This window comes from Mobula hypostoma, chromosome 30 (genome assembly GCF_963921235.1).
Source record: "Mobula hypostoma chromosome 30, sMobHyp1.1, whole genome shotgun sequence".
Lineage (NCBI taxonomy): Eukaryota > Metazoa > Chordata > Chondrichthyes > Myliobatiformes > Myliobatidae > Mobula > Mobula hypostoma.
This window is the reverse complement of record NC_086126.1, coordinates 21366513-21437681: the sequence shown is the minus strand read 5'-3', so window position 1 is coordinate 21437681 and position 71169 is coordinate 21366513. Positions and strand designations below refer to the sequence as shown.

The window sequence follows — 71169 nt, the reverse complement described above, 5'->3', positions numbered from 1 at the left end:
ACAGACATACAAATATTAGAAGAGAAGCAAGAAAGAATAAAAAATAAGTTACCACAAGCAGTCTGACGGGAGGGGAGTCATCACTTCCCCGGCTGTAGGTTGACTCATTATAGAGCCTAATGGCCGAGGGTAAGAATGACCTCATATCGTGCTCTTTGGAGCAGTACATTTGTCTTAGTCTATTACTAAAAGTGCTCCTCTGTTCAGCCAAGGTGGCATGCAGAGGGTGAGAAACATTGTCCAGAACTGCCAGGATTTTCCACAGGGTCCTTTGTTCTACCACGGCCCCCAGTGAGTCCAGTTTGACTCCTATAACAGAGCCAGCCTTTCCAATCAGTTTATTGAGCTTGTTGGTATCACCTGTGTCCCCCACCAGGAGTTTAAAGATTTATATAACAATTATATAGAAATAAATTTTAAAAGCAGTTTCAACATTAAAAGTAAATGTATTAACAAAGTACACATATGTCAACATATACAACCCAGAGATTCACTTTCTTGTGGGCACTCACAGTAAATCCAAGGAACACAATAGAATCAATGAAAGATCGCACCCAACAGGGCAGACAACCAATCTGCAAATACAAAATCAAAACAAGATAATAATAATAAATTAATAAGCAATAAATATTGAGAACATGAGATGAAGAGTCCTTGAAAGTGAATCCATAGGTTGTGAGAACATTTCAATGACGGGGCAAGTGAAGTTGAGTGATTTTTCCCTGCTGGTGAAAGGCCTGATGGTTGAGGGGTAATAACTGTTCCTGAACCTGGTAGTGTGGGACCTGAGGCTCCTGTACCTCCTTCCCGATGGAATCAGTTCAGAGATGAGGTTATCCACACTGGTTCAGGAGCCTGATGGTTGAGGGGTAATAACTGTTCCTGAACCTGGTGGTGTGGGACCTGAGGCTCCTGTACCTCCTTCCCGATGGAATCAGTTCAGAGTTGAGGTTATCCTCACTGGTTCAGGAGCCTGATGGTTGAGGGGTAATAACTGTTCCTGAACCTGGTGGCGTGGGACCTGAGGCTCCAGAACTTCCTTCCTAATGACAACAGAGAGGAGAGAGCATGTCCTGGCTGGTGGGGTCTCTGATAATGGACGCTGCTTTCCTGTGACAATGCTCCATGTAGATGTACCCAATGGTGGGGTGGGCTTTACCTGTGATGGACTGGGCCGTATCCATTACTCTTTGTAGGATTTTCCATTCAAGGGCATCAATATTTCCATACCAGGCCGTGATGCAGCTCGTCAGTATACTCTCCACCACACATCTCTAGAAGCTTCTTAAAATTTTAGATGGTGTGCTGAGTCTTCACCATCTTCTAAGAAAGTAGATGTGCTGTCACGCTTTCTTCTTAATTGCATTGCGCTGGGCCTTGGTCAGATCCTCTGAAATGATAACACTGAAGAGTTTAAAGTTGGTGACCCTCTCCAGCTCTGATCCTCCGATGAGAAGAACTGGCTCATGGACCTCTGCCTTCCTCCTCCTGAAGTCAATAAACAGCTCTTTGGTCTTGTTGACATTTGATTGAGAGACTGTTGTCATGGCACCACTCAGCCAGATTTTCAGTCTCAGTCCTGTAAGCTGACTCATCACCACCTTTGATTCAGCCTGCAACGATGGTGTCGTCAGCAAACCTAAATATGGCTTTGGAGCTGTACCAGACATCCCACCTCTCCCGGAAGTTCCAGGAGTCTCCCGCATATTGATAGTGGCTCCCTGATGCCCGCAAATTATATACAATATCCTGGAAATCAATTTTTTTTAGAGCGAGCGAGCGAGAGAGCAAGAGAAAGTGTGAGAGAGAGAGAGAGAGAGAGAGAGAGAGAGAGCGTGCTCATGTGCCATGGCAGAGTGTTCCAAAAAAAAAATAGAACGTACGTCACTCCAGACTACACTAAACTGTATCCCTGCCTAATAGGGGCCAAAATAATGACAGTAACTTTTCTATTGCCCATGGTGGGTTAAGACTGTAAAAGACATGTTGAGGTGAGTTTAACTGGTGTCATTCATTCATTAGTGTAGCTAACGTTATTTAAACTAGCTGGCTCGCTGCTAAGGAGCTACCCTATTGCAGACATCCCACCTCTCCTGGAAGTCTCCCGCAAATTAATGGTGCTACCTCCCTGAAATGAGTTTTTGCAGGGTGGGATGTCTGCAGCATTTAGCCACACAGTCATAGGTGTAAAGCTCACAGCCTTGTTTATTTAACTGTTAAAAGAAACTGGGATAGTGCATGGATAGAAGGGGTATGGAGAGCTATGGTCCGGGTGTGAGTTGAAGGGACAGTTTGCTGTGGGGCAGTGGGCCTGTTGCTGTGTTGTAATGCTCCATCCTGGGCCCAACATATCGAGCAGTTACAAAGAAGGCACGACAGCGGCTATATTCCATTAGGAGTTGAGGAGATTTGGTTCGTCACCGAAGACTCTCGCAAGTTTCTACAGATGTACTGTGGGGAGCATTCTGACTGGTATGGGGGTGGGGGGGGGAGTGAGGCCCTGGGGAACACTGTACAGGATCGAAATAAGCTGCAGAGAGTTGTAAACTCAGTCAGCTCCATCATGGGCACCGGCCCCCCAGCATCCAGGACATCTTCAAGGAGCGATGCTTCAAAAAGGCAGCATCCATCATTAAGGACCCCATCACCCAGGACAGGCCCTCTTCTCATTGCTACCATCAGGGAGGAGGCACAGGAGCCTGAAGACACACACTCAACGATTCAGGAACAGCTTCTTTCCCTTTGCAATGGGAGGAGGTACGGGAGCCTGATTCTGAGGGAGGGCTGATACACGGGGATACAGCGCCCTGCAGTATTCTGCCTGACCGGCACCTCCGCGGGTGGCGCTGTGCTTGACTCCAGCCCGATTGAACCCATCCTGCCGTCTGCCGCACTCTCGTTGGTAAACGGCCGGTAACCATACGACGGGAACCGCCAATCGAAGGGCGCTGGGTTTGATTGACGGTGGGATTGGACAATCGGCAGGGTCCTGTTGGCGGAGCGAGCCAATGAGGGTGGCGCGGAGGCGGGAGCGATGCTCGGCGGCGGAGGAGGTGGAGGAGGAGGACGCCGGCGCGATGGGGCTGCTGAGCATCTTGAAGAAAATGAAGGAGAAGGAACGCGAGGTGCGGCTGTTGATGCTGTATCCGGGCGGTGGCGCATCGGATGGGCCGTGGGGGGTGGGAGCAGTGCGGGGTCGGTGGGTGGGCAGTGTTCGGTCACAGGGTGTAGGGGGTCAGTGTTGGGTCACGGGGGTGAGAGGTCAAGGATGGCCATGGGGGGGTCAGTGTTGGGTCATGGGGGTGGGAGGTCAAGGATGGGTCACGGGGGGGTCAGTGTTGAGTCATGGGGATGAGGGTCAGGGATGGGTCACAGGGGTGGGAGGTCAAGGATGGTCACAGGGGGTCAGTGTTGGGTCACGGGGGTGGGAGGTCAAGGATGGTCACGGGGGTCAGTGTTGGGTCACGGGGGTGGGGGTCAGGGATGGGTCTCAGGGGTGGGAGGCCAAGGATAGTCATGGGGTGGTGAGGGGTCAGTGTTGGGTCACGGGGGTGGAGGTGGCCGGGGATGGGTCGCAGGGGACTCGGGGGTCAGCAATGGGTCACGGGGGGGGTGGGTGGGTCAGGTATAGTGTCATGGGGGTAATCTGTGTTGGGTTATGCGGGCGTGAGGGTTCAGTGTTTGGTCATGGGGTGGTGAAAGGTCAGTGTTCAGTTACGGGAGGGGTGGGTAGTCAGTGCTGGGTCACAGAGGGTGGGGGGGCCAACAGTGGGTCAAGGGGGAGCGTTGTCAGGGCGAAGGGGTTGGGAGTGAGGTCTGGGAGAGGAGTGAGGATTTAGGGGAAGGGGATGAGTGGGAGGGAAGGAGATTGGAGAGAGGGCAGGAAGGAGAAGGAGTGAGGGGGTGGAGAGGAGTTGGAGGGTTTTGGATGAATGTGGGAGATCTGCATAAGTGTTTTTGATGAGCAAGAGGTTCTCAACCAAAGAACTGGAGCCAGGCAGGGATATATGACCCTGTGTGAAGACAGGTCACTCAATCATTTGGACAATATCACCAACAATGCCAGTGCATTTTCAAAGTGTGTTACAGGCAGAGGCTATCAGTGAAGGGTAGGGTGTGTTGGGGACCAAAGGGGGCAAACTGTAAGTGAATTTCTCACCTGCATTCGTGAGGTAAAAGGATGCTTTAGTCAGAGAATCCGGGCAGTGAAATTCTGCAACACATTAGCATTAAAGAAAATCACGTATAACATGCTGTAGTGGGTTTGAAGGCGGATGAGCCTGCACGGCCTGATGAGGACTTGCTGCGGCCCAGACAGGAATATTTAAACCTGATGAAGGGTCTTGGCCTGAAACGTCGACTGTTCATTAATTTCCGTGGATGCTGCCTGGTCTGCTGAGCTCCGCCAGCATTCTGTGTGTGTCGCTGGGGTAAAAATTGTATCTACACTGGGAAAGGTCAGGTTTAATGAAAGGCAGCGGTTCTTTGGGGGGTGGGGGTGATCCTGTTTGAGCAGGCTGATGAAGAGGGAAGGATTGATGTTGTGGGTGAGGACAGTGTTTCAGGTGGCAGGTGGCCTGTGAAAGTGGTGCAGCGCAGGAGCTGGTGCTGCTCGTTTTAGGCTTTGGCAACCGGGATGTGCGTAGGAGAAGTTAGCTCCGCACGTGAAAACTGTCGATAGTGGAAGTAGGCTCGAGGATGATGTCGATGTGAGCGATGACAGGTGGAATTCCATTCAGAAAACCTTTTGGAAGGGAGGAGAGGGGATCGGGGGCTGTTTGTTCAACTAAGATTAGAATATTCAGAATCCGGCTCAATAATTCGTTCAGAAGCGAGGAAAGCAGTGAGGTGGTGTTCATGGGTTCAATGTCCATTCGGAAATCCAATGACAGAGGGGAAGAAGCTGTTCCTGAATCGTTGAGTGTGTGTCTTCAGGCTCCTGTACCTCCTCCCTGATGGTGGGAATGAGAAGAGGGCCTGTCCTGGGTGATGGGGGCCCTTAATGACGGATGCTGCCCTTTGGGAGGAGATGGCAGTGGGGGAGAAGCTGTCGTGGAATGCTGAAGTGTGTCTCCTATACCTTCCCCCCGGGTGATGGGGGCCCTTAATGACGGACACCACCGCCTTTTGAAGGTGTCGAGGCTGGGAGGCTAGTGCCCACGATGGAGCTGCCTGCATTTGCCACCCTCTCGCTTTCCTCGACCCTGTGCACCGGAGCCCCATGCCAGGCAGCGACGCAGGCAGGCTGGTTGACTATCCTCCGAGGTGCGCGGTGGCTCGAGGGAGTACTGGCAAACAGAAGGGTTTCTGTGCACTAGTGGAAATCATGGCAGTTCAGGTGATGTAGAAGGCAAACAGGTTACTTGCCTTGGTTCACTGGGGGGGAGGTGAGGGGGGATACAAGACAAGAGCAGAGAGGTGAAATTTCCAATTTCGGAGCACAGCTGAACTCGTGTGCCGTCTGTTCTCCTCACAATGGAAGGAAGTGACTCCACTGGTGAAGGTGCAGCAGAGATAGAGTATCTCAGTCCTGGGGAGAGAGTGCGTAGGCTGGGCTAGTTTGGAGTTGAGGAGGCCGAGGGGAGGACTTGACTGTTGAGGGGAGCAGAAATGGAGAGACTTTCCTCTCAGAGCAGAGCCACGATTAAAGCGTCCACAGAGAGGGAAGAGGGTAGAGCGGGCAGTGAACCCGAGGAAGGATGTTTTCACCCAGAGGGTGTCACAATCAGGAACGCTTGGCCTGAGGGGAGGTGGATACAGCTTCATCCCCGTCACAACACTGCAGAAGTGTCCAGATAATCACCACAGGGTAAAAGGTGAAAGAGCAGGGCTCCCAGCCTTTTTTATGCCATGGGCCCCTACCATTAACCGAGGGGTCTGTGCACCCCAGATTGGGAGCCCCTAGTCTACAGTCAGTGCTGGTCGTTAGGTGCTTGATGCATCGGGAGCAGGATGAGGCCATTCATCCTCTCAGAAAGTCAATAGGACTCGGTGACGTGGCATGTCTCGGTCCCCACCCTACGTCAGCGCTGAGTGATGATGTGTATCAGTCCCCGACCTACAGTACTGTGCAAAAGTCTGAGGCAGGTTTATATAGCCCGGGTGCCTGAGACTTGTGCACAGGACTATACGCTCTTATTATAATTTATAGTTTTTTATTATTATGTATTGAAGTGTACTGCTGACACGTAATTTCGCAACGTATGCCGGTGATATTAAACCTGATTGTGTGGGCACGTGGCCAAGTGGTTAAGGCATTGGACTAGCGACCTGAAGGTCGTGCGTTCGAGCCCCAGACGAGGCAGCGTGGCACTTAATCACGCATTGCTCTGCGACAACACTGGTGCCAAGCTGTATGGGTCCTAATGCCCTTCCCTTGGACAACATCGGTGTCGTGGAGAGGGGAGACTTGCAGCATGGGCAACTGCCGGTCTTCCATACAACCTTGTCCAGGCCTGTGCCCTGGAGAGTGAAGACTTTCCAGGCACAGATCCATGGTCTCACAAGACTAACGGATGCCTTAAAGCTGATTGTGATTCTGGGATGACACCAAAGCAGGTGATGTTGACAGTCAGGATTATCATCGACTGGGTAGCTGGGCTGGGGAACGGCCAATTCAGAAAAGCACAATTTGGTTTTGAATTAAGGTGGTCAAAACCTTGCTGTCCCCTTTTGTGAGGTAGGAGGTTACATGGATAGTGCTGTAAAGGAGGGGGACCTTGGGGTATGGGTGTGCTGTCCCTGAGTGAGCAGTCACGGGTAGGCAGGGTCATGAGGGAGACTTTGGGAACGCTGGCCGTCACCGGTCCCCACACTGAATATAGAACTTGGTGTTTCAGTAGCAATTGTACAAGGTATCTTTGAGGAAAGTTCGTTAGATACAGATACATGGACGATCGGAGTTCAGGGGGTCTGGGCCAAGGGCTGGAACGTCCTGTCAGAGGAAGTGGCTTTACACGGGTACGTGGATGACCAGAATTCAGAGGGTATTGGCCATGGGCTGGGTCATGGGATTACCTTGAATATACATGGACGAGTTTAGGCTGAAGGGGCGTTTCCATGTACAACTCTTTGACTCGATACCGTACTCAAGAGAGGATCTCCGACCAGTGGTGCAAAGGGTCACTGAGCACTGAGCCAACCGGCAGCTGGGGACAGGAACAGGCAGGATCTAATTGAACAGGGGAGCAGATATTTAAAAATAAAGCTTATTTTATTTCATCAAGGGGCAGATTTGATAGTTTTGGGGTCCAAGTCGAGGGTCACTCTGTTGCACTGGCACCAGAGGTAACTACAGACAAAGGCCCACTGACACAGACAGTTATCTGTTGTGGGTTTTGGAATTGGTTTATTATTGTCACACGTACCGAGATACGGTGAGAAGCCGTTCTTGCACACTGGTCACACTGATCAGATCATTACACGGTGTATTGAGGTAGAGCAAGGTAAAACAGTAACAGAATGCAGAATAAAGTGTCACAGTCACAGAGAGAGTGCAGTGCAGGTAGACGATGAGATAGCTGTGAACTTATTGTATTAGTTTTCCCTTCCTTTCCACTCTTCTTCAATTCCCCAGTCTGTCTTCTTGCCTGCCTCTCACCTCCACCTGATGCCCTTCCTCCTTCCCTTTCTCCCATGGTCCACTCTCCTCTCCTATCAGATTCCTTCCTCTCCAGCCCCTTACCTTTCCCACCCACCTTGTGTCGTCTGTCACCTTCCAGCTATCGTCCTTCCCACCACCTTTTTATTCTGGCGCCTTCCCACTTCCTTTTCAGTGCTGATGAGACGACTCGGCCCAAAACGTTGACTGTTTATTCCATTCCCCAAAGATGCTGCCTGACCCACTGAGTTCCTGCTGCATTTTGTGTGAGTTGCTATACAATAGAAGCTGTTCTTCAGCCTGGTGGGATGTGCTTTCAGACTTTTGTATCTCCTGCCCAATGGGAGAAGGGAGAATGTCGGGGATGAGTGGGGTCTTGGATTATGTTGTCTGCTTTACAGATGCAGTGAGAAGTGTAGACAGGGTCCATAGAGGGGAGGCTGGTTTCTGTAGTGTACTCAGCTAAACTTGCACTCTGACGTGCTGGCACAAAGATTGAGAGTCCCTTTTTGGTGTTCGGCTACATCCCCTGTGACCATTTAAACAACCCAGTCGGTCCGGATCTGAGACACACTCCCTGTATATGATTCCATCACTGTGTAATCCACTTCAGGGTTGTTTAATTCTTCCGTTAATTCCAAGCGTGGTTTGTCTACGCTCCTGGTTCCTTAACTCGTTTCCAGCGGCCTGGACAATGCCGGGAAGACGTCCATCCTGAAGAAGTTCAACGGAGAGGATATTGACACCATCTCCCCCACGCTGGGCTTCAACATCAAAACTCTGGAGCACAGAAAGTAAGTGGGCACGCAGTGACCTCACGCCCCTGCATCTCTCTCAGCTGGGATTAGAAATGGAGCATTTGATGGCACGTAGGTTCCTGCCTCCCACCACATGGGAGGGAGAGACCCAAACCTCAATCCAGCACAGCCCAAGCTTCCACTGGGGATTGTACAGGGCTTTGTTTCTTATCGGTGTTCATGGTGAAGACAAAGCAGTATGCAGCCCCTTTTATCTAACAAGTGATAACCACATCCTTATTTAATTAGAAGTACAGAAGAGTAAAAAATCCACCGGCCCGATTATACCCGTGTAACCCATTCACACACTGACTGGTACGTCCTGTCCTGTTCTTCCCCACCGGCCCGATTATACCATGTGACCCATTCACACACTGACCGGTACGTCCTGTCCTGTCCTTCCCCATTGGCCCGATTATACCCACGTGACCCATTCACACACTGACCAGTACGTCCTGTCCTGTCCTTCCCCACCGGCCCGATTATACCCGTGTGACCCATTCACACACTGACCGGTATGTCCTGTCCTGTCCTTCCCCACCGGCCCGATTATACCGTGTGACCCATTCACACACTGACCGGTATGTCCTGTCCTGTCCTTCCCCACCGGCCCGATTATACCCTCGTGACCCATTCACACACTGACCGGTATGTCCTGTCCTGTCCTTCCCCACCGGCCCGATTATACCGTGTGACCCATTCACACACTGACCGGTATGTCCTGTCCTGTCCTTCCCCACCGGCCCGATTATACCGTGTGACCCATTCACACACTGACCGGTATGTCCTGTCCTGTCCTTCCCCACCGGCCCGATTATACCCTCGTGACCCATTCACACACTGACCGGTATGTCCTGTCCTGTCCTTCCCCACCGGCCCGATTATACCGTGTGACCCATTCACACACTGACCGGTATGTCCTGTCCTGTCCTTCCCCACCGGCCCGATTATACCCTCGTGACCCATTCACACACTGACCGGTATGTCCTGTCCTGTCCTTCCCCACCGGCCCGATTATACCGTGTGACCCATTCACACACTGACCGGTATGTCCTGTCCTGTCCTTCCCCACCGGCCCGATTATACCCTCGTGACCCATTCACACACTGACCGGTATGTCCTGTCCTGTCCTTCCCCACCGGCCCGATTATACCCGTGTGACCCATTCACACACTGACCCGTGTGACCCATTCACACACTGGAGTGTACGTCCAATGGAGTTTTCAACAAGAATCTGTCTGGGGAAAGGTTGTCTTTGGACTCCGAGCTCTAATTTGGATACGTATGTGGATGGGAGGGGTGGAATTCGCTACAGTCCGGGTGCAAATCGATTGGATGAGGTGGGAGAAATGGTTCAGCATGGAGCAGAAGGGCTGATGGGCTTGTTTCATGCTGTTGTGTTTTGTGACTGAATGGCGGTGGAGTTGGTGGGGAGAGGGTTGGTGCTGTTGAGATCTGTTCAGCGTCTCACTGGGTCATGAACACCATGGCCTGGTGGAGTTGGTGGGGAGAGGGTGACATTTCCCTGTATTGTGACCTCTCCCCCCAACCCGCCCAGCTTCAAGCTGAACATCTGGGACGTGGGAGGACAGCAGTCTCTGCGATTGAGGGTGTGCCCTATTGGTGACATTTCACTGTACTGTGACCTCTCCCCCCAACCCGCCCAGCTTCAAGCTGAACATCTGGGATGTGGGAGGACAGAGGTCCCTGCGATCCTACTGGAGGAACTACTTTGAGAGCACGGACGGCCTGATCTGGGTGGTGGACAGTGCCGATCGCCTCCGGCTCGACGACTGCAAGAGAGAGCTCTCCGTGTTGCTCCGGGAGGAGGTAGGTGCCAAGCGGAGAGAGCGCAGGGGTTTTGTCCCGTCCCCCGGTGCGAGAGGAGGGGTGGTCCACGATTCTGACTGCACTTCCACTCCTCTACCTGCATGTAAACAGAACCAACAGTGTGAGGGCAGGCGGGCGGGGGTGCTGGGAGGAATCAATACCCACGTTTCCGTGCATTTATGCATTGGGCTGCTGCTACGATTGCCTGATTCGATATTTGCATTAACAGCCAGGTGTACCTAACAGAAACAAAGAAAATCTACAGTTCATTACAGGCCCTTCAGCCCACAATGTTGTGCCGGCCATGTAACCTACTCTAGAAACTGCCTAGAATTTCCTTACTGCTTGGCCCTCTATTCTCAGCTCCATGTACCTGTCTAAGAGTCTCTTAAAAGATCCTGTTGTATCCACCTCTACCATCTTCGCTGGCAGTGCATTCCACGGACCCACCACTCTCTGTGTGGAAAACTTACCCTGACATTCGCCTCATACCTACTTCCAAGCACCTTAAAACTATGCCTCCTCATGTGAGTCATTTCAGCCCTGGGGAAAAGCCTCTGGCTATCCACATGATCGATGCCTCTCATCATCTTACACACCTCCATCGGGTCACCTCTCATCCTCCGTCGCTCCAAGGAGAAAAGGCCGAGTTCACTCAACCTATTCTCATAAGGCATGCTCCCCAATCCAGGCAACATCCTTGTAAATCTCCTCTGCACCCTTTCTATGGTTTCCACATCCTTCCTGTAGTGAGGTGACCAGAACTGAACACAGTACTCCAAGTGGGGTCTGACCAGGGTCCTATATAGCTGTAACATTACCTCTGGCTCTTGAACTCAATCCCACAGTTGATGAAGGCCAATACACTATATGCCTTCTTAACCACACAGTCAGCTTTGTGTGTCCTATGGACTCAGACCCCAAGATCCCTCTGATCCTCCACACTGCCAAGACTCTTAGCATTAATACTATATTCTGACTTCATATTTGACCTACCAAAATGAACCACCTCACTCTTATCTAGGTTGAACTCCATCTGCCACTTCTCAGTCCAGTTTTGCATCCTATCGATGTCGTGGTGTAACCTCTGACAGCCCTCCACATTATGCACAACACACCCAACCTTTGTGTCATCGGCCCATCCCTCCACTTCCTCATCCAGGTCATTTATAAAAATCATGAAGAGAAGGGGTCTCAGAACAGATCCCTGAGGCACACCACTGGTCACTGACCTCCATGCAGAATATGACCAGTCTACAACCACTCTTTGCCTTCTGTGGGCAAGCCAGTTCTGGATCCACAAAGCAATGTCCCCTTGTGTCCCATGCCTTAGAAATTACCCAGGGTTACCTATAGCCCTCAATTTTTCTAAGCTCCATGTACCTATCCAGGAGTCTCTTGAAAGACCCCATCGTAACCACCTCCACCACTGTGGCCGGCGGCCCATTCCACACACTCACCACTCTCTGCGTAAAAAACTTACCCCTGACATTCCCTCTGTACCTGCTTCTAAGCACCTTAAAACTATGCCCCTCCTCGTGCTAGCCATTTCAGCCCTGGGAAAAAGCCACACGATCAATGCCTGTCATCATCTTGTACACCTCTGTCAGGTCACCTCTCGTCCTCCATCGCTCCAAGGAGAAAAGGCCAAGTGAGGTGACCAGAACTGAACACAGTACTCCAAGTGGGGTCTAACTAAGATCTTATATAGCTGTACCATTACCTCATGGCTCTTGAACTCAATTCCATGATTGATGAATGCCATCACACCATGCCCCTTCTTATAAAGTGGCCACTGAGTGTATGTCGTTCCTGCTCTAAACGTGGCCTTACCAACACATTAAACAATAGTTACGTGATGTCCCAATATCTGGAGCGTGAAGGCCAGTGTGCCAGTCTCCTCTCATCACCCTGTCTACCTGTGTCACCACTTTCAAAGAACTATGTGCCTGCCTCTGTTCTCCAACACTCTCCCTTCACCGAGTGGATGGACTGAAGTCGGGTGAAGGGGAGTAGTTTGTCGGGAATGGGGACTGGCTGTGGTTAGCGGGGTGAAGTTGGGAGGTGTACTGTCTGGTGTACCTGTTGGAGTGGAGAGGAGGGTGTCACGCTGTTGAGGAGTACTCCGTAACTCACTCTCCTCTCCCTCCAGCGACTGGCCGGCGCTACACTCCTAGTGTTTGCGAACAAACAGGACCTGCCTGGAGCCCTCTCGTCAGATGCCATCAAGGAAGTAAGTGGCTGTAGCTGTTCTGCACTGTGTCCTCGTGAGATGCTGACACTGTGGGGCCGGAGTGTATGGGAACACTGGCTGGGAGACAATCTTTTCTCCTCTCCTTCCTGCCCCTGTCTAAGTGCAGACTGAGATGAAAACAGTGTGTGGTCGGTGGAAGGGAGAGACACCGGTCTTCGGTGGGGAGTGCTGAGCAATTCCACAACAAGGTGGACAATACAGAAACAGGCCCTTTGTCTCCCTGCTGGCCGTTTTGCCCACCTACACCATCCCTTTGTCCCCCTTCAGACATCTGTTTAAATATCTCTGCAAACATAGTGATTGTATCTGTCCCTGTCTACTCCTCTGGCAATGGCTTCCAGATATCACCCACTCGACTGTCGACTGAATATCGGTTTATTCATAGAACAGTACAGGCCCTGTGGCCCACAGTGTTGTCTTGACCCTTTAACCTACTCTGAGATCAATCTAACTCTTCTCTCCATATAAAATCCTAAAGGGATTGGACAGGCTAGATGCAGGAAGATTGTTCCCGATGTTGGGGAAGTCCAGAACGAGGGGTCACAGTTTGAGGATAAAGAGGAAGCCTTTTAGGACCGAGATTAGGAAAAACTTCTTCACACAGAGAGTGGTGAATCTGTGGAATTCTCTGCCACAGGAAACAGTTGAGGCCAGTTCATTGGCTATATTTAAGGAGTTTGATATGGCCCTTGTGGCTAAAGGGATCAGGGGGCATGGGGGGAAGGCTGGTACAGGGTTCTGAGTTGGATGATCAGCCGTGATCATACTGAATGGCGGTGCAGGCTTGAAGGGCTGAATGGCCTACTCCTGCACCTATTTTCTATGTTTCTATATAGACCTCCAGTTTTCTATCATCCACGTGCCCATCTAAGAGTTTCTTAAATGCCCCTGATGTATCTGCCTCTGCTATCACCCCTGGCATCGCTTTCTACGCACCCACTACTCTGTGTATTAAAAAAACATGTTCCCCTATACTTTCCTCTAATCACCTTAAAATTCTGCTGCCTCGTGTTACTATTTCCGCCCTGGGAAAATGTTTCTGTCCGTCCACTCGATCTCTGCCGCTTATTTACAGTGTGGAGCCGACCCTTCTGGTCTCTCCGCTCCCAGCAACCCCACAGCCCCGATTAGCCCTGACCTAATCACGGGACGATTTACAATGACCCATTAATCTACAGTTTGGCCTGTGGGAGGAGACCGGAGGACCCGGGGAAACCTGTGCATTCCGAGGGGCTCCTTACAGAATGGCACCAGAATTGAACTCTGAACCACAGAACACGGTGAGCTGTAGTAGCATTGCGCTGACCACTACGCCACCGAGGCACCCAGGTTAACATCTTGCACACCTCTCACTCTACTTCACTCCAAACAGAACAGCTCTAGCTTGCTAAACCTCTCCTCATGAGGCGTGATCTATAATCCAGGCAGCATCCTGGTAAATCTCCTCTGCACCCTCTCTAATCCAAGCAGCATCCTGGTAAATCTCCTCTGCACCCTCTCTAATCCAGGCAGCATCCTGGTAAATCTCCTCTGCACCCTCTCTAATCCAGACAGCATCCTGGTAAATCTCCTCTGCACCCTCTCTAATCCAGACAGCATCCTGGTAAATCTCCTCTGCACCCTCTCTAATCCAAGCAGCATCCTGGTAAATCTCCTCTGCACCCTCTCTAATCCAGGCAGCATCCTGGTGAATCTCCTCTGCACCCTCTCTAATCCGGGCAGCATCCTGGTAAATCTCTTCTACACCCTCTCTAATCCGGGCAGCATCCTGGTAAATCTCCTCTGCACCCTCTCTAATCCGGGCAGCATCCTGGTAAATCTCCTCTGCACCCTCTCTAATCCAGGCAGCATCCTGGTAAATCTCCTCTGCACCCTCTCTAATCCGGGCAGCATCCTGGTGAATCTCCTCTGCACCCTCTCTAATCCAGGCAGCATCCTGGTAAATCTCCTCTGCACCCTCTCTAATCCGGGCAGCATCCTGGTGAATCTCCTCTGCACCCTCTCCAAAGCTTCCACAGACTTCCTATAATGAACCAACCGGAACTGGAACACGATATTCCAAGTGTACTCTGACCAGAGTTTTATACAGCTGCAACATTACCTCGCGATTCTTGAGCTCAGTCCTGCCATTACTGACCTCCTTAACCACCCTTTCAACTTGCTGCCAGGGACATCTAGAAGCGGTGGGAGTATTTATATACTTGTGCAATGAAAATCTTCTTTGACGTTCTGCAGATGCTGGAAATCCAGAATAACACACACAAAGTGCTGGAGGAACTCAGCAGGTCAGTCAGCATCTGTTAAAGGGTCTCAGCCCGAAGCAACACCTCTTTATTCCTCTGCATAGATGCTGCCCGACCTGCAGAATTTTCTCCAGCATTCTGTGGGTGTTACTCTGGAAGTGGTCACAGTGCTGCTATATGGAGGTAGTTTGGATGGCGGGGTGGAGATATGTCTCGATCAAAGGAGATGTAAGGTGCTCCTTCCCTCCGCTAGCCTGCAGGTCACCCTTGGGCAAGGTGTAACACCTGCTTAGCCCCCGATCAGCGTCACGGGAAGCCGTGGGATCAGGTGGTGGATGGTCGTATGAGCAGCCGGTGCAGATCACAAGTCCTGGTTATATGACCACTGACGCCAGGCAGACGATCTCTGAAGATTGGGGATGGCTGGGGACACCTGTCTTGTAAAGACACTGCCCAGAAGATGACAATGGTAAACCACTTGTGTAGAAAAGTTTGTCAGTAACCATCATGGTCATGGATGGACCGTGATCGTCCATGTCATAATGACACGGCACAGAATGATGATGACTGAGGTAGTGATTAGGATTGTGCCGGCTGGTTGAAGGAAAGTGGCCGCTCCTGAAGCTGGTGGTGAAGGACTTCAGGCTTCTGTACCTCCTGCCCCATTGAAGCTGTGAGAAGGTGCCCTGGCCCAGATGGTGGGGTATTTGATAAAGGGATGGTGTAGGATTTCCTCATGCCCGATGGAGCTGTGAGAAGGTGGCCTGGCCCGAGTGGTGAGGATGTTTGATGAAGGGATGGTGTGGGACTTCCTTGTGCCCTGTGGAGATGTGAGAAGGTGCCCTGGCCCAGATGGTGAGGATGTTTGATGAAGGGATGGTGTGGGATTTCCTCATGCCCGATGGAGTTGTGAGAAGGTGCCCTGACTCAGATGGTGGGGATGTTTGATGAAGGGATGGTGAGGGATTTCCTCGTGCCCGATGGAGCTGTGAGAAGGTGCCCTGACTCAGATGGTGGGGATGTTTGATGAAGGGATGGTGAGGGACTTCCTCGTGCCTGATGGAGTTGTGAGAAGGTGCCCTGGCCCGGACGGTGAGGATGTTTGATGAAGGGATGGTGAGGGATTTCCTTGTGCCCGATGGAGTTGTGAAAAGGTGGCCTCGCCCAGATGGTGAGGATATTTGATAAAGGGATGGTGAGGGACTTCCTCGTGCCCAGTGGGAGCTGTGAGAAGGTGCCCTGACTTGGACGGTGAGGATGTTTTCATGGATCCAGGTGGGCAATAACAGGAAGCAATAGGCAAGGTGCTCTCCTTGGAGAGTGCTCAGGGCTCAGTGAGCTATGGAACAGATTTTGGGATAGTTAGATTTGTGAGGAGAAATGGATCAGGCTGCTGTGGGATGAGATGAACTGAACAGTGCCCAATAAGGATAACAGAGGGAGAATAAGATGAGAGCCAAGTGAGGGTTGGTATAGAGTCACAGAACACTACAGCACAGAAACAGGCCCTTTGGCCCACCTGGTCCATACTGAACCATTAATTGCCCGGTCCTATCAACCTGCTCCTGGACCATTGCCCTCCATAACTCTCCTATCCATGTACTTCCATGAACTCTGAGTGTTGAAATTGAACCCATGTTCACAACTTCCGCTGACAGCTCCTCTTGCACTCTCAGTGATTCAGGAGTTCCCAACCAGAACCCTTGTTAGTCCATAGTTGGGAACCCCTCCCCTGAGTGAAGAAGTTCCCCCTCAGGTTCCCTTTTCATTCTTAACCCATGACCTCTAGTCTACTCTCACCCAAGCTCAGCGTAACTGCAAGCAAGTATGCACCACTCAACACGAGGCACATGATGATGGTGGGGGGTTGGGGGCCAATTGAAATTTTTCTGATCCACAAGAACAAGAGTGTACATGTACTTTATGTTCAAGGTGTAAAACAAACCAGCAGAGAGATGGGACGTGAGTTTGATTGGTGCAGAGGGATTAAGAAGTGTTCTATATACAAACCAGAGAGACGGGATGTGAGTTTGATTGGAGCAGAGGGATTGACAAGTGTTCTATATACACACTGGAGAGATGGGACGTGAGTTTGATTGGAGCAGAGGGATTGACAAGTGTTCTACATACAAACCAGAGAGGTGGGACGTGAGTTTGATTGGAGCAGAGGGATTGACAAGTGTTCTATATACACACTGGAGAGATGGGACGTGAGTTTGATTGGAGCAGAGGGATTGACAAGTGTTCTACATACAAACCGGAGAGATGGGATGTGAGTTTGATTGGAGCAGAGGGATTGACAAGTGTTCTATATACAAACCGGAGAGATAGGACGTGAGTTTGATTCGAGCAGAGGGATTGACAAGTGTTCTATATACACACTGGAGAGATGGGACGTGAGTTTGATTGGAGCAGAGGGATTGACAAGTGTTCTATATATACACTGGAGAGATGGGACGTGAGTTTGGTTGGAGCAGAGGGATTGACAAGTGTTCTACATACAAACCAGAGAGACAGGATGTGAGTTTGATTGGAGCAGAGGGATTGACAAGTGTTCTATATATACACTGGAGAGATGGGACGTGAGTTTGGTTGGAGCAGAGGGATTGACAAGTGTTCTACATACAAACCAGAGAGACAGGATGTGAGTTTGATTGGAGCAGAGGGATTGACAAGTGTTCTACATACAAACCGGAGAGATGGGACGTGAGTTTGATTGGAGCAGAGGGATTGACAAGTGTTCTATATATACACTGGAGAGATGGGACGTGAGTTTGGTTGGAGCAGAGGGATTGACAAGTGTTCTACATACAAACCAGAGAGATGGGACGTGAGTTTGATTGGAGCAGAGGGATTGACAAGTGTTCTACATACAAACCTGAGAGACGGGATGTGAGTTTGATTGGAGCAGAGGGATTGACAAGTGTTCTATATATACACTGGAGAGATGGGACGTGAGTTTGATTGGAGCAGAGGGATTGACAAGTGTTCTACATACAAACCTGAGAGATGGGATGTGAGTTTGATTGGAGCAGAGGGATTGACAAGTGTTCTACATACAAACCAGAGAGGTGGGATGTGAGTTTGATTGGAGCAGAGGGATTGACAAGTGTTCTATATATACACTGGAGAGATGGGACGTGAGTTTGATTGGAGCAGAGGGATTGACAAGTGTTCTATATACACACTGGAGAGATGGGACGTGAGTTTGATTGGAGCAGAGGGATTGACAAGTGTTCTATATATACACTGGAGAGATGGGACGTGAGTTTGGTTGGAGCAGAGGGATTGACAAGTGTTCTATATATACACTGGAGAGGTGGGACGTGAGTTTGATTGGAGCAGAGGGATTGACAAGTGTTCTATATATACACTGGAGAGATGGGACGTGAGTTTGGTTGGAGCAGAGGGATTGACAAGTGTTCTACATACAAACCAGAGAGACAGGATGTGAGTTTGATTGGAGCAGAGGGATTGACAAGTGTTCTACATACAAACCGGAGAGATGGGACGTGAGTTTGATTGGAGCAGAGGGATTGACAAGTGTTCTACATACAAACCAGAGAGACAGGATGTGAGTTTGATTGGAGCAGAGGGATTGACAAGTGTTCTACATACAAACCAGAGAGACAGGATGTGAGTTTGATTGGAGCAGAGGGATTGACAAGTGTTCTACATACAAACCGGAGAGATGGGACGTGAGTTTGATTGGAGCAGAGGGATTGACAAGTGTTCTATATATACACTGGAGAGATGGGACGTGAGTTTGATTGGAGCAGAGGGATTGACAAGTGTTCTACATACAAACTGGAGAGATGGGACGTGAGTTTGATTGGAGCAGAGGGATTGACAAGTGTTCTATATATACACTGGAGAGGTGGGACGTGAGTTTGATTGGAGCAGAGGGATTGACAAGTGTTCTACATACAAACCAGAGAGGTGGGATGTGAGTTTGATTGGAGCAGAGGGATTGACAAGTGTTCTACATACAAACCAGTGTAGCAACAGAGAGTCGTGAGGGACTGCTGATGCTGGAAGAACTCAGCATACCAAGCAGCAGCTGTGGAGGCCTGGCATCAGCTTCTCTTGCCCAAATCTCTCTGCACCTTCAATTTGCAGCCTCCTGCCCGTCCCCAGTTCAGACCATTTCACCGTTGGTGACCTTCCCTCAAATACCTGGGCACTTGGCTCTGAAATTTTCCCTCTGGAAACCTCCCTCTGGAATACTGTGCAAAACTCTTAGACACATATACAGGTAGGGTGCCCAAGACTTTCACACAGTACTGTATTTGTCAATGTGGAGCGGAGGGCGAGTTTGTAAATCTGGTGGGAGCAAAGGATGTTGGGAATGGTGAGGGTGGGGCACCTTGGGAGGGGTGTGGGACAGGTGGCAGAGAAAGAGTGCCAGGGTGGGGGGGGTGGGTACAGACACACCCAGCCCTGAGACACCAGGCAAGGTCATTTGACTCCAAACAATTGGTTTATTGATCATTACAGAATGTCTCTCTGGTGCTTCCCGCTCCCTCCCCTCTCCCTTCCCCTTTTCCCAACCATGATTCCTCTCTCCCTGTCCCCTTCCCACTCTCAGTCCACATATCAGAATCAGGTTTATCATCACTCACATATGTCATGAAATTTGTTTTTTTTTGCAGCAGCAGTACATAAAATTTCTACAGTTCTGTGCAAAGATCTTAAGCACCTCAGTTATATATATGTGCCTGAGACTTTTGGACCGTACTGTACACGGTTGGGCCAGTTAGCATTGACTTTGTTATCTATCCTGGACCCAACATGTCGATGCAGTTACAAAGAAGGCACGATAGCGGCTATATTTCACTAGGAGTTTGAGGAGATTTGGTTTGTCACCAAAGACACTGACAAATTTCTACAGATGTACTGCATTCTAATTGGTTGCATCACCGTCTCATATGGAGGGGCGGACACTGCCCAGGATCAAAATGAGCTGCACTCTGGTTGTAAACTCAGTCAGCTCCATCACGGGCAGTAACCTCCCCAGTATCCAGGACATTTTCCAGGAGCGATGCCTCCAAAAGGCAGCATCCATCATTAAGGACCCCCATCACCCAGGACATACCCTCTTCTCGTTGCTACCATCAGGGAGGAGGTACAGGAGCCTGAAGACACACACTCAATGATTCAGGAACAGCTTCTTCCCCTCTGACATCCAATTCCTGAATGGACATTCAACCCATGAACACCACCTCACCACTTTTTTTTTCTGTTTTTGCATTACTTATTTAAATTAACTTTTAAAATTTATATATATTGTTTATATCTATTATAATTCACAATTATGTATTTCATTGTACTGCTGCATAACAACAAATTTCACGACATTTACCGGTGATATTAAACCTGGTTCTGATCTACTTCTCTGCTTGTGAGCGAACACTAGATCTTCAATAATAAGGAGAAATACTAAATGTAGTTTAATGCCTCTGTGAATATTTATTTTTCAATTGAATTTTTGAATATTTCACCTGATCTTATACAGTCTCAGTAGGCTGCTGTTCTAATGGTCGTCTTTACACCCCCACCCGGTCTCTCTGCAGGCCCTGGACCTGGACAGCATTAAGACCCATCACTGGTGTATCCGCGACTGCAGCGCGGTGACGGGGGAGAACCTGCTGGCTGGAATAGACTGGCTACTGGACGACATCTCCTGCCGAATATTCACCGCGGACTGAGCCCCCCCCCGCAGCCCCTCACCCCGAAGGACTGCCCCCTCCGAGCCCCTTGTCACGACGGTAGCGCCCACCCTATGTAGTCATGGCCGGGCGCCATGCTTCCTGTATCCGAGGCTTGGATCGACCGGAATGGACTGCCCAGAGCAGCAGCTGCATCGAGTTATCGAAGTGGAGTTGGGAGGGGGAGGGGGGGGCAGAGAAATAATTAAATCCCACCTGCAAAGCTCCTTAACTTTATGAACCCTCAATGTTAAATCCTTTTCTGACAGGACAGTGACGTGAGCAGTGCTTGGTTCCATGAGGTGTGAATGCGGCAAGTAAATTTTGATCTGCTTGAAGGAGCCCTGTAAACTGAAACAGCGGGGAATTCTCATCCCTTTTGTGCACTCACTTCCTCGCCCCCCCCTCCCACCGGGGTTCTCTTAATTGCTCCCTTATCCGCCCCACCTGTGCCCTCCCTACTACCCACCCACACCCTCCCTCGTTCCCCCCCTCCCTCATCCCTCGTCCCTCGTCCCTCCCCCGCCTGGGCCCTCCTCAACCTGCGCAGTGTGGTTACCAGGCTACCATGTGCATTTTGTGATTGTTTTTGTCTGGTGGCTCTTGGAAGGCCCAGGTCCATCTGTGCTTTAAACCCCACAGGCAACATTGAATGCTTGCTTAAATTATTTTATAATATAGGATATTAAATTTAAAGGATTAAAGTGGCAGGTTTGGAGTTCTGTGTTGCTTGCTTTTTGTCTTCTCCGAGGATCGTGAGGTCCTGAGAGTGATGCCCTCAGGGTGGGGTCACGCTGGCTGGCAAGGTCAGGGGGGAGGTGCCGTACAAAGAGGGATTTCGATCATGGAGCTGCTGGAAGGTGCAGTGAAAGCAGAGGATGGCTGGGTCGCCGAACCCTGACTCTGATCTGTCAAAATGGCTGCCTGTGCATCAGCCTCACCAAGTTTATATATCGTGCACAGGCATACTCCATTTAGGGAATAGTCCTTCAGGAAAACGCAAATGATAGTATCTACTTCCGACTGTTTTACGTGGGAGAGCACCAGCTCCTAACTCCTCTTGGATTGTACTTGACCAGTGCCCTTGCTAACCTGAATTTTCTGTCAGCACCCACCTTCCTCGAGCCATTAACTCACCCATCGGCTCTAGGACTGTTATTTTAACAGCTGGGTTTGACCAGCCAATGAACAACCTGCTCTTTGGACTCAGCATCTACGAAGGGAAAGGAATTGTCAGTGTTTTGGGTTGAAACCCTGTGTCTGGATCTGAATGTTCCCTTCCTCACCAGAGATGCTGCCTGACCTGCTGAGCTCGTGTGCCTTCACTGGACTCTGAAAGCTCTCGCTCGGTCCTCAACCGCACTTTATTCATTTGTGCACAAGGAGAGCAGCGTGGCCCCTGTTAGGGAGGTCACTTCTGAATTCTGGACAGAGGAATGCCATTTGCATACAGAACTGACTAGTTGGATACCACTGTTGACCGATTAGTATGTTCAGATTCCTTCTTTACGTAATCACCAATCACACGGCATTGCTGGTATTAATAGCCAATAGAATCTCTGTGTTAAAGGCCAGTAATACTTCAGAATTAGTGAAGGAACTGACCAATAGCAAATGTCACCCATAAATCCTGCATTTGCATCCAAATGGCTCCAGATTATTGTTGTCTGGGCTGCCTGCACAGCATTTGTCAACTAGTCTTGCCTGGACAATACCTTAACCTTGGCTGCAACCTCCATACCTTCAGCAGGTAGTGTGTTATTCCAGATTCAAGCCTCTGCATTCCCCCCCTCCCCGCTTCATCTCACCCCTCCATCTCTGCATGTTCTGCTGCAGCTGGGTTGGTTAAAAGATCACAGACATGAATTGGCCATGGAAAAAGAAATAGAAAATATGTATAATCAAAGAGAAATAGGCCATTCGGCCCATTGATTCTGTGCCATCTGACTCAGTTCCACATTCTAGCACCGGCTCTGTAGCTGCAAAGTGAGGTCTTCAGATAGACGTCGAACTACCTGGTGAACGTGTTGGGCATTTCCAGCCTACACCGCATTTCTGGATTAAAAAGTTGCAACACTCGACCCTCCAAAGATAAAGCATCTGAGTGAAAGGTGTTTACTTTCCTCCATTCTCATCCTATCACTCAGTCTGATTTCTTGCACACCTTGGTTTTCAAACAGATGCTTGCTCTCTACTGTCAAAAAGGCTCTCTTAATTGCTTGGCAATGAGGTCTCTCCTTATCCTTGAGTCCAGAATCTCATTGCTGACCTGAGGCTCTGTGGAGTCTACACAGAGGACTTCAAACCGAAGCTGTCTTGGGAGCATGCAGAAAATCCCATTACACTGTCTGAGGGGCAGAACACAACACAGGAGACATTTCAGGCCCTGTTTGGCAGGGAATGGGAACCAGAGCACCAGATTTCGTCTGTAGAAATTTCACAGATGTACTGTGGAGAGCATTCTGATATCACTGTCTGGTGTGGGGAGGAGTGGAGCCACTAAACAGCATCAAAGTAAGCTGCAGGAAGTTGTAAACTCAGTCAGCTCCATCATGGGCACCAGCCTCCCTAACGTCCAGGACCCCTTCAAAAGGAGATGCCTCTAATAGGCAGCATCCATCATTACAGACCCCCATCACCCAGGACATGCCCTCTTCGGAACCTGAAGACACACACTCAACGATTCAGGAACAGCTTCTTCCCCTCTGCTGTCAGATTTCTGAATGGACATTGAACCCATGAACACTAACACGGTATTTTTTTTTCTCTTTTTGTTCTATTTATTTAATTTAACTTCTTAAATATATGCTTACAATAAATCACAGTTTTTAAAATTATTTATTGCATTGTACCTCTGCCATATAACAAGTTTAGCGATGTATGCCAGTGATATTAAACCTGATTCTGATTCTGACGTTAGAAAGTGGAGAGATGGAAGGGTTTTGGTCTGAAACATAAACAATACTCTTTTCCTTAGATGCTGCCTGGCCTGCTGAGTTCCTGTGTGTTGTCTGTTGAGATGGACAAAAGAAGGTGGGTGTCAGGACCGGTAAAAACAGGCAGAAGCAACATGAGAGAGTTTGAAGTGTGTGTATTTTAATGCTAGGAGTATCATGGGTAAGGGTGATGAACTTGGATCATGAATCAGTACATGGAACTATGATGATGTGGCCATTACAGAGACTTGGTTGAGAGAGGGACAGGAATGGGTGCTTCATGTCCTAGCATTTAAAGATTTCATTGTTTTAGAAAAGATGGGGGTGGGGGTAAAAGAGGTGAGGGAATTGCACGAACAATCAGAATCAGGTTTATTATCACCGGCATGTGTCGTGAAATTTGTTAACTTAGCAGCAGCAGTTCAATGCAATACGTAATAGAGAAGAAAAAAATAAAATGATAATAATAAGTAAATCAATTACAATATATGTATATTGAATAGATTAAAATCATGCCAAAAACAGAATTAATATATATTAAAAAGTGAGGTAGTGTCCAAGGGTTCAATGTCTATTTAGGAATCAGATGGCAGAGGGGAAGAAGCTGTTCCTGAATCGCTGAGTGTGTGCCTTCAGGCTTCTGTATCTCCTACCTGATGGTAACAGTGAGAAAAGGACATGCCTTGGGTGCTGGAGGTCCTTAATAATGGACGCTGCCCTTCTGAGACACCGCTCCTTGACGATGTCCTGGTACTTTGTAGGCTAGTGCCCAAGATGGAGCTGACTAGATTTACAACCCTCTTTGGGTCCTGTGCAGTAGCCCCTCCATACCAGACAGTGATGCAGCCTGTCAGAATGCTCTCCACGGTACAACTATAGAAGTTTTTGAGTGTATTTGTTGACATGCCAAATCTCTTCAAATTCCTAATGAAGTATAGCTGCTGTCTTGCCTGCATCGATATGTTGGGACCGGGTTAGATTATCAGAGATTTTGACACCCAGGAACTTGCTGCACTTAGAGGGGACATCATGGAGGGCTTGCCCACTGAGTCTATCTACTAAGGGCGAAATCACTCTGATGGGGTTGTACAACAACCCGGCCCCCCCCCCCCCAGTAGCCACCGGAACATCGAGGAACAGCTCCGTAGGCAGATTAAGGAAAGGCGTAAAAACAATAGAGTTGTCATGGGGATTTCAATAAGCTGGGACCTTCTTGGTGCAAGAGGTTTACAAGAGGCAGAATTTGTTCGGAGGGTTTCTTAAATCAATATGTAGATAGTCCAACAAGAGGGATGGACTGTGCTCGACCTGGTGTTGAGTGACTGATCTTTCGCTGGGTGAGCAGTCAGGGAACAGTAACCACAATTCCGTAAGTTTCAAGATATGATAAGTATAGAAATGGTAAATATGATGTGATATATGGAACTTGCGGGAGAGTTTTAAACTGGAGCAGGGCGCATTTAGGAGAGTATTAGGATGAACTAGAGAGAGTTCATTAGGAGCAGCTGTTTCTGGGCTAGACCATTTCCGACAAGTGGAGAGTGTTTAAAGACACAAAGTACAGGACAGGTGTGCCCTGGTCAAAAGGCTGGTAAGGTAAGAGAGCCTCGGGTGTCCAGAGAGGTGATGAACTTAGTCAAGAAGAAAAAGGAAAAGTATGCAAAGTTTGGGAAGTTAGGATCAAAACAGAGACCTCTGGGATTATAAATAAGCCAGAAAGAAGGGTATTAGGAATGCCGGGAGGGGCCATGAAAAGTCTTTGGCAGGCGGGATCAAAGAGAATCCCAAGGCATTCTAGACATACATCAAGAGCAAGAAGATGACTAGGGTGGGACCACTCAAGGATAGGGGGGGGGGGAACATTTGCTTGGACGTAGTGAGATCCTTAAAAAGTACTTCACATCAGTATTTACTAAGGAGAAGTGCGTGGAAGATTGGGAGATCAATGCAAGGGCATTTCGAGATTAAAGGAGGAGAGCATCAAGGTGGATAATTCCCCCAGGCCCTGATGAGATTTACCCCAGGTTATTGAGAGAGGCAAGTGAAGAGATTGCTGGGGTCTGGCCATTATCGTTTTCTCCTCTCTAGCCACAGGCGAGGTCCTGGAGGACTGGCAAATCACTAGTGTTCTATTATACAAGGGAAATGGGGATAATCCTGGAAACTATAGACCGGTGATTGGCGCGTGGCCAAGTGGTTAAGGTGGTGGACTAATGATCTGAAGGTTGTGAGTTCCTTGAGCAAGGCACTTAACCACACACTGCTCCAGCCCACCCAGCTGAAAATGGGTACTGGCAAAATGCTGGGGGTTAACCTCGCGATAGACTGACGTCCTATCCGGGGGTAGTCTCGTACTCTCAGTCACTTCACGCCACGGAAACTGGCATAAGCACTGGCCTGATGAGCCTTTAACTTTAATGACAGACTTTAACTAACTAACTATAGACCAGCCAGTCTCAGGTCAGTGGTAGGGAAGTTACTGAAGAGAATTCTAGAGATAGGATTTGTAAACACTTGGAAAACCATGGCCAGTATGACTGAGCAAGTCCTGGCTTACTAACTTGACAAGGTGACGGGGTGGGCGGGGGGTGGATTTAATTATTGAGATACAGTGTGGAATAGGACCTTCAAGCCAGCGATTTCCCCCAATTTAATCCTAGCCTAATTATGGGACAATTTACAATGACCAATTAACCTACCAACTTACATCTTCGGACTGGGTGAGGACAGCCACGCAGTCACATGGAGAACGTACAAACTCTTTACGTGCAGCGGAGGGAATCGAACCTGGGTCATTAGTACTGTAAAGCATTGTGCTAACCACTATGCTACTGTGCTGCCCCAATACTGAAGGTGGAGCTGTGGATGTCGTCTACATGGTACTTAAGGGTGGCTCATCCAGAAGATTAAAATGCAAGGCGAACTGGCTGTTTGGATTCGGATGTGGCCTGCCCCTAGAAGACAGAGGCTACCTATTCTAGCTGGAGGTCTGTAATTAGTGGGATCTCTGCTGTTTGTGGTGTATACAAATGGCCCATAGATGAAAATGTGAATGGGTAGGTTAATAAATTTGGAGATGATACAAAGATTGGTGGGATATAGATTAATTTGAGATATGGATGGAGAAGTAGCAGATGGAGTCTAACCCCGTTATATTTGGTGTTGCACCTTGGTATGTCAAATGTACATTTAATATCCTGAAATTGCTGAGCAAAGGGTTCAAGTTCATAGCCCCTGAAAGTGGCTACGCAGTTTGATAGGGTGGTTAAGCAGGCACGTGGAATGCTTGTCTTTATTGGTTGAGGCACTGAGTTCAAAAGTCAGGATGTTGCAGTTTCAGAAAACTCTGGTTAGGCCCTATAACATACATTTCTGGTCGTCCCACTATCGGAAGAAAGTTGGGGCTTTGGAGAAGGTGCTGAGGAGGTTTAGCAGAATGCTGTCCGGTTTAGAGGGCATGAGAGGCTGGATAAACTTGGGTTGTTTTCCCTGGAAGGCTGGAGGCTGAGGGGAGATCTGATAGAGGTTTATAAGTTTATGAGAGGCACAGACAGAGTAGACAGAGAGTATCTGTTTCCCAAGGTTGAAATGTCTAACACAGAGGGCATGTCTTGAAGGTGAGAGGGGGGTGTGAGGGATAAGCGTTTTTACTCCTGGACTACACTGCCTGATGTGGTGGTAGAGGCAGATACTTTTAAGAGACGTTTATACAGGCACATGAATATAGACCTGAGCCAGAGGCTCCAGAGGGTTCCTGTACTGTGGAAAACGTCCTGCCTCGTCCCTGTGCCGAAGATGCCGCGCCCCAGCGGCTTCAATGACTACAGACCGGTGGCATTGACCTCCCACATCATGAAGACCCTGGAGAGACTTGTTCTGGAGCTGCTCCGGCCTATGGTCAGGCCACACTTAGATCCCCTCCAGTTCGCCTACCAGCCCCGACTAGGAGTTGAGGATGCCATCGTCTACCTGCTGAACCGTGTCTATGCCCACCTGAACAAGCCAGCGAGCACTGTGAGGGTCATGTTTTTTGACTTCTCCAGTGCGTTCAACACCATCCGCCCTGCTCTGCTGGGGGAGAAGCTGACAGCGATGCAGGTGGATGCTTCCCTGGTATCATGGATTCTTGATTACCTGACTGGCAGACCACAGTACATGTGCTTGCCACACTGTGTGTCCGACAGAGTGATCAGCAGCACTGGGGCTCCACAGGGGACTGTCTTGTCTCCCTTTCTCTTCACCATTTACACCTCGGATTTCAACTACTGCACAGAGTCTTGTCAGCTTCAGAAGTTTTCGGATGACTCTGTCATCAGCAAGGGAGATGAGGCTGAGTACAGGGCTACAGTAGGAAACTTTGTCACATGGTGTGAGCAGAATTATCTGCAGCTTAATGTGAAAAAGACTAAGGAGCTGGTGGGAGACCTGAGGAGAGCTAAGGTACCGGTGACCCCTGTGTTCATCCAGGGGGTCAGGGTGGACATGGTGGAGAATTACAAGTACCTGGGGATACGAATTGACAATAAACTGGACTGGTCTAAGAACACTGAGGCTGTCTACAAGAAGGGTCAGAGCTGTCTCTATTTCCTGAGGAGACTGAGGTCCTTTAACATCTGCTGGACGATGCTGAGGATGTTCTACGAGTCTGTGGTGGCCAGTGCTATCATGTTTGCTGTTGTGTGCTGGGGCAGCAGGCTGAGGGTAGCAGACACCAACAGAATCAACCAACTCATTCGTAAGGCCAGTGATGTTGTGGGGATGGAACTGGACTCTCTGACGGTGGTGTCTGAAAAGAGGATGCTGTCTAAGTTGCATGCCATCTTGGACAATGTCTCCCATCCACTACATAATGTACTGGGTGGGCACAGGAGTACATTCAGCCAGAGACTCATTCCACCGAGATGCAGCACAGAGCGTCATAGGAAGTCATTCCTGCCTGTGGCCATCAAACTTTACAACTCCTCCCTTGGAGGGTCAGACACCCTGAGCCAATAGGCTGGTCCTGGACTTATTTCATAATTTACTGGCATAATTTACATATTGCTATTTAACTATTTATGGTTCTATCACTATTTATTATTTATAGTGCAACTGTAATGAAAACCAGTTTCCCCCGGGATCAATAAAGTACGACTATGACTATAAGAATGTGGACATTGTCCGGGCAGAAAGGATTAGTTTAGCCGGCCATTTGCTCCCCAACTCAGCTGGCTCAGCAAATAAGGGCATGCGCACTGGGTGGAATAGGCGGGGCCGGGGGGGGGGGTCTGCGCCTGCGCAGTGGGTGGAATGGGTGGGTCCGGAGTGAGTGACAGCGCTAGCGTCCTCGTTGGAATAGCCGGGGAGAGACGGTCCGCGCCTGCGCATTGGGTGGAATGGGCGGGACCTAGAGCACCAGCGGCTTGGTTGGAATAGGCGGGGCCGGGGAGAGTGACAGCGCCTGCGCCCTGGGTGGAATAGGCGGGGCCGGGGAGAGGGTCCGCGCTTGCGTGCTGAGCAGTGAGCCATGGCCTGGCACCGGGGCCGGGGGGAGCGCTGCGAATACCGGGTGTCGGAGCCGCGGCAGCACCCGCAGGGCTTCACCGAGTACCGGGTGACGGCGCGGGTAAGCGTGGCCCCCGATCCTCCTCTCCTCTCCTGTCCTCCTCTTATCTACCCCCTACGTACCCCACCTTTACCTTTGCCTTCGTCCCTGACCCTCCATCCTCATCCTTCCACTCTCACCCTTGACCTTTCACCCACTCCCAACCTTAACCCTCCATCCTCACCTCGACTCTGACCCTGGTCCCGCCACCCTCACCCGTGACCTTTCATCCAAACCTCCATTCCCACCCTGAACCCTCACTCCCAGCCTGGACTCTCCATTCCCACCCTGAACCCTCACTCCCAGCCTGGACTCTCCATTCCCACCCTGAACCCAATCTACACTGTAGTCAACATGAATTCTGCAGATGCTGGAAATTCCAGCAACACACATCAAAGTTGCTGGTGAACGCAGCAGGCCAGGCAGCATCTCTAGGAAGAGGTGCAGTCAACGTTTCAGGCCGAGACCCTTCGTCAGGACTTCACCGTAGTCCCTTGCTGACCATTTTAGTTGTGAGGGGAGAGGGTCTGCCTTGTTTTCTCTGGAGTCAGACAGGCTGGTGGGTAACCTGACAGTGCCATGGGGGGGGGGTATCTACAACAAGAGGGCATGTGTACAAGGTGCGTGGTTTAGCGGGGGGTGGGGAGTTTTCACCGGGGTGGGGTGGCTGGAGTCTGGAGCGCTCTGCCTGAGACGGGAAGTCAGGAAGACTCTGGTTGAAGATTCGAGTGACCGAGGCTGGGCAGGCCACGCCACAGACCTTGCAGGTAGATGGGATTAGCATCGACTGGCTCGAGTGGCATGGGCCTGTTTCTGCACTGTATGGCAAACGGGGGCATTGCCTCCCTCCCTGCCCCTTTACCCCGGTGGCTATCTGTGGGAGATTGCCTCCCTCTCTTGTCCGCTGTCCCTCCCTGCCCCCTTCACCCCGGCTCCTAGCCCCTTTCACCCCCTGCCCTTCCTTCTTCAAAGTTGAATGTAAATTTGTTATCAAAGTACTTGTATGTCACCATATACCTGAGATTCATTTTCTTGCAGGCATACTCTGTAAACCTATTATAGATGGATAGATTGTGGGATAACTTCACTTGTCCCATTGTTGAACTGTTCCCACAACTATGGACTCACTTTCAAAGACTCTTCATCTCACGTTCTTAATGTTCAGTTTATTTATTATTATCATTGGTTTTCTTTCTTTTTCTGTTTGCACGGTTTGTTGTCACTGGTTGAACGCCCAAGTTGGTGCAGTCTTTCATTCCCAGAATCATTATCGTGATACTCCTCTGGGCCCCCTCCAAGCTGCCGAGAACTTCTCTGATTTGCAATTCCTAGTGTCTCGGTTTTGAACCTTGCCAGATGGTCGGGTTGGTTTACCGAACCCATCAGCTGTTCTGTTCAGAGGACTGGGTCTCGTGGTCCAGGGCCCCAGGCTTCTGGATCAAGCAAGGAGCAGGATCTCTTCAAAAGGAGCCCGTTTTTTAGGAAGTGAACGGTGTAGTGTTAGATTCCTGAGGGCGTTAAGGATCGTCAGTGTGGCATGGGACTGGAATGAGGTCGCTGCACGTATTTGGTGTGAGCGGTCACCAGTTCTCTTGGCTCAGTTCAGTGCAGGAACAGGCCCTTTGGCCCACAAGGTCTGTGCTGACCCTCTGGGCGAGCGTGGTCTGTGTCTCTGCATTCTCTGCCTGTTTACATCCTAACCAGATGTTTCTTAACCATTGCCATCACCGAGCACAGAATCAGTCCATGAAGTCCACGCTGACCCTATCATGCCTCGTCCCATCTACTTGCACCCAGACTGTTTCCCCTGCAATGTACTTATTCGAAATCTCTTGTTCTAGTCTCACCCAGCCTGAGGGGGGAATGGGGCATCACCCTATTTATACAGTCCTGTGCAAAAGTCTCAGGCAGATATATATAGCTAGGGTGCCTAAGACTTTTGCACAGTACGGTAGTAATTTTATGTTTTGCACTGTACTGCTGTCACAAAAAAAAAATTCCTGACATATGTGAGTGATGATAGACCTGATTCTGATCTGGGTTTCTATTGTGGACTGAGAGTGGGAAGGGGGCAGGGAGAGGGGAATCATGGTTGGGAAAAGGGGAAGGGAGAGGGGAGGGAGCGGGAAGCACCAGAGAGACATTCTGTAATGATCAATAAACCAATTGTTTGGAATCAAATGACCTTGTCTGGTGACTCAGGGCTGGGTGTGTCTGTACCTGCACCACCCTCTCTCCCCACCCCATCACTCCTCTGCCACTCTGTGGTCATAATTTTATAAACCTCTACCCTCCAGTGAATGGTAGGCACTGAGGAGTGCGGTTGAAGAAAAGTTTCTGGGAATACAGGGCCATAATTCATTGAAAGTGGTGTCACAGGTAGATAGGGTTATAAAGAAAGCTTGAAGCGCGTTGGCCTTCATAAATCAAAGTACTGAGTACAGGCTGTTGAAGTTGTGTAAGACATTGGTGAGGACTAATTTGGAATATTATGTGCAGTTTTGCTCACCTACCTACAGGAAAGATGTAAACAAGGTTGAAAGAGTACAGAGGAAATTTACAAGGGTGTTGTTGGGTCTGGAGGATCTGAGTTATAAGAAAAGATTAAATAGGTTAGGACTGTATTTTTTAGAATGTAGAAGATAGAGAGGAGATTTGATAGAGGTGTACAAAGTTGTGAGGCGTATAGAGAGGGTGAAGTTGCTGGCCGGTGGTGTAGAATGTAGAAGATAGAGAGGAGATTTGATAACAGTGTACAAAGTTATGAGGCGTATAGAGGGGGTAAAGTTGCCGGCCGGTGGTGTAGAATGTAGAAGATAGGAGATTTGATAGCGGTGTACAAAGTTGTGAGGCGTATAGAGAGGGTAAAGTTGCTGGCCGGTGGTGTAGAATGTAGAAGATAGAGAGGAGATTTGATAACAGTGTACAAAGTTGCGAGGCGTATAGAGAGGGTAAAGTTGCCGGCCGGTGGTGTAGAATGTAGAAGATAGAGAGGAGATTTGATAGAGGTGTACAAAGTTATGAGGCATATAGAGAGGGTAAAGTTGCTGGCCGGTGGTGTAGTGACATCAGCACTGGACTGCACAGCGAGTGGTCCTGGGATCAGACCTAGCCGGGTCCCTGCACGCTTTCCATGCGTCATGGGTTGAACGCTGAGCTAGCAACTCGGCCTCGTAGAAATGCAAATGGTGAAGAAATGCCCAAGGCACAGAAAGGAGCTGCAAACGACCCGGTAAATGCAGACAGGCTTTTTCCACTGCAGCTGGGTGTCTCTACAACCAGAGGTCATGGGTTAAGGGTGAAAGGTGAAATGTTGAAGGGGAACATGAGGGGGAACTTCTTCACTCTGAGGGTGGTGAGAGTGTGGAATGAGCTGCCAGCGCAAGTGGTGTACGCGAGCTCGATTTCTCTGTTTTAAGAGAGGATAGGATAGGTACACGGATGGCAAATGTGATGGGACTAGGCCGAATTTGGCACAGAGTAGATGGGCCGAAGGGCAGGACTAGGCAGTTTTGGCACGGAATAGATGGGCGGAAGGGCGGGACTAGGCAGTTTTGGCACGGAATAGATGGGCTGAAGGGCAGGACTAGGCAGTTTCTGTGCAGAGTAGGTGGGCCGAAGGGTGGGAGTAGGCAGTTTTGGCACGGAATAGATGGGCTGAAGGGCAGGACTAGGCAGATTCTGTGCAGAGTAGTTGGGCTGTGCTTCTGCCAGGTATCCCCTCGGCCTCCATTGCTCCAGAGAAAACAGTTCTGGTTTGTCTGACTGCTCCCTGTGGATCGCGCTCTCTGACCCAGGCAGAATGCTGGTGAACCTCATCATAGCCTCTACACCTGTCTGGTAATGAGGCCACCAGAACTGCAAGCAATACTCCAAGCCTGGCCAAAGCAAAGCCCTGAAAATGCAGCTGTTACATTCTTCAGACCTGGCTACATTTCACAGTGATTATCATTGCCACTTCCCGAGTCGCCAAAGTGGGATTTGAACTGAGTTTGCAATCTCATCCCAGGGTGTGGGAGATGCTGGTAGCAGCCATGGGGAAGGTGCCACAGTGTTTCCTATGTCCATTGTACTCCAGCAAGTATCGAATGCTGAGCCTGTGGAGATGCTGGGACGTGTGATGTCCAGTTTCAGCTGGGGCCTGGGGGGAGGGTGGGGCATAAATATTTAACAAGAATTATAAAAGGAGAGGAAAGTTCTGGACCTCTGTTTAATTTCAGATCCTTAATCTTCTTCCACGAGTCAAGAATGACGAACATAGAATAGTACAGCACAGTACAGGCCCTTCGGCCCACAATGTTGTGCTGACCCTCAAACCGTGCCTCCCATATAAGCCCCCACCTTAAATTCCTCTGTATACCTGTCCAGTAGTCTCTTAAACTTCACTAGTGTATCTGCCTCCATCACTGACTCAGGCAGTCCATTCCACGCACCAACCACTCTCTGAGTAAAAAACCTTTCTCTAATATCCCCCTTGAACTTCCCACCCCTTACCTTAAAGCCATGTCCTCTTGTATTGAGCAGTGGTGCCCTGGGGAAGAGGCGCTGGCTATCCACTCTATCTATTCCTCTTATTATCTTGTACACCTCTATCATGTCTCCTCTCATCCTCCTTCTCTCCAAAGAGTAAAACCCTAGCTCCCTTAATCTCTGATCATAATGCATATTTTCTAAACCAGGCAGCATCCTGGTAAATCTCCTCTGTACCCTTTCCAATGCTTCCACGTCCTTCCTATAGTGAGGTGACCAGAACTGGACACAGTACTCCAAGTGTGGCCTAACCAGAGTTTTATAGAGCTGCATTATTACATCGCGACTCTTAAACTCTACCCCTCGACTTATGAAAGCTAACACCCCATAAGCTGTCTTAACTACCCTATCTACCTGTGAGGCAACTTTCAGGGATCTGTGGACATGTACCCCGAGATCTCTCTGCTCCTCCACACTACCAAGTATCCTGCCATTTACTTTGTACTCTGCCTTGGAGTTTGTCCTTCCAAAGTGTACCACCTCACACTTCTCTGGGTTGAACTCCATCTGCCACTTCTCAGCTCACTTCTGCATCCTGTCAATGTCTCTCTGCAATCTTTGACAATCCTCTACACTATCTACAACACCACCAACCTTTGTGTCATCTGCAAACTTGCCAACCCACCCTTCTACCCCCACATCCAGGTCGTTAATAATCTGAATGTACTCCCTCCACCACCACCCTCTGCCTTCTGCAGGTAAGCCAATTCTGAATCCACCTGGCCAAACTTCCCTGGATCCCATGCTGAGCAGTCTTAAATCTAAGATTTCAGTTCATTTTAGAGTACAAATACTAAGCAAAGAGATGAGAAAGAATACCAAGAGCAGAATTAACGCCAAGACGAAAGAATAAAGATAACACTTCTGAAAAAACTATCACTCTTATGGATGAGATGAGAAAAATTCCTTAGGTGGAAATCAACTAGTCAATAGGCTAAATAATTAAAACAATGACATCACGCGGGTCATGTGCTAATGCTTAGCCAATGGAAAATGAGAAAGGTGATAAACTTAGTTTATTGATTCTGTTATGGTTCTTGGATTCACCGTGAATGTTCACAAGAAAATGAACCTCAGGGTTGTAGATTGGGACATGTATGTTCTCTGGAAGTAAATTAACTTTGAACTTTTTGAGGTGAGGGCATGCCCGGGGTGATGATGGATTCTGCCCCTTGATGCCCGCGATGGTGGGGAGGGTGGCACCTTTGATGGAGCTGGCTGTCGATGAGCCTCTGCGGCCTCTTTTGCTCCTTGGAGCACTGGAGCTTCTGTCCCAGGCTGCGATGCTCTGCATGGTATGCCTGTAGAAATTCGCCGGAGTCTAGAACTGTCAATGATGTCTCTCAGCACTTTTAGGTAAGATGCAGCAACTAGGTCCTGATGGTTGGCAGCCAGAAATAGGAATGAACTTCACACCCGCACCAGGGTTACAGAGCTTGGGGCTGGTACATCCTCCAGTACACACCAGTGACATCCTCTTTCTTTATCAATCCTAGATCATTTCAAAGAAGACAGCAGAAGTCAAAGAGGTAAGAACGACTGTGAAGCTTATACCACTCTGACAAAGGACCTTCGACCCGACATGCTGACTCAGCCCCTCTCCCCACGTCCACTCCCTTTCCTGTATTCTCTGGTTTTGTGTCACGTTTCTGGCATCTGCACGATTTGGCATCGTTGAAGGTGGAGGTGCGAGCCTTTGGCCTTCTGGACCCCTTCGTTCGATCGTGACCCTGCCATAGCCCCATGTCCTTTGGTTCAATTCGCAATGCTGTCTGTAAGGAGTTTGTACGTTCTGCCCGTGACCGTGTGGGTTTTCTCCTGGTGCTCCGGTTTCCTCCCAAAGTCCAAAGACCTACCGGTTGGTAGGTTAATTGTTCATTGTAAAGTGTCGCATGGTTAGGCCAGAATTAAATAGGTGTGTTGCTGGCCAGCACGGCTCGAGAGGCCCAAAGGACCTATTCCCTGCTGTGTCTCAAGTAAATAACTTCCTACCGTTACCCATACGGAGTTTGTATTTGCTCTGCGTGCTGGGGTATTACTCGGATTACAGTGTTGAGTCTTCAAACAATGCGTCGCCGATGGCTAAGTTGTAAGGGGTTGCCTCATGGGGACAGAACAGATTCTGCAGATGTTCGAATCTGGAGCCACATACGAGCTGCTGGAGGAAATCCAGGTCGGGCAGCATCTGTGGAGGCAAATGGACCCTTCACCTGGACAGATCGGCAGAATAGGCTACAAACCAGCTATTTCCCTTCTTTCAGTCCTGTTGAAGTGTCCTGGCAGGAAATGTCACTGTCCATTTCCCCTCCATAGATGCTGCCTGACCTGCCTCCAGTGTTCCGGGGTTATCACAGAAAGTGGCCACTCAGCCCATCAAGTCCGTGCCAACCATCTATTTACATTTATCATCATCATTATGTGCCATGTCGTATGACATCATCATTATGTGCCATGTCATATGACGTGGGTGATCACGATCTTTCCACGACCCCGATTGTTCTTGGTGAATCTTTCTACAGAAGTGGTTTGCCATTGCCTTCTTCTGGGCAGTGTCTTTACAAGACGAGTGATCCTAGCCGTTATCTATACCCTCCAGAGATTGTCTGCCTGGCGTCAGTGGTCAGATAACCAGGACTTGTGATCTGCACCGACTGCTCGTATGACCATCCACCACCTGCTCCCACGGCTTCACGTCACCCTGACCAGGGGCTAAGCCGGTGATACACCTTGCCCAAGGGTGACCTGCAGGCTAGCGGAGGGAAGGAGCACCTCACACCTCCTTTGGTAGAGATGTGTCTACCCCACAGCCCATTCAATGTACATGTGAAAAATAAAGCTTGCTGCACTGGGAGGGTGTGTGGATTTAACCCTGCTCCCTGTGTTGCCGTTACTTTAGAACAAACGGAATCCGTTCAGAGACTCGGCTTGGGGTGGGGGGGGGCTGGTATGTGGGGCTTTTGACACTGTGTGGTGCTCTCTCCACCAATAACAAAGTGCAAAAGACAAGGAAAGTGCATTCGGCCCTGCGTTGAGGAACCAGCAGCGACGAGCAATCCTGTAATGATTAAACTAAGACTAGAAATACAACAATAGGCAGTTGAACCATATTCAAACGCCAAGCGTTCTTAAACGAGAAGAGGAAATAGTATCATTCCAGCTGCGTCTGGTTCTAACCTAGATGAGAAAACGGAACTAAAGACAGTCTAAATACGTAACTGTACTCTTCGCTTCTACCACGTGACAGATTTCCCATAAACCATCATAAGTGCACAATACAAACGACAGTACAGACAGACATGCTCCTACACCCTGTAAAATTCAGCTGTGTTTTGCCCACCCCATAGGTGACAGTGTTCAAACGCTACAGTGACTTCAAAAAGCTGCACGGTGAGCTGTCCTACATCCACAGGAACCTGTTCCGGAAACTGGAGGAGTTTCCTCCCTTCCCGAAGGCCCAGGTGTTCGGTAAGACCCAGTGTCCCTCAAATTTCACCTCGACAGCATTCCGTACCGGTCACCTTATGAGAGCAGATACGCGGAATCTTTAGCGAGGGGGAGAGGAAATTTACCAGGAGACTGCACCCTCTCTAATCCAGGCAGAGGAGATTTACCAGGATGCTGCCTGGATTAGAGAGGGTGCAGAGGAGATTTACCAGGATGCTGTCTGGATTAGAGAGGGTACAGAGGAGATTTACCAGGATGCTGCCTAGATTAGAGAGGGTGCAGAGGAGATTTACCAGGATGCTGTCTGGATTAGAGAGGGTGCAGAGGAGATTTACCAGGATGCTGTCTGGATTAGAGATGGTGCAGAGGAGATTTACCAGGATGCTGCCTGGATTAGAGAGGGTGCAGAGGAGATTTACCAGGATGCTGCCTGGATTAGAGTGGGTGCAGAGGAAATTTACCAGGATGCTGCCTGGATCAGAGCGGGTGCAGAGGAAATTTACCAGGATGCTGCCTGGATTAGAGCGGGTGCAGAGCAAATTTACCAGGATGCTGCCTGGATTAGAGCGGGTGCAGAGGAAATTTACCAGGAGACTGCCTGGATTAGAGCAGGTGCAGAGGAAATTTACCAGGAGACTGCCTGGGTTAGAGAGGGTGCAGAGGAAATTAACCAGGATGCTGCCTGGATTAGAGAGGGTGCAGAGGAGATTTACCAGGATGCTGTCTGGATTAGTGAGGGTGCAGAGGAGATTTACCAGGATGCTGCCTGGATTAGAGAGGGTGCAGAGGAGATTTACCAGGATGCTGCCCGGATTAGAGAGGGTGTAGAAGAGATTTACCAGGATGCTGCCTGGATTAGAGAGGGTGCAGAGGAGATTTACCAGGATGCTGCCTGGATTAGAGAGGGTGCAGAGGAGATTCACCAGGATGCTGTCTGGATTAGAGAGGGTGCAGAGGAGATTGACCAGGGTGCTGCCTGGGTTAGAGAGGGTGCAGAGGAAATTAACCAGGATGCTGCCTGGATTAGAGAGGGTGCAGAGGAGATTTACCAGGATGCTGTCTGGATTAGTGAGGGTGCAGAGGAGATTTACCAGGATGCTGCCTGGATTAGAGAGGGTGCAGAGGAGATTTACCAGGATGCTGCCCGGATTAGAGAGGGTGTAGAAGAGATTTACCAGGATGCTGCCTGGATTAGAGAGGGTGCAGAGGAGACTTACTAGGATGCTGTCTGGATTAGAGAGGGTGCAGAGGAGATTTACCAGGATGCTGCCTGGATTAGAGAGGGTGCAGAGGAGATTCACCAGGATGCTGTCTGGATTAGAGAGGGTGCAGAGGAGATTTACCAGGATGCTGTCTGGATTAGAGAGGGTGCAGAGGAGATTTACCAGGATGCTGCCTGGATTAGAGAGGGTGCAGAGGAGATTTAGCAGGACGCTGCCTGGATTAGAGAGGGTGCAGAGGAGATTCACCAGGATGCTGCCTGGATTAGAGAGGGTGCAGAGGAGATTTACCAGGATGCTGCCTGGATTAGAGAGGGTGCAGAGGAGATTTACCAGGACGCTGGAGAGGGTGTTAAGGCACTGCAGTAATGTTGTGATTACTGTAATGCTATTACTGTTAACTTCAAAATATTAAACTTATTGAAAGGGGTCCCGGGAGGCTGGTCTAACTGTGTGTTTTCTTTCATCACATATTGTGTGGTAGGGTGTCGCCATTTGCAACTCGCGCATCTATACATACAACCCAGAATGAATTATTTAAGCGAATGCTTGCTTGAACAATATATACACAAGGTAACTCAAGTATTACTGAAAAACCCGCCAGTTACAACTCAGGGCATCAGAAGGAGGAGTTCAGTTCTGGTACCCTCTTTCAGGTGGTTTGCATGTTCTTCCCATGTGTGCATGCGTTTCCTCTGGGTGCTCTGGTTTCCTCCCACGTTGACTGGTCACTGTAAATTGTCCTGTGACTCGGCGAGGTCAGTGTGGCTTGGTGGGCTTGAAGAGCCTTTTCTGCTCTTTATCTCAAAATGAAGGTAAGCAAAATTACTAGCGTAGTCTGAGCTTTTCTCTTTGGAGCGAGGGAGGATGAGAGGTGTACGAGACGATAAGAGACATCGACAGAACCTGTGTCCCAGGGCAGTGAAAGGCACAGTGCTCTCATGTCCTCCCGGTGCTGCTCACTGACTGCGGTGCCTCTGACTCAGATTGCGATAGGTAAGGCGTAGGTCAAAAATGAAAGCCTCAGTCGAACTTATTGTCAGATGCACAGGTGAATTCTAAAGCTGACTTGCAAAAACGTCACAGGCACTGAGCAGCTGATATAAGCTGTGTTCACCAGAAATACATAAATTGTACAAGAGAGACCTCCGAGAGGACCACAACCTTGTCGTCGGGTTTGGAGGTTTGCGAGCCTCAATGACCCGGAGAGCTGTGTTAGCTGGAGTCAGGCCTTTAGGCTTTGGCTCTTGGTAGGGTCACCCACGCCAAACAGGTCAAAGGGAAGAGGTCAGACCAAGAGTGGTTAACCAGTCCTCCTGGTTCGGGAGTTCAGCTCAGAGCCAACGACCCTGACTGGTCAAGCAAAACCGTGAGGGAAACAGCGATGAAGAATTGTCCTTCGGACAGCCAGAGATGGAGGGCCTGCATTGCTGCCCTAGACGCTGGTCATGAGTACAGAGGAGAGGGAACATGACTGGAGTAAAGGCAAGGCCATTGTTATCCAATGTAGTCACAGTGTTGTTATACTAAGGAAGTGATCAAGAACCAAATGGTTGAAGACCTGGTTTATTATTGACAAACAGTTCAAAATTTTATTTTAATTTCACTTACAGCATGGAGGTGCCCACCAAAATTTCCTACTCAGAGCAATGGTTCACCTGTGTAGCTGAAAAAAAAAGAAAATGTTGCTTTTAGACCTCCTGCTGAACACCTCTCGGGCAGATGAAAGCAAGAAGTTGAGGGCAGATAGAATTCAGATTTCCTGGTTCTAGCCTCCATTTCCTATAGTGGGGGAGTCTAGGACCAGAGGACACAGATAAAGTGGATGTGGAGAGGATGTTTCCTGTAGTGGGGGAGTCAAGGACCAGAGGACACAGAGTGGATGTGGGGAGGATATTTCCTATAGTGGGGGAGTCTAGGACCAGAGGACACAGATAGAGTGGATGTGGAGAGGATGTTTCTTATAGTGGGGGAGTCTAGGACCAGAGGACACAGGGAGAGTGGATGTGGAGAGGATGTTTCCTATAGTGGGGAAGTCTAGGACCAGAGAGCACAGATAGAGTGGATGTGGAGAGGATGTTTCCTATAGTGGGGAGTCTAGGACCAGAGGACACAGATAGAGTGGATGTGGAGAGGATGTTTCTTATAGTGGGGGAGTCTAGGACCAGAGGACACAGGGAGAGTGGATGTGGAGAGGATGTTTCCTATAGTGGGGAAGTCTAGGACCAGAGGACACAGATAGAGTGGATGTGGAGAGGATGGTTCCCATAGTGGGGGAGTCTAGGACCACAGAACACAGATAGAATGGATGTGGAGAGGATGTTTCCTGTAGTGGGGGAGTCTAGGACCAGAGGACACAGATAGAGTGGATGTGGAGAGGATGTTTCCTATAGTGGGGGAGTCTAGGACCAGAGGGCACAGATAGAGTGGATGTGGAGAGGATGTTTCCTATAGTGGGGGAGTCTAGGACCAGAGGGCACAGATAGAGTGGATGTGGAGAGGATGTTTCCTATAGTGGGGGAGTCTAGGACCAGAGGGCACAGATAGAGTGGATGTGGAGAGGATGTTTCCTATAGTGGGGAAGTCTAGGACCAGAGAGCACAGCCTCAATACAAGAACATCCCTTTAGATGAGGTGGAATTTCTTTAGCCAGAGGGTGGTGAATCTGCAGAATTCTTTGCCACAGATGACTGGGTAGGCCAAGTGATTGGGTGTATTTAAAGCAGAGGTTGATAGGTTTTTGATTATTCAGGCAGGGTGTCATAGGTTAATGGGAGAAAGCAGGAGAATGGGGTCGAGAGCGATAATGAATCAGTCTTGAGAGAATGGCACAGCAGACTTGATGGGCTGAATGGCCTAATCTCCTGTGTGTTATGGGTGTAGGGCTGGCTGACTGTGGGAGGGACTGATCTCTTGACACTGTGCCTGGCTGAACGTGAAGTATGTCTGTGTTCTGTCACAGGGCGCTTTGACGCGGCGGTCATCGAAGAACGGCGCCAGTGCGCCGAGGAGCTGCTGCAGTTCACGGTTGACATCCCAGCGCTCTCCAATAGCCCGCAGCTGAGGGACTTCTTCAAGGTGCCCGACTGCAGTGTCGTCGTGTGTGCGTGTGTGTGTCTGTCTGGGGGGGTGCGTGCGTCTCGCTGTTTGAAGGTGACCTGAGGTTTGGCCACAGGCAGCTTCTCTCCCTCCACAAGTGTCAAAGAACCCACAGCCCCCTAACGTGCCATTCTGCCCTATACCCTGTTCTCTGTCTTTGAAGAGCAGATTTTGTACAAAACCTTGAGTGTTCTCCTCAAATCTGAAAATTGCTGATGCCTGTGTCATGGATTCCGGTTAACATTGCCCCATTTAGGTAAAGTTTCATGGGAGTATAAAAAAAGACAAACCACTGTTGAACTGAGTAACTAATTATGTATTTAAATAAAATACAGGACAAATTAAAACACTAGCAGTAGACTACAGTGCTGTAAAACTGTCCTAGTTCCTAATAGTTATATACTGAGGAATTCCCCAGTCTACACTGCTGTGTTCTTTTGATTGGCTGTAAATTAACGTAATCAGTGCAGACACCTCGTGCAGAGAATGGACTGCCTTCATACAATGCTTTTGATGATTGTATCCTCCAAATCTTCATTTTCATTGTAATATTCAAGATGATTGTCGATACCTTCAAATTTTTTGTAGGTCCTACCTTGCTGAAGTAGTGAAATCGTTTCATTTTCACTCCCGGTGCTGTTTCTGGCTTCTCCCAGCCTGAATGCTTGAAACCACAGTCGGCAAAACGGTTCTGACTTGTCTTGCTGCTTTTTCCCACACACTAACTGTGACGAAAGTCAGTGTTTTATCAGCAGAAGCGCTCACAAGTGATGCTAATTAAAAACTGTTTGTTGTCGGCATAGTGTAGCATCTAATGGCCACACAAGTGCACGCAACTGACGCCAGTTAGAAACTGTTCGGCAACAGTCTCCTGTTCCAGTGAAGTGCCCCAAGTAAACGAAGGCAACCCCGGCTAGTTTCTTGATTAGTTTCTGTTCTTCACAAGTTCTCCCAAATAAGCGGCTCCCCTGATTATCCGTAATCCACTGTGTGTCTTCTCCCCCTTGTCAGGGACAGCGGTCCAGATTCTCCTGGTTGTGCAGTGACCGAGCTGCAGGTCGACAGAACCAGGAGGATTACTAGCTTGAGACAGACGAGATGGGCTGTGTTTTGCGACTGATAGAACTGTGGAGTTGTACAGTGCAGATTCACCATATCGGCGTTGACGATCAAGCACCCAGCTATGCTAATCCCTTTTACTGCTACCTGATCTGTAGCTTTCTGTGCCCTGGCAGTTCAAGTGCTGGTCTGGAAATGTTTTCAGGGTCTGTGTACCCTCTGCCCTCTCTGGGAGTTCTTTCCAACACGCCCCATACTCAGGGAGAAGTGTTACCCTCCAATCCCCTTTAACCTTGATGTCTGTGCTGTGGCAAATCATTTCTCACAGTCCATCCGGTCCATGCCTGTCATGGATGTCGTACCCCCTCATCCTCCTCCAAGGTCCCAACCTCTCTGTCCTCATAGCTCACCCACTCCCTCCCCCCCCCATGAGAAACCAGCATCTTTGGGATGTGGGAGGGAACGGCAGCACTTGGCGGGAAACCCACGCGGTCAGAGGGAGAACGTGCAAACTCGATAGACGCATGTGCACTGTCACACAGGAGTACACTCACGCACACACACACGTACACGCGCACACACACACACATACACTCGCACACACACGTACATACACTCGCACACACACGTACACTCTCGCACACACACACGTACACTCGCGCACACACACGTACACTCACGCACACACACGTACACTCTCGCACACACACGTACACTTTCGCACGCACACACGTACACTCGCACACACACGTACACTCTCGCACACACACACGTACACTCGCGCACACACGTACACTCACGCACACACACGTACACTCACGCACACACACGTACACTTTCGCACACACACGTACACTCGCACACACACGTACACTCTCGCACACACACACGTACACTCGCGCACACACACGTACACTCACGCACACACACGTACACTCTCGCACACATGTACACTTTCGCACACACACACGTACACTCACACACACGCGTACATACACTCGCACACACACGTACACTCTCGCACACACACACGTACACTCGCGCACACACACGTACACTCACGCACACACACGTACACTCACGCACACACACACGTACACTCGCACACACACGTACACTTTCGCACACACACACGTACACTCACTCGCACACACACGTACACTCGCGCGCACACACGTACACTCGCGCACACGCACGTACACTCGCACACACACACGTACACTCGCACACACACACACGTACACTCACGCGCACACGCACGTACACTCGCGCGCACACACGTACACTCGCGCGCACACACACGTACACTCGCGCACACACACGTACACTCGCGCACACGCACGTACACTCGCACACACACGTACACTCTCGCACACACACACGTACACTCGCGCACACACGTACACTCACGCACACACACGTACACTTTCGCACACACACACGTACACTCGCACACACACGTACACTCTCGCGCACACACACGTACACTCGCGCACACGCACGTACACTCGCACACACACACGTACACTCGCACACACACACACGTACACTCACGCGCACACGCACGTACACTCGCACACACACGTACACTCGCGCGCACACACACGTACACTCACGCGCACACACATGTACACTCGCGCACACGCACGTACACTCGCACACACACACGTACACTCACGCACACAGACGTGCACTCATACACACTGACACACACTCACTCACATGTACACTCGTGCACACAGACGTGCACTTACACACACTGACACACACAGATGTGCATTCACTCACTGACACAGACGTGCACACACACAAATATACACTCCCTCACTCACAGACGTACGCTCACTCACTCATGCACAGACGTGTGCTCACTCACACACAGACTTACGCTCTCACACACAAGACATATGCTCACTCACTGCTGTTGTGTTCCACAGGGCGGGGAGGCCTGCTGGCCGCTGGAACTCTCCACTCTGAAGGATGCCCCAGCCCTGCCAGAGCCACTCATCCCCCTGCCGACCGGACTTGGCAGAACGCCGGAACCTTGTCTCCAGCCAGAATCCGGGACGGGAACCGAAGCCCTGACGAAGCTGGAGGTGGATGGAGGTGAGATTCCGGCAACATTGCTGTGGTTTCTGGCCTGCCAGGGTAAGGCACAGGATGGGACTGGGGCTGGCACTGGATGAGTTGGGGCACAGAAGGCTGGGCTATGACGTGACCTTGGCACTGGAACGGGCTGCAGGGGCAGGTTGGTGTGTGACTGGACGATGTCGGCGTTGGTCTGGCAGAGGGGTGAGTTACAGCCATATCTGTCAGTATGTCTCGGCCTGAAACGTCGACTGCACCTCTTCCTACAGATGCTGCCTGGCCTGCTGCGTTCACCAGCAACTTTGATGTGTATTATCTGTCAGTATATAGCTTAGTATGGAATGCCAGAATGAGTCCTGGTGAAAGGTCTTGGCACAAAATGAGGGCTTTATTTATTTTTTTAAACAATGGGAGATACAGCACGGTAACGAGCCTGGGCCACCCGATTATACCAAGTGACTGGTTAACCTACCAATTAGTGTGGGAGGAAACCAGAGCACTCGGAGGAAACCCATACAGTCACGAGGAGGTCATACAAACTCCTACAGACAGTGGCGGGATTGAATCTGGGTCGCTGACGCTGTACAACGATAGGCTAACCACTGTGCTAGCCTGCCACCCTGTACTCCTCTCCATAGATGCTGCCTGACCTGCCGAGTTCCTCCAGCGCGGTGCGTGTGTTGTCTGAAAGTGGCACTGCAGTGGTGTAGCGATTTGCGAGACGCCATTACAGCTTGGGGCGTTGGAGTTCGGGGTTCAGTTCCGCGTCCTCTATAAGAAAGTTCGTTTGTACGTTCTTCCCGTGTGTGCGTGGGTTTTCTCCGCGGGCTCCAGGTTCCTCCCAAAGTCCAAAGACGAACCGGTTAGTAGGTTAATTGGTCATTGTAAATTGCCCCATGATCAGACTAGTGTCGAATTGGTGGGCTGAGAGGCACTGTTCCATGCTGCATCTCTAAATGAATAAAATAAAATAAAATATTTTCATTTTCCAGTATCTGCAGAATCGCCTGTGTTCATATCAAAGCGTTAGCTCTCTGGGAAATGGGGAGAGTAGTCTGTTGAAATAACTTTAGGATCTTTATCGTCCTTCACCCAAACTTTGGCTGCTAGCACTTCCTGTCAGGGTTTTCCGTAGATTTATGGCTGTGGAATGTGGTGGTGATTTATCCTGGAAAGCTGCAGTTCAAATCCCTGCTCCGTAGCAAAGCAGCTTAAAGTTTGTTAGATCGTTCGTTTGTTATCTGCCTTGTCGTATGACATCATCATTATGCGCTGTGTCGTTTGACATCATTATGTGCCATGTCGTATGACGTCATCATTATGTGCCATGTTGTATGATGTGGGTGATTGTGGCCTCGTGACCATGATCGTTCTGGGCAAATTTTTCTACAGAACTCGTTTGCCATTGTCATCTTCTGGGCAGTGTCTTTACAAGATGGGTGACCCCAGCCATTATCGATACTGTTCAGAGATTGCCTGCCTGGCGTCAGTGGTCACATAACCAGGACTTGTGATCTGCACCAGCTGCTCATACAACCGTCCACCACCTGATCCCACGGCTTCATGTCACCCTGATCGAGGGCTAAGCAGGTGCTACCCCTTGCCCAAGGGTGACCTGCAGGCCAGCGGAGGGAAGGAGAGCCTTACACCTACTTTGGTAGAGACATATCCCCACCCTGCCACCTGTTTGTAATAAAAAGGGACGCTGGTGAGGGCCTGTGGGCCTGAGTCTGGTTTACTTTCTGTCTTTGAATGGTTACAACTTCCCCACTTGAGCTGCTGGAGAAGTGTTCTCAATACTTCCCTCTTTCACCTCACTGTCTGGTGAGATAGACCAGTCATTCCCCAAGCGGGCTTCAGGGCGACCAAATGATAGATTTCGGCATGAGAGGACAGAGCGTGGTGTGGTCAGTGCACAGTGAGGACTGAGTGCGTGAGGCCAGGGCTCAGTGTAACACGTGCACATGTCACACCCACCCCCCCCAGGTATATATATGTGCCTAAGACCTTTGCACAGTCCTGTATTCCCCTCATAGTTTTATATACCTACAAAATCTCCCCTCAGTCTTCAACGTTCTAGGGAATAATGTCTTTGCCTATAACTCAGGTGCTCCAGTCCCAACAACATCCTTGTAAATTTTCTCTGCACTCTTTCTACCCAATTTACGTAGGTCTCTTTCATAGGTAAGTCACCAAAACTTCATGTAGTACTCCAAATAAGGCCTCACCAATGTCTTATATGAATTCAACATAACAGCCCGGCTGCTGTACTCGATATCGAGCCATAGAATCGAGAACAACAGTCATAGAACAATCTGTTTGGTAACATAGAGAGGCTGGAGAAGGAGGCATTCGGCCTGCGGGCTTCATGAATGGGGTATTGAGAATCCAGGAGCTGGGGCGTTATGTTACTCCTGTGAAGTATATTGGTGTGACACACCTGGAGCATTGTGCATGGTTCTGCTCACCCAGCTCCAGCCAAGATGTGATTAAAGGTGCAGCAAAGACTCACGAGGATGTTACCGGGACTGAATTATAGCAAGAGACTGGACAGACTGAGACTCTTTTCCCTGGAGTGAAGGAAGCCAAGGGGTGACCTCATAGAAATTTGTCAAGTTACAGGGGGTATACACGAGGTGGACAGTCCCCACGTTATGAAGTCTGAAACAACAAGGCACAAGTTTAAGTTGAGAGGGGGAATATTTAATGGGGACATGAGGGGCAAGGTCTTTTCACTCAGAGGGTGGTGGGAATATGGAACGAGCTGCTTGAGAAATTGGTAGAGGTGGGTATAATTAAAATGTCTAAAAGAGATTTAGATGGACAGGAAAGGTTTAGAGCAGAGGTTCCCACCCTGGGGTTTGCAGAACCCCTGGTTTAAAACTCAAAATCAAGGAGACACAGGCTAAGATATTAATATCCCTCATGCCAGTGTTGGTTGTGGCAAAAGGTGCGAGGCTGGGTTTGCAGCGTGCCAGGATGTGCTGGATTCGGGCACAGCACAGCCTGGGTCCTCCACAACCACTGGTGGAAGTTTTATTTGTGAGGGAAGGACATCACGTGTAGCTCTGACGAGAAAGCCACCATCTCAGCTGATGTCCCTCCTCTCAATGCTTTACCACCACATCCATTGCCCCTGCTTAGCCAGGAGGCAGCCTTGGCACTTCTGTCTGACTCTTAGATGGATAAGGGACAAAATCAGGCTGATGTGACTGGCTCAGGAAGGCTAGCACGAAGGAGTTGGGCTGAAGGGTCTTTCTGCTCTAGCTATGAACTGGGTTTCTCAGTGCACACTGTGGTTTATGGGATGGTCTGTGAAGGATTTAAAAACATAGAAAACCTACAGCCCAATACAGGCCCTTAGGCCCACAATGCTGTGCCGAACATGTCCCAACCTTAGAAATTACTAGGATTACCCATAGCCCTCTATTTTTCTAAGCTCCATGTACCTATCCAGGAGTCTCTTAAAAGACCCTATGGTATCCGCCCCCACCACCGTCACCAGCAGCCCATTCCACGCACTCACCATTATCTGCATAAAAAAACTTACCCTTGACATCTCCTCTGTACCTACTTCCAAGCACCTTAAAACTCTGCCCTCTCGTGCTAGCCATTTCAGCCCTGGGGAAAAGCCTCTGACTATCCACAGGATCAATGCCTCTCATCATCTTATACACCTCCATCAAGTCACCTCACATCCTCCGCCGCTCCAAGGAGAAAAGGCCGAGTTCTGGAGGGTTTGGAGGGTGGGGGCAGCAGCACTGTTCCCTGGGGGTGTGTGACCACGCAATAACTGAAATACTCCCGTGTACTTAGCATTTGTTTCTGCATAGCTGTAATATAGCTAATATCATTTTGAAATCTTTGTTAACATAATTGTGAAATACCCTGTTATTAATTGTGTTAATGAACATTATTCATAAATTTTGTAAATAATAAACATACCACAGCCTTTACTTTGAAACATTTTAGAACTTCAATGTATTAACATTGTCAGTGTTTCAAGTTACAACACCGTCACAAATTGTCACAATAAACAGAGAATGGAAGCTGGTAACTCATTATTGTAAACCGTTGACCTGCTGAGCGCCAACGCCATCTACTCAAAACATTTTACTTTTGCACTTGTGCCTGTCAGTTGTTTTGACTGCCTGACATTGTTTACTTGTGTTGTGAGTTGTGGTTTGTATTTGTTTGATGTGAAGATTACAAAATAAAATATTCAAAGTGCCAGGCTGTTTTCAGGCCGTGTAAAAAATTTCCCACTCAGAGCAATGGTTGGTCCACACTGCTGTAAAAAATAAATTAGAGGGAACATTGGTGGTCAGTATACAGAGCCCTCTTCTTCCACAGCTCAGTAGCAATGGTCTCCCATTCATGATTGTGATTCTTTCTGCCACAGGAGAGCCGGACTCTGGGTGGGCGGAGGAGGATGATGATGCCCACTCCCTGACTGACATCGGGAAGGAGGTAGACGATGATGAGAGAAGGCCCCAGGCCGGATCCTCCCTGCCTGACAGTGAACTGGCACTCTTTGACCCATGTGCCAAGGAAGGTAGGTTGTTACCCCTTGCCCAGAGTGTTCCTCCAGTGTTACTACCATCAGGGGGTGGGTAGAGGATTCAGATTCAGATTTATTTTCCATGTGGATATGGCCCAGTCCATCACGGGTAAAGCCCTCCCCAATATTGAGTACATTTGCATGGAGCAGTGTTACAGGTCAGCAGCATCCATCATCAGGGACCCCCACCACCCAGGACATGCTCTCTTCTCACTGTTCCCATCGGGAAGGAGGTACAGGAGCCTCAGGACTCTCACCACCAGGTTCAGGAACAGTTATTACCCCTCAACCATCAGGCTCCTGAACCAGTGAGGATAACCTCTTTCTTTCTTTTTAAATCTTTTTATTGAGTAAGTATACAAAAAAGGTAAGCCATATAAACATTAATACAATGTTAAAGTATAATAAAATTCCAAAAGATAACAATACCAAAAAGAAAATACTACAATGTAATTTAAGCATAAGAAACCAAAATAACATAATAGTATACTAGATTTTATATATATCAATGGAAAAAAAAAGAAAAAAAAACCCCCCAAAAAAAAACCCACCGTGCAACTAACTAAAAGCAAAGCAAAGCAATGGGCTAACTTGAAACCAAACAGAGTTAAACTTAAAATCACGTCCTCAATCCCGACCTCCATTAAAACAGTGAAAAAAAAAACAAGAAGGGTAAATATTACATTAAATGAAAATATCGAATAAAAGGTCCCCAAATCTGTTCAAATTTAAATGAAGAATCATGAAGGTTACTTCTAATTTTCTCCAGATTCAAACATAAAATCGTCTGAGAAAACCAAAAAAAGGTAGTTGGAGCATTAAGCTCTTTCCAATGTTGTAAAATACATCTTTTCGCCATTAAAGTAAGAAATGCAATCATTCTACGGGCTGAAGGGGAAAGATTACTAGAAATTTTAGGTAGTCCAAAGATAGCAGTAATAGGGTGAGGAGAGATATCTATATTTAATACCTTAGAAATAATATTGAAAATATCTCTCCAAAAAGTTTCCAAAGTAGGGCAAGACCAAAACATATGAGTTAAAGAGGCTATCTGCCCCGAACATCTATCACAGAAAGGATTAATATGCGAGTAAAAACGCGCTAACTTATCTTTGGACATATGTGCTCTATGCACCACTTTAAATTGAATTAGGGAATGTTTAGCACAAATAGAAGAAGTATTAACTAATTGTAAAATCTGCCCCCAATCATCCACAGAAATGGTAAGCCCCAATTCCTGTTCCCAATCTACCCTAATCTTATCAAATGGAGCTTTCCTGAGTTTCATAATAATATTATAAATCATAGCCGAGATAACCTCAACTCTGAACTGATTCCATCGGGAAGGAGGTACAGGAGCCTCAGATCCCACACCACCAGGTTCAGGAACAGTTATTACTCTCAACCATCAGGCTCCTGAACCAGTGAGGATAACCTCAACTCTGAACTGATTCCATCGGGAAGGAGGTACAGAAGCCTCAGATCCCACACCACCAGGTTCAGGAACAGTTATTACCCTCAACCATCAGGCTCCTGAACCAGTGAGGATAACCTCAACTCTGAACTGATTCCATCGGGAAGGAGGTACAGGAGCCTCAGATCCCACACCACCAGGTTCAGGAACAGTTATTACCCTCAACCATCAGGCTCCTGAACCAGTGAGGATAACCTCAACTCTGAACTGATTCCATCGGGAAGGAGGTACAGGAGCCTCAGATCCCACACCACCAGGTTCAGGAACAGTTATTACCCTCAACCATCAGGCTCCTGAACCAGTGAGGATAACCTCAACTCTGAACTGATTCCATTGGGAAGGAGGTACAGGAGCCTCAGGACTCACACCACCAGGTTCAGGAACAGTTATTACCCTCAACCATCAGGCTCCTGAACCAGTGAGGATAACCTCAACTCTGAACTGATTGCATCGGGAAGGAGGTACAGGAGCCTCAGATCCCACACCACCAGGTTCAGGAACAGTTATTACCCCTCAACCATCAGGCTCCTGAACCAGAGGGGATAACCTCAACTCTGAACTGATTCCATCGGGAAGGAGGTACAGGAGCCTCAGATCCCACACCACCAGGTTCAGGAACAGTTATTACCCCTCAACCATCAGGCTCCTGAACCAGAGGGGATAACTTCACTCAACTTCACTTGCCCCATCACTGAACTGTTCCCACAACTTACGGACTCGCTTTCAAGGACTCTTCTTCTCATGTTCTTGATATTTATTGCTTATTTATTTTTTTTTGTATTTGGACAGTTTGTTATCTTTTGCACTCTGGTTGTCCACCCTGTTGGTGTGATCTTTCATTGATTCTTTTACAGTTAATGGATTTATTGAGTATGCCCACAAGAAAGTGAATCTCAGGGTTGTATGTGGTGACATATACAATGCTGTGCAAAAGTCTTAGGCACATTTATATAGCCAGAGCGCCTGTAACTTTTGCACGGTGCTGTACTTGTCAACGTGGAGCGGAGAGCGAGTTTGTAAATCTAGTGGGAGCAAAGGATGTTGGGAATGGTGAGGGTGGGGCGCCGTGGGAGGGGTGTGGGACAGGTGGCAGAGAAGGAGTGTCAGGGGTGGGTAGGTAGTGTGAGTCCTGAGGCTCCTGTACCTCCTTCCCGATGGAATCAGTTCAGAGTTGAGGTTATCCTCACTGGTTCAGGAGCCTGATGGTTGAGGGGTAATAACTGTTCCTGAACCTGGTGGTGTGGGACCCGAGGCTCCTGTACCTCCTTCCCGATGGAATCAGTTCAGAGTTGAGGTTATCCTCACTGGTTCAGGAGCCTGATGGTTGAGGGGTAATAACTGTTCCTGAACCTGGTGGTGTGGGACCTGAGGCTCCTGTACCTTCTACCTGATGGTAGCAGTGAGAAAGAGCTCGGCCTGGGTGGTGGGGATCTCTGATGATGGATGCTGCTTTTCTACGGCAACGTTTCATGTAGATGTGCTCAATGGTTGGGAGGGTTTTACCTGTGATGTACCGGACCAAATCCACTACCTTTTGTAGAATTTTCTGCTGGAAGGCCTTGGTGTTCCCATACCAGGCCGAAATGCAGCCAGTCAGCGCACATCTGTAGAAGTTTGTCAACGTTTTCGATGACATGCTGAACCTCCACAGGTTCCTGAAGTAGAGATGCTGTTGTGCTGTCTTTGACCAGGACATACAGGTCAGTAGGTTAACGGGTCATGGTAAATTGTCCCGTAATTAGGTTTCAGTTGCGGGGGTTGGTTACTGGGCGGTGTGGCTCGGAGGGTCAGAAGTGTCTAGTCCGTGCTCTATCTCAATCAATAAATAATCGGTAACACACACTCTAAATGCTGGAGGAACTCAGCAAGCATCAGAAACAGTCGGGGTTTTGGGCCGAGACCCTTCTTCCTCAGGAAAGGAAGGGGGAAGATGCCAGAATGAAAAGGTGGGGTGAAGGCTGGAGAGGAATATCAGTCAGTATGGGCTGAAGGGCCTGTGTTCTAATTGACGCTGTGACTCTGCTGTTACAGAGGCTGGAGAGGAATATCAGTCAGTATGGGCTGAAGGGCCTGTGTTCTAATCGACGCTGTGACTCTGCTGTTACAGAGGCTGGAGAGGAATATCAGTCAGTATGGGCTGAAGGGCCTGTGTTCTAATTGACGCTGTGACTCTGCTGTTACAGAGGCTGGAGAGGAATATCAGTCAGTATGGGCTGAAGGGCCTGTGTTCTAATCGACGCTGTGACTCTGCTGTTACAGAGGCTGGAGAGGAATATCAGTCAGTATGGGCTGAAGGGCCTGTGTTCTAATTGACGCTGTGACTCTGCTGTTACAGAGGCTGGAGAGGAATATCAGTCAGTATGGGCTGAAGGGCCTGTGTTCTAATTGACGCTGTGACTCTGCTGTTACAGAGGCTGGAGAGGAATATCAGTCAGTATGGGCTGAAGGGCCTGTGTTCTAATCGACGCTGTGACTCTGCTGTTACAGAGGCTGGAGAGGAATATCAGTCAGTATGGGCTGAAGGGCCTGTGTTCTAATCGACGCTGTGACTCTGCTGTTACAGAGGCTGGAGAGGAATATCAGTCAGTATGGGCTGAAGGGCCTGTGTTCTAATCGACGCTGTGACTCTGCTGTTACAGAGGCTGGAGAGGAATATCAGTCAGTATGGGCTGAAGGGCCTGTGTTCTAATCGACGCTGTGACTCTGCTGTTACAGAGGCTGGAGAGGAATATCAGTCAGTATGGGCTGAAGGGCCTGTGTTCTAATTGACGCTGTGACTCTGCTGTTACAGAGGCTGCCCCTGCCTGCGCTTGGCAGAGTAACTTAGAGGCACTCTCGGTCGCCAGTGGCCGGGCGGAGGAGCCCAGGGACCCCGAGGACCTGGAAGCCAGACTGTTAACCCTGAGGGTGTCGTCGCCGGACAGCGAGCACTCGCTTGGGATCGAGGGGCTGGAGGGCACCGACTACTTGAGTGCGGCGGCGGCCTGCATCAAAAAGGCTCTGGAGTGGGAGGCGGCCCAGGAGTATGAACTGGCCTTGAGCTGTTACTGCAGTGGGGTGGCCATTCTGCTGAGAGGCCTCCAGGGTAGGTGCTGAACCTGCTGGTTTTTCTGTATTAATCAGACGAACATCAAAACAGACAGTGAACTATATTGTTTGCGTTAACAACCAACACAGTCTGACGATGTGCTGGGGGCAGCCGGCAAGGGTCACCACACATTCTAGCAAACCCACAATAGAAACATAGAAAACCTGCAGCACAATACAGCCCCTTCGGCCCACAAAGCTGTCTTAGAAATTACCAGGCCTCTATTTTTCTAAGCTCCTTGTACCTATCCAGGAGTCTCTTAAAAGACCCTATCGTATCCGCCTCCACCACCGTTGCCGGCAGCCCATTCCACGCACCCACCACTCTGAGTAAAAAACTTACCCAACATCTCCTCTGTACCTACTTCCCCAGCACCTTAAACCTGTGTCCTCTTGACACAATACAATAACGTGTAGACACAATATAACAATGTGTAGATACTGTACAACGCGTAGACAACACACAACGCGTAGACAACACACAATGTGTAGACACCGTACGACAACGCATAGACAACATACAACGCGTAGACAACACACGTGTAGACACCGTACAACAACGCGTAGACAACATACAACGCATAGACAGCATACAACAACGTGTAGACACCATACAACAACATGTAGGTGACATATGACAAGCAACAACAAGAAAATAAGCTCACTCCCCATCATAACCTTGGATATATTGAATGGAAAGTTTGCTAGGTTGTTGTTTGATAAGGGGTTGAAAGGTGATGGGGAGAAGGCAGGAGAGTGGGGTTGAGAGGGAAGATCAATCAGCCATCGCACAATGGTGGAACAGACCCGATGGGCCGCATGGCCTGATTCTGCTCTGGTATCTTACAGCGTTGTGGCTGATAGAAACTCCCAGCTCAACGATCACTTGGGCATGGATGGAACTGGCGTTTACTGCCGCTGGGGTGTGGGGGAAGCAGGTACTGCTCTGGGAGGGGTTGCGGCCAAACGACGGCTAACAGGCGTTTTTCCTCTTAAGGTGAGCCAAGTGCAGAGAGGCAAGATGCTATTAAAAAGAGGGTGGCCGAGTATCTGAACCACGCAGAAACCATCTTCGCTGTACACCTCAAGGACACAGTAGCGAAAGATGCCACGCCACCTTCGGTGAGTGTCACCAGAGGGTGAACATATCCGTGCTAGTCACCCGGGCACTCTCCCCATCTCGGTAAGTGTCACCAGAGGGTGAACATATCCGTGCTAGTCACCCGGGCACTCTCCCCATCTCGGTAAGTGTCACCAGCGGGTGAACATATCCGTGCCAGTCACCCGGGCACTCCTCTTCTCAATAAGTGTCACCAGCGGGTGAACAGATCCGCGCCAGGCTCCCGGGCACTCCTCTTCTCAATAAGTGTCACCAGCGGGTGAACAGATCTATGCCAGGCTCCCGGGCACTACCCATCTCGGTAAGTGTCACCAGCGGGTGAACAGATCTATGCCAGGCACCCAGGCACTCTCCCCATCTCGTTAAGTGTCACCAGCGGGTGAACAGATCTATGCCAGGCACCCGGGCACTCTCCCCATCTCGGTAAGTGTCACCAGCGGGTGAACATATCCGTGCCAGTCACCCGGGCACTCCTCTTCTCAGTAACTGTCACCAGCGGGTGAACAGATCCGCGCCAGGCTCCCGGGCACTCCTCTTCTCAATAAGTGTCACCAGCGGGTGAACAGATCCGCGCCAGGCTCCCGGGCACTCTCCCCATCTTGATAAGTGTCACCAGCGTTGAACAGATCTATGCCAGACACCCGGGCACTCTCACCACCTGGGGAATGTGTGATGGGACAGTACAGAGGGAACTTCAGTCCCCGAACACCTCCACAGTGCCCCTGAGCATCTTGTCTAGGGAGATGCAGAAGAGGGCAAGATGGAGGGAGGGGTTAGATCGAGCTGAGATTTTTTATCTATTGAGGTAGAGTTTGGAATGGGCCCCTCCAGCACTTCGAACATCACTGCCCAGCAGCTCCTGGCTTAACCCTAGCCTAATCACAGGACAATTTTCAATGACCAATTTGCCCAACTGGTACATCTTTGGACTGTGGGAGGAAACCCACACATTCCACGAGGGAGGACGTACAAATGACTTTGGAATTGAACTCTGAAGTCCTGAGCTGCTGTCTGTCCGCTACGCTAACATGACAAGGTCATAGGTTGAAAGGTCAGCACCACACCGTGGGCCAAAGGGCCTACACTCTAGTGTTCTGTTACCAGGCAGTTGGCCTGGGCAGAACCCTCAGACTCCTGCCTGCGTGTCCTGCCCAGAGCTAGTTTGACCAGGCCCTGGAGCAAGGCTAGCAGGAAGCCCTCCCAGCGGCCTGCTCCTTCTGTACCGGATGACCAAGTGTGAAGAGGTTGAGGTTAAATTGTAACCGGAGGGCAAGGTGCTGCCCACTCAGAAATGCAAATGGTCTCTTCCAGCCCACAGACTTTTTATTGATTCTCACAGTATCTCACTGCCAGTGGGCTCAAAGTGAAGATGCTCGAATCTCCGCCCTCCCCTGTTCAGCCCTTCCAACCTGACCTGAAACGTCAACTGACCACTTGGATCGGGTGACACGGTAGCATAGCAAGGTGCTTGTTACGGCTGTTGTCGGAGTTCAGAGCTCTGACGTGTGCAAAGCGACTTGGGAGTCCTCACGCCAGGTTCCCTAAAGGTTAACCTGCAGGCTGAGTCAGCGGTGAGGAAGTCAAATACGATGTTAGCATTCAATTCGAGAGGATGAGAATACTGAAAGCAAGAATGTAATTTCATCCACTTTGCCTCCAACTTCCACCTGGCCTCAAGTTCACCCAGTCCATTTCCAACACTTCTCTTCCCTTTCTTCATCTCACTGTCTCCATCTCCGGAGAAAGCTTATCTACTGGTGTCTATCGTAAGCCAACGGACTCTCACAGCTACCTGGCCTATACCTCGTCCCACCCTGCTACTTGTAAAAATGTCATCCCCTTCTCTCAGTCCCTCCATCTCTGCCGCATCTGCTCTCAGGATGAGGCTTTTCATTCTAGAATGAAGATGTCCTCCTTTTTCAAAGAAAGGGGCTTCCCTTCTTCCACCATCAATGCTGCCCTCATCTCTTCCATTTCACACATATCTGCTCTTACTCCATCCTCCTGCCACCCTACCAGGTGTAGGGTTTCCCCTATCCTCACCTAGGCGCCTCTGCGTCCATCACATAATTCTCCGAAACTTCCGCCACCTCCAACTGGATCCCACCAACAGGCGCATCTTTCCCTCCCACCCCCCCCCCACTTTCTGCTTTGTGAGTCCCTCGTCTGTTCATCCCTCCCCACCGATCTCCCTCCTGACACTTACCCTTGCAAGTGGAGCAAGTGCTACGCTTGCCCCTATACGTCCTCCCTCCCTGCCATTCAGAGCCCCAAGCAATCCTTCCATGTGAGATGACACTTCACCTTTGAATCTGTTGGGGTCATCTACTGTAAATGGTGCTCCCGGTGTGACCTCCTGTATGTTGGTGAGACCGATGTAGATAGGGAGACCTATCTCCCTATCTATCTCTGCCAGAAGGAGGGGTTCTCCCAGTGGCCACCCATTTTAATTCCACTTCCCAATCCCATTCCAATATGTCCACCTATGGCCTCCTCCACTGTCAATATAACACCATGAGACCGTAAGATATAGGAGCAGAAGTAAGCTGTTTGGCCCATCGAGTCTGCTCCGCCATTCTGTCATGGGCTGATCTAATTTATCCCCACTCCCCTGCCTTCTCCCCATATTGATTAGCTCTGGCTAATCAAGATCCTATCTATCTCTGCCTTAAATGCACCCAATGACTTGGCCTCCACAGCCACTCGTGGCTTAGGTTGGAGGAACCTAAGGAACAACACCTTATCTTCCGTTTGGGTAGCCTCCAACCTGATGGCATGAACATTGATTTGTCAAACTTCCAGTAATGCCTCCAACCACCCCCCCCCTCATCATTTCCCATCCCGTTGCCCTTCTCTCATGTTATCTCCTTGGCTGCCATCACCTCCCTCTGGTGCTCACCTCCTTTTCTCCCTTGGCCTTCTGTCTCTTTCACCAATTGACTTCCTAGCTCTTTGCTCCATCCCTCTCCTTCCAAGTTTCACCAATCGCCTGCCGTTTCTCTCTCCCCTCTCCCCACCTTTCAACATCAACTCCTCAGTTTTTTTTTCTCCAGTCCTGCTGAAGGGTCTCGGCCCGAAACGTCGACCGTACTTTTTTTCTATCGATGCTGCCTGGCCTGCTGAGTTCCTCCAGCATTTTGTGTGTGTTGCATGTACAAACCCCATTTCCAGAAAAGTTTGGATATTTTCCAAAATGCAATAAAAACAAAAACCTGTGATATGTTAATTCACGTGAACCTTTATTTAACTGACAAAAGTACAAAGAAAAGATTTTCAATAGTTTTACTGACAAACTTAATTGTATTTTGTAAATATACACAAATTTAGAATTTGATGGCTGCAACACACTCAACAAAAGTTGGGACAGAGTTAAAATAAGATTGAAAAGTGCACAGAATATTCAAGTAACACCAGTTTGGAAGACTCCACATTAAGCAGGCTAATTGGTAGCAGGTGAGGTATCATGACTGGGTATAAAAGTAGCGTCCATCAAAGGCTCAGTCTTTGCAAGCAAGGATGGGTCGTGGCTCACCCCTTTGTGCCAATTTTGTGAGAGAATTGTTAGTCAGTTCAAAAGGAACATTTCTCAGCGCGAGATTGCAGAGTCTTTCAACATCTACAGTACATAATATTGTGAAAAGATTCAAAGAATTCAGAGACATCTCAGTGCGTAAAGGGCAGTGCGTAAACCACTGTTGAATGCGCGTGATCTTCGAGCCCTCAGGTGGCACTGCCTAAGAAACCGTCATGTTACTGTGACAACTACAGCCACCTGGGCTCGGGAGTACTTCGGAAAACCATTGTCACTCAACACAGTCCATCGCTGCATCCAGAAATGCAACTTAAAACTGTATTACGCAAGGAGGAAGCCATACATCAACTCTATGTGGAAACGCCGGTGAGTTCTCTGGGCCCGAGCTCATCTCAGATGGACCGAAAGACTGTGGAACCGTGTGCTGTGGTCAGATAAGTCCACATTTCAGCTAGTTTTCGGAAAAAACGGGCGTCGAGTTCTCCCTGCCAAAGATGAAAACGGCCATCCAGATTGTTATCAACGAAAGGTGCAAAAGCCAGCATCTGTGATGGTATGGGGGTGCATCAGTGCCCACGGTGAATTTCATGTATGTGAAGCTACCATTGACTCTGAGGCGTATATTAGGATTTTAGAGAGACATATGTTGCCATCAAGGTGTTGTCTCTTCCCGGGACGTCCATGCTTATTTCAGCAGGACAATGCCAGACCACATTCTGCACGGACTACAACAGCGTGGCTTTGTAGACACAGAGTGCGTGTGTTTGACTGGCCTGCTGCCAGTCCAGATCTATCTCCTATTGAAAATGTATGGCGCATCATGAAGAGAAGAATCAGATAACGGAGACCACGGACTATTGAGCAGCTGAAGTCTTATAGAATGGACAAAATTTCCAATTGCAAATCTACTACAATTAGTATCCTCAGTTCCAAAACGATTAAAAAGTGTTATTAAAAGGAAAGGTGATGTAACACAATGGTAAACATGCCTCTGTCCCAACTTTTGTTGAGTGTGTTGCAGCCATCAAATTCTAAATTTGTGTATGTTTACAAAATACAATTAAGTTGGTCAGTAAAACTATGAAAATCTTTGTAAATCTTTTCTTTTCTTTGTACTTTTATCAGTTAAATAAAGGTTGACGTGGTTTATGTTTTTATTGCATTTTGGCAAATATCCCAACTTTTCTGGAAATGGGGTTTGTAATAGTGAGGCTCTATAGGCATTGGTCAGACAACACGGAGTATTGAGAGCAGTTTTGAGCCGTTATCTAAGAAAGGATGTGCTGACATAGGAGAGGGTTCAGAGAAGATTCACAAAAATGATTCTGGGAATTAAAGAGGTTAACATATGAGAAACATTTGATGGCTTTGGACCTGTACTCACTGGAATTTAAAAGATTGGGGGGAAGTTCTCAATGAAACCTATTCAATGTTGAAAGGCCTCGATAGAATGCATGTGGAGAGGATGTTTCCTATGGTGGGGGAGTCTAAGACCAGAGAACACAGATAGAGTGGATGTGGAGAGGATGTTTCCTATAGTGGGGGAGTCTAGGACCATAGGACACAGATAGAGTGGATGTGGAGAGGATGTTTTCTATAGTGGGGGAGTCTAGGACCAGAGGACACAGATAGAGTGGATGTGGAGAGGATGTTTCCTATAGTGGGGGAGTCTAGGACCAGAGGACACAGATAGAGTGCGCGTGGAGAGGATGTTTACTATAGTGGGGGAGTCTCGGACCAGAGGACACAGGTAGAGTGGATGTGGAGAGGATGTTTCCTATAGTGGGGGAGTCTCGGACCAGAGGACACAGGTAGAGTGGATGTGGAGAGGATGTTCCTATAGTGGGGGAGTCTAGGACTAGAGGGCACAGCCTCATAACAGAAGGATGCCCATTCAGAACAGAGATAAGGAGGGATTTCTTTAGCCCGAGGATGGTGAATATGTAGAATTCATTGCCACAGGTGCCTGTGGAAGTCAAGTCATTGGTTATATTTAAGGCAGATGTTAATGGATTCTTGATTGGTCAGGGCGTGAAGGGATGCGGGGAGTAGGCTGGAGATTAGAAATATACAGCACAATACAGGCCCTTTGGCCCACAAAGCTGTGCCGAACATGCCCCTACCTTAGAACTACCTAGGCTTTACCCATAGCCCTCTATTTTTCTAAGCTCCATGTAGCCATTCAGGAGTAAAAGACCCTATCGTTTCCGCCTCGACCACCGCTGCCAGCAGCCCATTCCACGCACTCACCACTCTCTGCATAAAAAACTTACCCAACATCTCCTCTGTACCTACTATCAAGCACCTTTAAAAACCATGCCCTCTTGTGCTAGCCATTTCAGCCCTGGGGAAAAGCCTCTGACTATCCACACGATCAATGCCTCTCAATATCTTGTACACCTCTATCAGGTCACCTCTCATCCTCCGTCGCTCCAAGGAGAAAAGGCCGAGTTCACTCAACCTATTCTCATAAGGCATCCTCCCCAATCCAGGCAACATCCTTGTAAATCTCCTCTGCATCCTTTCTATGGTTTCCACATCCTTCCCATAGTGAGGTGACCAGAACTGAGCACAGTACTCCAAGTGGGATCTGACCAGGATCCTATATAGCTGTAACATTACCTCTCAGCTCTTAAACTCAATCCCACGACTGATGAAGGCCAATGCACCTTATGCCTTCTTAACCTCAAAGCCAGCCTGCGGAGCAGCTTTGAGTGTCCCATGGACTCAGACCCCAAGATCCCTCTGGACCTCTGATTGGGCTGAGGGAGAAATAGATCAGACTTAATGGGCCAAATGTCCCAGTGCTGCTCGTGTACCTTGTTGCCAATTTCAACGCTGTTCTCCAAGAAGACTGGACATTCTCCCCGTAACCGTTTGGGTTTCCTCCAAGTACTCTGGTTTCCTCGCACAGTCCGAAGGCGTAGGTTAATTGGTCATTGAAATTTTCCCATGATTGGATGAGGGTTAAATCGGGGCATGTTAGGGTTTACTGGATGGGGGGCAGGAAGGACCAGTTCTGTGTACTATTACTCAGTGAAACAAATAAACGTGTGCACAGAGGTGTGGGACACAGGGATAAGGACCAAACAGAGAGTATTAGGAGCAGCTTAGCGTGGCTGCAGTCAGCATGCACCGACGGGCTGAAGGCTCTCACCTCCTGCAATCTGCAATGCTCGATAACTCGACAGCCCTCCACAGATGTGTTGAGTTCCTCCAGCAGGTTCGGTGTGTTTCCCATTCCGGGGCCCGTGGTGCCTTGTCTGTCCACTCACGGTCAGTACCGGCATGGTTCCAAATCACAGAGGCCCAGGACCAACATGCAGGAGCTGATATACGTCATGTCACTCGGTCCTGTCGTATGGTGGGGGCCGATACATGTCACTCGGTCCTGTCGTATGGTGGGGGCCAATACACGTGACTCAGTCCTGTCGTAGGGTGGGGGCATGTGACTCCGTCCTGTCATAGGGTGGGGGCACGTGACTCCGTCCTGTCGTAGGGTGGGGACACATGAATCTGTCCTGTCGTAGGGTGGGGACCGATACACGTCACTCTGTCCTGTCATAAGGTGGGGACTGATACACGTCACTCTGTCCTGTCGTAGGGTGGGGACATGTCACTCTGTCCTGTCGTAGGGTGGGGACTGATACACGTCACTCAGTCCTGTCGTAGGGTGGGGACTAATACACGTCACTCTGTCCTGTCGTAGGGTGGGGATCGATACACGTCACTCAGTCCTGTCGTAGGGTGGGGACTAATACACGTCACTCTGTCCTGTCGTAGGGTGGGGATCGATACACGTCACTCAGTCCTGTCGTAGGGTGGGGACACATGAATCTGTCTTGTCGTAGGGTGGGGACCGATACACGTCACTCTGTCCTGTCATAAGGTGGGGACTGATACACGTCACTCGGTCCTGTCGTATGGTGGCGGCCAATACACGTGTCTCAGTCCTGTCGTAGGGTGGGGGCACGTGACTCCGTCCTGTCATAGGGTGGGGGCACGTGACTCCGTCCTGTCGTAGGGTGGGGACTGATACACGTCACTCAGTCCTGTCGTAGGGTGGGGACACATGAATCTGTCCTGTCGTAGGGTGGGGACCGATACACGTCACTCTGTCCTGTCATAAGGTGGGGACTGATACACGTCACTCTGTCCTGTTGTAGGGTGGGGACATGTCACTCAGTCCTGTCGTAGGGTGGGGACTGATACACGTCACTCTGTCCTGTCGTAGGGTGGGGACCGATACACGTCACTCTGTCCTGTCGTAGGGTGGGGATCGATACACGTCACTCAGTCCTGTCGTAGGGTGGGGATCGATACACGTCACTCAGTCCTGTCGTAGGGTGGGGACACATGAATCTGTCCTGTCGTAGGGTGGAGACCAATACGAATTTCTCAGTAAATTTATTATGGAAGTACACTTTTGTCATCATCTACAATTCTGAGATTCTTTCTTGTGGGCATTCACAAAGTGCAAGAAACAGAATAGACTCATTTAAATCCACACTCAACAGGACGGTAACACAGCCAGCATGCAAAAAAAGAAATTCTGCAATAATAGTAAATAAACAACCAGTTAATATTAAAAACTTGAAATTCAGAGTCCTTGAAATTGAGTCCATAGGTTGTGGAAACAGTTCTGTGATGGGGCAGGTGAAGTTATCCCCTCTGGTTCAGGAGCCTGATGGTTGAGGGTAATAACTGTTGCTGAACCTGGTGGTGTGGGACCTGAGGCTCCTGTACCTCCTTCCCGGTGGCAGCAGTGAGAAGAGAGCATGTCCTGGACACTACATCACTGAGTGTATCCCTCACTTTTCTCTTCCAGTGACTGCAGAGCGTGCCCTGACCGATCGCCAGGACCAAAGACCGTGCCCTGCTCCCTTGAGGGCCTTCCAGGACACAGCGTTCGGAGCCTTATCCTGATACCTCCTCCACGTGCCTGAACAAAGATATGCGTAATGGTTTTATCCAAAGTCTTCCAGAACACTGACCTTGCTGACTGACTCTCTCTGTCCTAACACAGTGCTATTGTAGATAGAGCGCAGCATCCTGGTAAGAGAGAGCTGGAGGTCGGGGTCTGGGTCAGGGGCGAATGCCCAGTGTTAGAAACCAGCTCAGCCACATGCACCCTGGTCCAGGAGTTACAGGGCTGTGGGTATTGAGGTGTGAGGGGAGGGTGTTCTCTGTGTAAACACTGTCCTGTGCGAAGAAGCACAGTGTCCCTGCTCTCTGGATCCAGTTGGGAGGACACTGAGGCCTGTGGTGGGCTCTAGTTCCAATCCACAGGGCTGGTGGGGTGGAGATGGGCCGGCCACACTGAGGCCAGACTACACACAGATGTGGGGCTGGCACTGTGAACCCCTGCACTGGGGCTGGTGTCCAGACGGTGTGAACCCCTGCACTGGAGACAAATGTTCAGCCAGTGGGGTCCCTGCACTGGAGACAACTGTTCAGCCAGTGGGGTCCCTGCACTGGAGACAAATGTTCAGCCAGTGGGGTCCCTGCACTGGAGACAACTGTTCATCCAGTGGGGTCCCTGCACTGGAGACAGGTGTCAGACAGTGTGTTCTCTGCACTGGAGACAGATGTGCGGACAGTGTGATCCCTGCACTGGAGACAGATGTCAGACAGTGTGATCTCTGCACTGGAGACAGATGTGTGGACAGTGTGATCCCTGCACTGGAGACAGATGTGTGGACAGTGTGTTCTCTGCACTGGAGACAGATGTGCGGACAGTGTGATCCCTGCACTGGAGACAGATGTCAGACAGTGTGATCTCTGCACTGGAGACAGATGTGTGGACAGTGTGATCTCTGCACTGGAGACAGAGGTGTGGACAGTGTGATCCCTGCACTGGAGACAGATGTGTGGACAGTGTGATCCCTGCACTGGAGACAGATGTGTGGATAGTGTGTTCTCTGCACTGGAGACAGATGTGTGGACAGTGTGATCCCTGCACTGGAGATAGGTGTCAGACTGTGATCCCTGCACTGGAGACAGATGTGTGGACAGTGTGTTCTCTGCACTGGAGACAGATGTGCGGACAGTGTGATTTTGGCCATGTGGTTTGGGATGTACTTCGACTGAAGGAGCCTCCTGCTCCCCACCGGGACAGAGAGCTTCGGCCCTGACAGTGCAGCACCTCCCTCCGGCCTGTACTGCTGGGGAGCGTGGGGTGGGGGTGAGGAGAAAACCTGACCCACTCACCCTCCCCATTGTTCTCCCTGAAGTGGTGAGGCCCCTGGGGATCACTCTGCTTTTGTTGATTGACGCAAGGAGCTGGGTGTTGGATATTTTGTTCTGTCTCGTCTATCCCTCCTCCCACTCTACTCTCTATCCTCCTCCTTCCCTTCCTCCCTCCCTCCCACTCCCCTTTCTATCCCCCTTCTTCCCCCTCCCTCCTCCCTCCTTTCCTTCCCTTCCCTCCTCCCTCTCACTCCCCTTTCTATCCCCCTTCCCTTCCTCCCTCCTTCCTCCTCCCGCCCTCTTTTCCCTCCTCCACCCTCAATGTTGCTGAGCTGTGAGATACTCTCCCCACCCTGGATAGACTTGTGTCCACCCTCCAAAGCGACAAGTGAACACTCGCATTTAAGCCTCCTGGCTCTGCTGTTGTTGGCCTCTGTGTGTGTGTGTGTGTGTGTGTCTGTGTATATCTCTGTGTCTGTGTGTGTGTCTGCTGTTGGTGCGTGTGTGTGTCTGTGTCTGTGTGTGTGTGTGTGCATGTGTGTGTGTGTGTGCTGGTTTCTAGGTGTGTGTGTGTGTATGTGCGTGTGTGTGTGTGTCCGTCTGTCTCTGTGTGTGTATCCGTCTGTCTCTGTGAGTGTGTGTGTGTGTGTCTGTCTGTCTGTGTGTGAGTGTGTGTGTGTGTGTGTGTCTGTGTGTGCTGGTTTCTAGGTGTGTGTGTGTGTGTGTGTCTGTGTGTGCTGGTTTCTAGGTGTGTGTCTGTGTGTGTGTGTGTGTGTGTGTGTGTGCGCGTGTGTGTGTGTGTGTATGTATGTGCGTGTGTGTGTGTGCGTGTGTGTGCGTCCGTCTGTCTGTGTGTGTGTGTGTGTGTGCGCGTGTGTGTGTGTGTGTGCGTCCGTCTGTGTGTGTGTGTGTGTGTGTGTGTGTCTCCGTCTGTGTGTGTGTGTGTGCGTGTGTGTGTGTCTCCGTCTGTGTGTGTGTGTGTGTCTGTGTGTGTGTGTGTGTGTGTGTCTGTGTGTGCTGGTTTCTAGGTGTGTACAGGCTGCTGCAAGTCTCACTGTCTGTCAGCCGCACACGGCGGCCTCCCCTCTAACTGCCAGTCCGAACACTCTCGAGCCTTAATGTTCAAATATCTCAACAGGTTAATTTATTTTGTAATATTGCATATTGTGTGTCTCTAATCAAAGTGATTCCAATTAATCTGGTTGTCTGTTGCGTTCTGTTTATTGTTGAAAGTAAAGTTATTATATGTCACCATCTACACCCTGACATTCATACTCAATAAATCCATAATGGAAAGATAACCATAACAGAATCAATGAAAGGCCTCACCAGCTTTGGTTCAGTCAGTGTTAAAGACAACAGATGTGCAAATATAGAAAGGAAGAAATAATAATAATAATAAATAAATAAGCAGTAAATATTGAGAACATGAGATAAAGAGTTCATGAAAGTGAATCCACAGGTTGTGGGAACAGTTCGGTGAAGTTGAGTGAAGTTATCCCCTCTGCTTCAGGAGCCTGATGGTTGAGGGGTAATAACTGTTCCTGAACCTGGTGGTGTGGGACCTGAGGCTCCTGTACCTCCTTCCCGATGGAATCAGTTCAGAGTTGAGGTTATCCTCTCTGGTTCAGGAGCCTGATGGTTGAGGGGTAATAACTGTTCCTGAACCTGGTGGTGTGGGACCTGAGGCTCCTGTACCTCCTTCCCGATGGAATCAGTTCAGAGTTGAGGTTATCCTCACTGGTTCAGGAGCCTGATGGTTGAGGGGTAATAACTGTTCCTGAACCTGGTGGTGTGGGACCTGAGGCTCCTGCACCTTCTTCCTGATGGGAACAGTGAGACGAGAGCGTGTCCTGGCTGGTGGAGGTCCCTGATGATGGACGCTGCTTTCCCGCGACAGTGTCCAGTACAGATGTGCTCAGTGGTGGGGAGGGCTTTACCCGTGATGGACTGGGCTGTATCCACTACTCTTTGTAGGATTTTCCATTCAAGGGCATCGATATTTCTATACCAGGCCGTGCTGCGGCCCGTCAAAATGCTCTCCACCAAACATCTATAGAAGCTTCTATAAAATGTTAGATGACGTGCTGAGTCTTCACAGTTCCTACCTTGGACTCTGGTGGTCAAACGGAGAACGTGCAAACTCCGCAGATGGATCAGACCAGGGTTTCTGAAGCTCTGAGACCGTCTGCTTAACTTCTCATCCCACACTGATGAAGTGTCCCGACCTGAAGCACTGACTGTTTAGTCCTCTCCACAGATGCTGCCTGACCTGCTGAGTTTCCCCAGCATGTGTGTGTGTGTTGCTGTGGATTTCCAGCATCTGCAGAATCTCAGGCGCCTACACTTCTCCCAGGTGGAAAGAGTGTTTCAGATCAGGAGAGGGACGGTTCGTTTTCTGTAGAGCCGAGGTGGCTGAGCGGGGAGCAGAGAGACCAGACAGGAAGAAGCCTTTCCTCGTGGCAGAGGGTGTAGGAGCAGAGGGGCAGGAGATTTAGAGGGGATTCTCCCCCGGGTGAGGCGGTGGGGCAAAGATGCTTACTCTTTGGAAATGCCAAGACGAGGACTCTTCTCGGAATGTGCCCAGTATTCACTGGTCATCGCAGATGAGACCTGTTTTTATCCTGTTCAACTGTGAGTTTTAAAGTGTGGGTTCGGAATCTGATTCTGGGACAGAGGATCAGAGCTGAGTGAGCTGCTCCTGTGTGTGTGTGTGTGAGAGAGAGAGAGACTTACTGTGTGCATGAGCAGGATGTGAGAGAGTAGAGGTGTGGATGTATGTGTGAGTGATTGTATGTGCATATGATGAGATGTTTTGCCGATGCAGTCAGTGACCATTTTATAAGGTACAGTATTTCCTGTGGTTGTTGAGTGGATGCTCCTGGTTTCCTGGTGCTTGTGAAAGCCCAGCCACATCAAGGTTCAATGTATCGATGTTCGACTGCACACCACTGTTGTAACGTGTGGTTATTTGAGTTACTGTCAGCATGAACCAGTCTGACCATTCTCCTCTGACCTCTCTCATTAACAAGGCATTTCCACCCACAGAACTGCCGCTCACTGGATGTTGTTTTCTTTGTTCTCGTACCGTTCTCTGTAAATGCTAGGGACTGTTTTGTGGGAACACCCTTGCATTGTACGTGTGCACCAGGTGAACACACACTCAACGACTCAAACATTCCTTGTACTGTAGTTGTGCACGGGGCTAACAGCATGGCCTCTGTCACCCACACTGTTGTGACGTCTGAACAGAAAACCACTATGTTATAAACAAATGGCTTATCAGTTATCGCCATTCACAATAGTTAAAGTCAATCGAAACTTCAAGCAGACAGCCGATGATATTTTGAAGTTATCACGGTAGAGCCTTAGCTGTTGGAGATATTGTACATCCTTCCGTGATCCCTATCGCATCCGTCTCAGGAACCCGGTATTGTGTAAAAGGACTGTGTTTACGGAAAACCTTTATAGGAAAGTCTCACCACAGAGGCCTCCAGCACAACCCCTTGCTGATTTGATCCGATGCAAATGGCTGTTTGAAGTTTCGACTGATTTAACGGCTCTAGTGCACAAGTACAATGCAAGGGATGTTTGACTAATCTGGTGTGTGTGTTCACCTCCTGCTCACGTACAAAATAGGTGATGTTCAAGTCGTTCAGTGAGTGTGTTCACCTCATGCACAACTACAATACAAGGAATGTTTGAGTCATTGAGCGTGCGTTCACCCTGGTGCACAAGCACAATACAAGGGTGTTTGAGTCGTTGAGTGTGTGTTCACCTGGTGCACAAGTACAATACAAGGGATATTTGAGTCGTTGAGTGTGTGTTCACCTGGTGCACAAGTACAATACAAGGGATGTTTGAGTCGTTGAGTGTGTGTTCACCTCGTGCACAAGTACAATACAAGGGATGTTTGGTCGTTGAGTGTGTGTTCACCTGGTGCACAAGTACAATACAAGGGATGTTTGAGTCGTTGAGTGTGTGTTCACCTCGTGCACAAGTACAATACAAGGGATGTTTGAGTCGTTGAGTGTGTGTTCACCTCGTGCACAAGTACAATACAAGGGATATTTGAGTCGTTGAGTGTGTGTTCACCTCGTGCACAAGTACAGTACAAGGGATGTTTGGTCGTTGAGTGTGTTCACCTGGTGCACAAGTACAATACAAGGGATGTTTGAGTCGTTGAGTGTGTGTTCACCTCGTGCACAAGTACAATACAAGGGATGTTTGAGTCGTTGAGTGTGTGTTCACCTCGTGCACAAGTACAATACAAGGGATGTTTGGTCGTTGAGTGTGTGTTCACCTCGTGCACAAGTACAATACAAGGGATGTTTGAGTCGTTGAGTGTGTGTTCACCTGGTGCACAAGTACAATACAAGGGATGTTTGAGTCGTTGAGTGTGTGTTCACCTGGTGCACAAGTACAATACAAGGGATGTTTGGTCGTTGAGTGTGTGTTCACCTCGTGCACAAGTACAATACAAGGGATGTTTGGTCGTTGAGTGTGTTCACCTGGTGCACAAGTACAATACAAGGGATGTTTGAGTCGTTGAGTGTGTGTTCACCTCGTGCACAAGTACAATACAAGGGATGTTTGGTCGTTGAGTGTGTGTTCACCTCGTGCACAAGTACAATACAAGGGATGTTTGAGTCGTTGAGTGTGTGTTCACCTCGTGCACAAGTACAATACAAGGGATGTTTGAGTCGTTGAGTGTGTGTTCACCTCGTGCACAAGTACAATACAAGGGATGTTTGGTCGTTGAGTGTGTGTTCACCTCGTGCACAAGTACAATACAAGGGATGTTTGAGTCGTTGAGTGTGTGTTCACCTGGTGCACAAGTACAATACAAGGGATGTTTGAGTCGTTGAGTGTGTGTTCACCTGGTGCACAAGTACAATACAAGGGATGTTTGAGTCGTTGAGTGTGTGTTCACCTGGTGCACAAGTACAATACAAGGGATGTTTGGTCGTTGAGTGTGTGTTCACCTCGTGCACAAGTACAATACAAGGGATGTTTGGTCGTTGAGTGTGTTCACCTGGTGCACAAGTACAATACAAGGGATGTTTGAGTCGTTGAGTGTGTGTTCACCTCGTGCACAAGTACAATACAAGGGATGTTTGGTCGTTGAGTGTGTGTTCACCTGGTGCACAAGTACAATACAAGGGATGTTTGAGTCGTTGAGTGTGTGTTCACCTCGTGCACAAGTACAATACAAGGGATGTTTGGTCATCCAGCCCGTGAAACCACCTCACTATTTTCCCTTTTTTGAACTGCTCGTTGAATCTATATCTATATATACTTACTGTAATTGACAGTTTTCATTATTCTGTATTGCGAAGTCCTGCTGCCACATTCTGTAACATCAAATTTCACGACATATGCCGGCGATATGAATTGGGATTCTGATTCTGGACGGGGTTGAGAGGGGTGATGGAATGGCGGAGCAGACTCGAGGTGCTGAACAGCCCAGTCTGATGGTCGGTGCACTGGTTAAGGAGGCCAAGTCTTCCTCGCGTTCCTGCCATGTGCGCCGTGTCCTTGAGGAGTCCCCGTACGTGCATCAACGTCCTTCTTGTTTGTCAGTACCACCGCTCCCTCCCCTCTCCCTTCCCCTTTCCCAACCATGATTCCCCTCTCCCTGCCCCCTTCCCACTCTGAGTCCACAATAGAGACCCAGATCAGAATCACGTTTATCATCACTCACACGTCATGAAATTTGTTTTTTTTTGGGGGGCAGCAGTACAGTGCAATACATAAAATTACCCCAGTACTGGGCAAAAGTCTTAGGCTCCCTCTCCCTAGCTTTCTATTTGTGCCTGTGTAGGGGGGATCCGAGGAGGAATTCTTTCCCGCAGAGAGGCATTGGGATCGGGAAGACACCGCAGGTGGTGGTGGAGACTGGGACTCTGAGAGGCGACAAGAAGCAGACTCCAAATGATAGGAAATTTATTGGTTTATTTAGAGATGCAGAGCGGAACTTCCGAGCCGCGCTGCCCGCCAACCAACAATTGAAGCCTCTCCTAATCACAGGACAGTTTACAATGATCAAACTTGTTTGGAGTGTGGAGGGAACTGGAGCACCCAAAGGAAGAGCCCACGTGGGGGGACCTGCTGACTTCTCGCAGGTGAGGTCAGCATTGAACTCCGACGCCCCGAACTGGAATGGCGCTACTCGAACCGCCGCACCACCGTGACGGGATGGGTACTTGAGGGCCACACGGTCAGCTTCCGTGCGGTGGGCAGTGAGGGGCGAAGGCCAGCGGTGGGCAGGTACCCGGGGGCGGGGGTTGTCTGGGGACCGTGGGGTGAGGTGGTGGTTGCCCAGGCCGTTAGTCGGGCAGTGGGCCGTCGAGGGTGGAGGCCGCGCTATCCAGCGAGTGGATGAGGATAGTGATGTGTCTCCGGACCGCGTCCCAGGCGGATGGTTCTGCTGTTTGCAGGGCAAGTTGCACGGCGTCCGCCAGCCCCGGGAATGTCTGCACCGGAGAGCTCTGCGAGGCGTACAGGACGTGGCTGTGGACAACATCAGAGACACCGTCAGTGCGGGAGGGGAATCACTGAAACGCCCCGTTTGCAGAGAGAGACACCGTCAGTGCGGGAGGGGTCACTGAGATCCCCACTGACAGAGAGAGACACCGTCAGTGCGGGAGGGGTCACTGAGATCCCCACTGACAGAGAGAGACACCGTCAGTGCGGGGGGGGGGGTCCACTGAGATCCCCACTGACAGAGAGAGACACCGTCAGTGCGGGAGGGGTCACTGAGATCCCCACTGACAGAGAGAGACACCGTCAGTGCGGGAGGGGTCACTGAGAT

General features: G+C 49.5%; 3 protein-coding genes across 4 annotated transcripts in view; 2 read left to right on the top strand and 1 right to left on the bottom strand.

The window, feature by feature from the left end:
* The first annotated feature begins 3037 nt into the window (after positions 1–3037).
* Positions 3038–20858, top strand: arl2 (ADP-ribosylation factor-like 2). The gene is made up of 5 exons (XM_063036569.1): positions 3038–3142; positions 8284–8394; positions 10065–10227; positions 12380–12460; positions 20298–20858. Exons 1-5 carry the CDS (start codon positions 3078–3080, stop codon positions 20430–20432), a joined length of 555 nt encoding a protein of 184 aa, XP_062892639.1. The 5' UTR covers positions 3038–3077; the 3' UTR covers positions 20433–20858.
* A 7972-nt stretch (positions 20859–28830) lies between these two features.
* snx15 (sorting nexin 15) lies at positions 28831–65941 on the top strand. 2 transcript variants are annotated; one of them, XM_063036564.1, is made up of 9 exons: positions 28831–28973; positions 34979–35011; positions 36827–36947; positions 41109–41224; positions 44242–44410; positions 48795–48947; positions 53219–53512; positions 54512–54697; positions 62995–65941. In XM_063036564.1, the coding sequence occupies exons 1-8, from the start codon at positions 28875–28877 to the stop codon at positions 54655–54657; spliced, it is 1131 nt and encodes a 376-aa protein (XP_062892634.1). In that variant the 5' UTR covers positions 28831–28874; the 3' UTR covers positions 54658–54697; positions 62995–65941. The 2 variants fall into 2 exon arrangements, with proteins under 2 accessions (XP_062892634.1, XP_062892636.1); XM_063036566.1 differs by having other exon boundaries at positions 54512–54636; positions 62995–65938.
* Positions 65942–70142: 4201 nt separating this feature from the next.
* naaladl1 (N-acetylated alpha-linked acidic dipeptidase like 1) overlaps positions 70143–71169 on the bottom strand; it is a 130120-nt gene continuing 129093 nt past the window's right edge. The window contains exon 20 of the mRNA XM_063036561.1: positions 70143–70868. Coding sequence (XP_062892631.1) covers positions 70685–70868 — 184 coding nt within the window. The 3' untranslated portion in view covers positions 70143–70684. The remainder of the gene's footprint in view (positions 70869–71169) is intronic.

Excerpts from the sequence above, each read along its gene's own strand:
- arl2 (XM_063036569.1), top strand. The coding sequence starts at position 3,078 with ATGGGGCTGCTGAGCATCTTGAAGAAAATGAAGGAGAAGGAACGCGAG. Across the intron at positions 8,395-10,064 it reads AAAACTCTGGAGCACAGAAA|CTTCAAGCTGAACATCTGGG; the intron begins GTAAGTGGGCAC and ends CAACCCGCCCAG. Across the intron at positions 10,228-12,379 it reads CCGTGTTGCTCCGGGAGGAG|CGACTGGCCGGCGCTACACT; the intron begins GTAGGTGCCAAG and ends CTCTCCCTCCAG.
- snx15 (XM_063036564.1), top strand. The coding sequence starts at position 28,875 with ATGGCCTGGCACCGGGGCCGGGGGGAGCGCTGCGAATACCGGGTGTCG. Across the intron at positions 28,974-34,978 it reads AGTACCGGGTGACGGCGCGG|ATCATTTCAAAGAAGACAGC; the intron begins GTAAGCGTGGCC and ends TATCAATCCTAG. Across the intron at positions 41,225-44,241 it reads AGCTGAGGGACTTCTTCAAG|GGCGGGGAGGCCTGCTGGCC; the intron begins GTGCCCGACTGC and ends TGTGTTCCACAG.